Raw genomic sequence first — 71,885 nt, 5'->3', positions numbered from 1 at the left:
TGGTGAAACCCCGTTTCTACTAAAAATACAAAAATTAGCCAGGTGTGGTGGTGTGCGCCTGTAGTCCCAGCTACTTGGGAGGCTGAGACAGGGGAATTGCTTGAACCTGGGAGGCAGAGATTGCAGTGAGCTGAGATCACGCCACTGCACTCCAGCCTGGGCGAGAGTGAGACTCAGTCTCAAAAAAAAAAAAACCCCAACAAATTATTAGGCACAGAGAGGCACTAAAATGAGACAGCAACCACGCCCTACTTCCCCTGTTTTCAGCTATGTGTTCATCTGTTGAAACTGCTTGCTGTTGACCCAAGTAACTATGAATTAACCTAAAAAGGCCTCACTGGACACTATGTCCCACACCCTACAGCTTAATGTATAGCCAATTGCTAATCAAGTTATTTCAAGTAAACCAGTGAGAATTCCTGACAACTTTGTATCAGCCCACTCCCTGTCCTCTTATTTTTTTTGCCTTTAAAAACCTGCCTGTAAGAAAGGCGAAATGGAGCTCATAACCAAGCTTCCTTGGGTCTGAGTCTTGCAGGCAGGTGTCCTCAATTTGGCTCAAGTAAACTCTTGAAATCACATTTTGTGCTTCAGCTTCTTCCTTTTACGTTGACCTTGCTTCTGAGTCCAGCTCTCACCTTTTCAAAGTGCGCTTCTGTACATTGTGTATTCCTGGGCAGGCAGGAATTTGGCCACTGGGGCTGAGAGATGCTGACCTACTTGCCCAAGGCCCCACAGGAATTGTCAATGGTTGTGAAGGGGCAGAAGTCTGGGGCCCCCTTCCTTTCTTGCTGGTCCACCAATATACACCTAAAACCTGCATTTTCTAACAGAAGGGGTTGCAAGGCCCAAGCTCTTTTTGTCACATGGTGGAAGTAGAATCGAGGAGTGAGGGAAGAGGCAGGAGGAAGCAGAGGCTGCCATGGCTGGTACTCAGCTTTGAACACGTCATGTCCTTCCTTGGGGACCTTCAATGGCTCCCTGTTAACCATGAAAAAAAGCCTAGCACCTCAGTTTTGTAAAGGTCCTTGGGGAAACTGGCTCAAGCCACCTTCCCACCCGCCTCTCACTCCTCCCCCATCTCCAGCAGTCGCAAGGGGTGCTTTACCTTCCTCGGACCCCTGCCGGAGTTGCACCGCCTCTTCTGGGCTTTTGGAAGACTTTTTCCTCCCAATCAAGATCAATGGTTCTCCAGCCAACCAAGGGTTCTGCACAGAGAACCCCTTGATTCTGCTTCAATTGCCTTGGGCTGGAGCCTGGGCATCAGCATCTTGACCCGTGACACTTGGTAGCCGATAAACAGATAAATGATGAAAACAGACCCAGCTCTCACAGGCTCACAGTCTGCCTTAGATTGAGCCTCCCCGGGGTAGCAGAGAGTTTTAAAAGCTTGATTTTGTATCTCATTTAAATATTACCCCATATCAAAATATCTCATAGGCCACATACATATATATACCTGCTATGTACCCATGAACATTTTTTTCTCATTTCAAGTTTATTAAAACTTTAGCAGTACAAATTATCCACATTGCAGATTATCAAAAGATCAACTCAATGAAATCCACATTAAGAAAAAAAAAGGACAAACATAAAACAACCCAAAAACAATGAAAAGGAAAACAACCTAAAGGAGATTCATTAGCAAGTCTCTCAAGCTTAAAATTCGAAATAGAATGGAAGTTTATATCACTCGCTCATCCACTTTTGTCTTCATCTGTTCCAGGGCTTGATTCATAATCAAATGTTTTATTTTTTTCATGTACAGAACATTTTTTTTAAAGTCAAAAAAATATATATCCCGCTGTCCCTGTGAAAGCTGGTGTGGGTGTTTTCCAGAGCTGGGGAGACCCCTTGCCCCACACCAGGTCTGGGGCTGGAAAGAACCCCAGGGGGCCACAGGAGAGTCTCCCCAGGGCCCTCACCAGTGCACTCCCCGCCCTTCGCATGGTTCCTGATCACTGCTTCCCTGTCACGTCCCCAACAGGCTGCAAACTCTTCCAGAGCAAAGGGCTCCATCTTTTACCTCTATCTCTTAGCACCAAGCACAGTGCTTGACACTCAAATGGCACTCAATAATAAATGTTGCCTGAACTCATCAAAAATATGGTCCAGTCTCAGCACTCTGTCTGAGGCAAAACAAGATTCAAGGAAGGCAAGTGACTGACAGTGTCCCCAAAGGTGTTGGTGGCAAAGCTGGGCCTAGACCCCAGCTCCTGGATTTCCAGGATGTGCTCCACACTCCCACAGCCTCTTCTGCCTTCTTTCTCCCACCTGCCTGGACCCTAATCCAAGAATCAAACAACCAGCACTGCCTTCCCATTCCCAAGAGACAGCAGGACTCCCTGGGATTTGCTGAGGCCCTAGGGACCCCAAAGACCTTCAAAACCAAGTTGGGCCACTCTCATCAGCCAATCCCAAGGAATCAACCCTAAAGTACTAAAGCTATTCCCATGAGCCCAGCTCCACCTGTGCCTTCATTAAAGGGGCGGCACTGGCCCTTTCCATCTCTGAAGGCTCCAGAACAGTGGTTCTCAATGTGTGGGATGCAGACTAGCAATATTGGAACCACCTGGGAGCGTGTTTGAACTGAAAATTCTCCAGGTCTAGCCCATACTCACTGATTCAGAAACTCTGGGGATGAGGCCCAGCAATCTTTTTTAACAAGCCTCCAGGGTATTCTGATGCACGCCAAAGGTGTGAAACACCTGATCTAGAAGAAGGCGTAGGATCTGGGCCCTATAAAAACCTTCATGCAGCAAGTACCCCGGCTGGGCAGATGGATGCAGGGGCTGCTTGCCCAAGATACATCCTCAGCTGTCCAAACTCTAGGCCAAGACGAGTCTCCAAGGAAGGGCTGATGTGGTCTGTGTCTGGGTGAAACCAGTTAGGTTCTTAGGCTGAGGCCCGCTGGCAGGAACAAACTGGCTTGGGAGGATGGCTATATCTGCTGCATCTGCAGGGGACCCCTGTCTCCAAGAGAACTGTGAGGTTCCACCATCATGCGTACTGCTGGCTGATGGGGATGAAGCTCTGACTGAAGGCTCTGTCCACCAAGCCTGGTGCTCTGGTAGGAGGGGCTGGGCCTAGGGCTGCTTCTCCAAGTGACACCCTCACTCTGGATGGGGTGAAGTCAGCTGGCCCGGTGACTGCAATGCTCTTGACTTTGGGCCTGGGATAAGGACTGTGTGGAAGCTCTGAGGACCAGCCTGCCCTCAGCATGGGGTTATCTAGGGGCTAGGTCTTGGAGGAGGTGGCTGCTTGCTGGTTCCCCACAGGTCCTGAGGGTTTGTGGGTCTTGGCAGCCTCCCCGAGAGGAGGAAATTGAGGCACCTCTGCTTGGGGAAGATGGGGTGGATGTGGTGCTCAGCCAGGTAGCCACTAGGGAGAAAGGATTGGGGATGAGACATGTTCTAAAGTGCAGCTTAGAACCCCCATTACTTGATAGAGGATGAAGTGGGAGAGAATGGGGAGCTGGTGCTTGGGGAGCCTCTGGTCTGGGCTAGAAAGAAACCTGGTATTGGCTGTGGAGTATGTGATGGAAAGGGAACCCCAGAGGTGAGCACGGCTATCTTTGTTCAACCCTGGGCTCTGGGTACTGGGCCTGTCTGGGTTCCTGGGCTGGGTGGATTTTGGATGGTTTGGAGGTTGGCTAGGAAAAGAGGCAAGGTCTTGGCCTTGCTCATAGCAATAAAGCCCCTAGGCCCTGCCTCCAGCACCTGGAAGGGCTGCCCCTGGCTGCTGCCCCCGCTGTTTGGGCAGTGTAGCAGGCAGGATCCTAGAAGTCACTGCTAGACCTGGGCTCATGTACTTTGGTCCTGGTTGCAGAACTGAGGGCTTTCTTTGAGCAGGGCTGGGTTCTGGAAAGAAGACCAGAGTCTTTAAGCAGCAGCTTGGCTGGCTGGGAAGCCAGTGGCCAGGTGCTATGAAATCCCTTGGCAGCCTCTGCAGAACCTGACTCCTCGGGATCGGAGTCTGGCTTGGGCTGCTGGCTCAGGAAGGAGCTAGTAGGCAAAAGCTCCAAGTGCCTGTGTGGACAATACGAGCTTGGTGCGCTCCTAATCTCTTTGGCTTGAACTTATCCTACTTGGGGATGTTGTCTACTGTCCCATAGTGCCTATGGGAGAGGCCAGAGCCCAGTCCTTGAAGGCCTCCCTGAGTGCAGGAAGTCACAGGGGGATGAGACCTCGGGGAGAACACCTAGGAGCTGGAGACAGGTTAATCATCCTTCATCACCCCACAGGGACTTCCTGGGGCAGGGCTTCCTAAGATAAGGATGACTAGGATGGGGTCCTACTCAGCTTAAGACCTCTAGTCTAGCAGGGGTGGAGGGAAAGAGGAGAGAACAGACACTGGCCCAGCGCTGACGGGGAGAGAAGGCATACTGAGCAGTTGGGCGGTGGGTAGTAGAAGCATGGGCTGCAGGTGGGAAGCAGTGAGGATATTAATGTCTCCTTTGCCATGGAAAGAAGCGGGGCTGTGATGAAGACAGGACCCAGGCTATCTAAGGAGGGAGGAGGGGTGGGCCAGGTGTAGAGAATGAGGGGATGGAGTGGGGCTGGCACCAATTAAGTGGCAGCAGCTGGTTAAGTGGCTGTGGAGGAGCCTTTATGCGGGCTGCCCTGGCTCCCCGCCCACATCCAACAGCTGAGCTTTGTGGGCCAGACAGCTCTGCCCAAACTACTGTCCCTACTGCTGCAGCCGTTATGGAGGGACTGGGGTGCTCCTGTCCTGTCCCAGAACACCTCCTCCATGAGAATCTGTCCCTGTGATGGGTCCTGTCTCTACTGGGCCTTGGGATCCTGTTCTTGTCTCTGCTGCTCCCTCGGGAGGCAGCGTCCCCAGGCAGGGGCACCTCTGTGTACCCTGAGAGCAGCACCTCCTGGCTCTGGCCTCTGAAAGGCTACTTTCTCCAAAGAGCCTCAGCCCTCTACCCAGGGCCACTGATCTCAATGGTCTTTTTGTTCCTTTGCCTGTTGTCCACCTTTCTTCAACTTCTTTCTCTTCACAGAAAAAGTGTTAGAAGGTCGGAGCCAACTCACCTAGGGAATGGGGTTTCCCTTCTTTCCCCTCTGGGTCTTTCCACTCCACCTTCAGTCTCCCTAAGCCTTGGGATGTCCCCCTCAGATGTCTCTTTTGAGACCCCTCTCCTCTGGATGCCCATCCTCTGCCTCAGCTGTCCTTCTTGCATGATCTCTGCCCTCTCCTGGGAGATTTCCTTGATCCCGATCTCAGTGAACTACCCCGTTCCTTGGTTAGATCGGTCCTGTTCTCACAGCAGCTGGATCCTAGCTACTCATGCTGAATCTAGTGTTGCCAATATCCTTAATACCCTTGGCCTGTTTTAATATTTGTGCCTCTGGAATCTGATGAGGTAAATAACGGGAACTAGTTACACTCCTGGTGTCTGGCTTGTACTCCCTCTTCTGGCGGTGTTGGCCACTGTCTAGTGATGCCTATGGGGGAAGGCCAGACCTCAGTCCTTGAAGGACTCCTGACCACAGTGAGGATGAGTGGGATGGGGGTGTGGTGGTGAAAGAGCCACAGTGTAGAGCACCTGGGGGTGCCAGCAAGATCGTTAATACTGCTCTCCACCCCACAAAATGACTTCACCTCTGCTTTGCCTACTGGGCAGAAGCAGTGACAGGAAGCATCAGCCTGTGACTCTCCAGCCCCGGGGAAAGAGTGGCAAAGGTGGGAGGTTTCCTTGCCTGGGGACTGGAAAGCAGCTCCCCATCTGTGACTTCTTAGCTCAGGGTTTTTTTTCCCCCCTCTTGAGAACTTGCATAGAGAATGAAGCTCAGGACTCTGCCTGGTCCTGATTTTAGTCCTGAAGACACCTGGCCCAGAGGTGGGTTCCTGCAGGTATCAGGCCCTGTCCCAGTGTAATGGGAGAAGTGGGAGCAGAACTCAAATACCCTGGCCCCTAATCTTCCACAGCTATGCCAGGCTGCTTTCTGCCCCAGGACAGAGCCAGTCCCTAGCGTCAGGTCAAAGCTGCCCCTATGCTGGAGACTTTTGGTCTTTTTCCTCTGGTTTGTTGTCCTCCTTTCTCTCAGCTTGATCCTGGTGGAGGGAGTTAGCGACTGTGGTCAATCTCCTTAGAGCTAGGAGTAGATCCAATCTCCTTGCTTTCCAAAGCTTTAAAGTACTCATAGGTTACAACTTTGGACTGATTTCATTTTTTGGTAGTCATAGTGAATAGAAATAGTACTCAAAATGGACCCAGGAAGGCCATGATGAAACTCCTGAATCCATGCTGCTCTCAAAACTGTTCTTTCAGGCTATGTGTTCAAAGCCCTTGCCTTCCCTGCCTTGTTGCCAAGGCCATCTACTCTTGGTCGTCCTTCAGTCTTTCCTTGCTTGGTTTACTTTCTCTTCCAATGTCTTCCTAAGTCACCCTCTCTGGAAGAGCTGTGAGTTCATCCAGACCCACTCCTGGGATCATTTGCCAGATATAAAGACTTGCTGATGGGTATTGGGCCAATGTACAGACCAGAAATGGCTATACTGCAGAAACTCACCTGTGCCACCAGGCCCAGCCCTCTTAGGAAAGATGCCAAGACCTTTGCAAGATCCGGAGTACTTAAAAGTGGCTTTTCCTGTTGCAAGCCTCCTAGAGTCTCCTGTCAGAGCTGTTGACCTGTCACAGCTGCTCCCATTCCTGGGCTGGGAAGTGATTCTAGTAACCAGCTACTGAATATGCAGCTTGTCAGCCTTAACTAGGGACTGCTGTGCTCAAGAAAGGCTTCTTTCCACCTTGGTTTTGTGCAGACCTTTCCTCTGAATCTCAACTCATTTCTTCTTTCACCTTTCCTGTGTCCTTGATTCCTGCTGGTTGACCTGCAATTCCATCTGGAATGACCTGCCTTCTCACTAAAGAATTTCCCTCAGTATTAAGTGTGACTCTGCCGGTAACATCCTAAGCTTTTGTCTGTCTGTATCTCACATCAACTTCTAAAGGGGATTTTTTTGTTGTTGTTGTTAGATATAGAGTTCTGGGAGTTCTCCCTCGGCACTGTTCAGATGGTTACTGTCTTCTGGCTTCTTGTGGGTTTGAGATTAAACATGATCCATAGTGTCTTCCTGGCTGTTCCTGGGATTTTTATCTCAGTGGTTATCCAAGCTGACATGGCCTATCTTTTATTAATCTACTTGGCTTGAGATTTGAACCTCTTGAGTCTCTGGGTTTGTGTCTTAGTTGGAAAACTCTTGGTCACTCCCTTCCAACTTTTGTCTCACCCTTTCCTCCTTTTGAGTCGGACTCTAACTAGGCTATCTGCTATGAACCTTCTGGTGTAGAGCAGTAGCTTGTGAGAAGTTACTGCAGGCATAGAGAAGGCAGCCTCTGACCCTGGTTCTTGCTGAGCCTGTCTCCTTGAGGATGAAAGATGGCTAGCCTCTCCCTGAGTCATGCTTTAGCTGTGATGCTAGGGCAAGCTTGGGGCCACTGCAAAACTCAGCTTTGCACTCAGAGCTGCTCTGGCACCTGGATGGGACTGTTGACCCGGGAGGTGCCTCCGACTGGGAAGGCATGGAGGGGAACACAAGGTCTAGGCCTGGGTCCAGTGCCTCTGGAGACCATGGGAAATGGCTCACTTATCTGCTTGTCTTGGTTTTTCTAGAGAACAGGTAGGGTAGAACAGAAGTCCTGTATGCCTGGTGGGACCCAGCCTTTCAAGGAAGGGAAAAAGGGTTAGCACTGGCTCAGCTAGACCTCATGGGCTTCTTCCTGGGCATTTTTAGGGAAGGAGTCAGATTATAGCATCTGTGACTGAGATCAGAAGTCTCCGGATCAATTCAGGGTGTATCTCTACTCGTGAATGTCCCTAGTCCCTACCCAGGGGTATCTATACCAGACATAGAAGATGGTCCCGCCCCAAGGTCGCCTAGCTCAGGTTTTGTTAAGGACTAGCCCTCCTCATACCATTGATATACTGTTTCTTGCTCTTAATAGCCAGAGGAAGACTTTCTTATCTAAAAAGACTGGGCTTAATCTCCAAAGGCGCTGATACTTCCTAATTCTTACCTTGTTTATCTTGAATCTTCCACCTTAAGAATTCCTAACTTTTAAAGTCAGATCATAGGTGTCTGAGATGCTGCCTTACTGACAAGAAGGGCAGATTCCTGTTGCAAAGCACAAGGGCCTACTAGGGAAGGGGGCCATGTTGAAGTCTCAGCTGAGACTTATGGCACCATTCTTGGTGACTCCTGGCCATCTGGCCCTCCCTTGCTTTGAGAGGGGCTCTGGGAAATAGTGTGAGGTGTCTCTGGGCCTCAGGCCAAGTTTCACAGTGGCCCCAAGCTGGCCCTAGTATCACAGCCGGAGCATGACTTATAGAGAGGCTGCCCATCATTCAGCCTGTCAAGGAGACAGGCTCAGCAAGAACCAGGGCAGGATTTGAGGTAGAGTAACAGGTATACTTAGAGGTAACTTGAATGGCCTTGGAAGGCACTTAAGCCTTCCTGATATCATCTCAGGGGAGGATGACTCACTGGGCTGAGAAGGCTTAGGTGGCAGTTCTGAACTTGCCTCAGAGTAGGAGGCCTTACAAAGGTCTCTGTTCCTCCTTTGGAAGAAAAGGCTGGCAGAAAATAGCCCAGCCCTGGCCAAAGTGGGAGACCAGGGCTTGGCAGGGAAACCAAGCTGGTTCCCAGGTATGGCAGGAGAGACAGTGATGTGTGGAAAATGAGAAGGCTCTAGAATTCTGCCTCTGGGCAGTGGACAGGACTTGGCAATGCCTCAGATAAAGAAGAACCTAATATGCAGGTGGTCCAGGAATGCTAAGTACATGGTGGGGGAGAAAGACTAACCCAAAACACCTGCTAGAGCTTGGGAAGCCAAGCCCGCCTGTCAGAAACCCTGGTCAGATTTTAATTTCTCTGTGTCCTTTACTTTGGGAATCTTCTACTGCTGTAGTTTCAGGCTCACTACTTCTTCCCTTGGAGGTGTCCAGTCTACTGATCCCATCAAAAGCATTTTTCAGTCTAAGTATCTGACTTCTAGCATTTCCTCAGTCCTTTCTCACAGCTTTCATCTGTTTATACTGTCCATCTGCTCTTGTATGTTGCCTCTCTATTTTAAATTCCTTATCTGATAATTTCAAGGTCTGTCCTGAGTCTTGTAATGCTTTTCTCATGTCTCAGCACATGCTATAACATTCTATGAGCTGGGTTAAATATGTTAGCTGTAGAAGTAAGAGACTAGCTTCCTCTGTCCTGTCTGAATCTTCCTAGGAACTCCTGAAGTAGGATCGGTATCTTGGGGCTCCCTTGTAATCCACTGGTACACTAGAGCCCTGTTGAGGTGGTTGGGGTAGGGGAGGAGAGACACTGTAGTCTTCTGTGCAAATCTCGGCCCACCCCCTCTTTCCTTTGTGAAACAGGAAGGCTGGAGGGGGTTGAAGCTAACTATCCTTTTCCCAGGGCAGAAGGCTCCAGTAATATCGGCTTCCTCAGAAAATGTCTTCATAATGGAGAGTGGTCTGAACACATTTTAAAATGGTTACTACCCATCCTGGCCCACAACCCTGAAGATCTGAAATAAGGATTTCCTCTAACCCTCACCATAAGAACCTGATAGGGCTCCCGGAGGTAGACCCCACAAATTTATAAGCCTTCTACCATTATGGCCCCTGGAGTTCCTCACTCAAGCTGGTTCAGAAACCCCACCTCCAACAACCAGTCAGTTACCATTCAAGTGTCTTTTGTAAGCTGTCTTCAGCAGCTCCTACAGAAGTTAATCTTGGTTGAAAGTCCACATATTTGCCTGTCTATTTCTGGGTGGCAGTATGTCCTAAGAGAAATTTCTTGTTCAGTGTTCTTATTGGGAAGGGAGTGACCCCAAAGCTCTCAGCACATTGGGGCTAGTTTCCATCTAAGCCTTTCTCTGTTCAGCTGGTCACAGAACATCCCTGCAGTGTTTCCCACCATGAACTGCTTAGGCCTCATATAGCAGAAGGACTGTCAGCTGTCCAGGCTATGAATTTGGGCCTCTTGGGAGTAGGGGGCCTTCCTTTTAAGTCTGAGACAAACCCATAGCTTAGTCATCTGTAGACCTGTTGCAGAAGCCAGTGCAGCAAGAGGTGTTCTTGCCTCCCACCTAACCCATGGCATAAGACAGGCCCAGTCTTGGGTGTAGCATGCTGACAATACTGGAGCCATGACAGTTCTCACTTGGCCCATTCATGAAGTAGAGGTTCCATGCCAGGAAACCTAAGATGATCAGATGCTGTTGCTGTCCCTGTCAAACATCCTGATATGCCTTTGGATAGGTTCATCTATGATTTTAAATCTGGGATCAGAACCTCCCAGGTCAGTGAAGGCAAGAATGGTTTCTAGATTGGATGGAGTTGGCCTCCTCAGCTTAGTGTCTTCAGAGGATCTGGTGTTCCCTGCCGATCCCACCTCTTCCTGTGCTCTGGGTGAGGCACCAAGCAACATGACATCAAACCAACTTCAAGTACTTAGTGAGTTGTTTGACGGCAGGAGAATTTGTAAATGGGTATGGGACCATCTCTTGCTCATGCCATACGTGGATTCACTTTGAGATTCTGGATTCTAGGGTCCAACTGGTATGGTCTAGATGAATCTAGCTATTTCATTAAAACTAAAGTTATTCTTGACTCCTATAGAAATGTCAGGAATGTATGGCCATCATGAGAACCTCAAATACCAGACAACCAATTTTAGACACTGCGGTCCTAGAAAGCTGGGCCTGGGTCTATAAAGCTTGGGCTCTGAGCCTCAGTGGGATTTCCTCCAGGTTCAATGAAAAGGGCTGGTCAGGTTTGGTCATAGGCTACCCTAGCAAAAGGACTGCTGAGATATCTCCTTAATACCTTGGGGCAGTCAGGGATTGCTGCCCCATTCTGTTATTCCTGGGGGGTACTAGAAACTCATGGGTTGTGGGGTGGTAGGGAGTGATGAAATCTCTGCTGGGAAGAGTCCTCTGGACTAAAGGTGGAGCTTTCCCTGCTCTTATAAGGCTGAGGTGGCATGGCTGGTTTCCAATCTACCTGCTGTGGGTTGAGTTCCCTAGCAAGCAGACTCAGATGGAGATCAACATGAACAAGGTTTATTAGGACATGTTCTTGGACTTAATGCCTATTGAAGAAAAGTGATGCAGGATTGGGCAGGAAAGCTGACTTGGGATGTGGTCTCAACTGAAGCCTCAGCCACCTCGCTGGGGTGCTCTGAAAGTAGAGCACCCATCTTCAGAGCTGTTCCAACTTGGGGCAAAAGGATTAGGCTTTTCTAATGTCATGTGGATCCTTCTATAATCATGGGTGTGGTGGCTCTCCTCGAAGGCAATTCCCAAGGGTGATTGACACTAGACCTTTATACTGATGACTGGGGTAAGCCCTACTCCTGAGGAAGGATCTAGAAGCCTATCAGTGTCCAATATGCTTCCTGGCCTGTACCCTGCAGTAGAATGTGAAAACCTTGAATCTGTCTGGGACATAGCAAAATGAGACTGTAACAGGGCCCTTCCGATACTCCCTTGCCTTTTTCCCAACATCTTCCATCCCCATTCACCCTGTTCCCTCGAGCACTGTGTTCTGCCATGCTTATACTGTGGAGTGGTTGGTTGTTAGTGTGCTCATCTTTGTAAATGGCACATTCCTATCACTTCTAGTTAAGCACTTCTGAGACTTAGCCACACTGCTGCTACATAAGTCTAGGCAACCACTTACAGCAGAGCGTGGCATTTGGTACAGATACATGTGCTTGTCTGGCTATGGTGTGAAGAGCTGATATCCTTTCCCCTATGGGCCAGGCACAGCACTCACCAGGAAAAGTGCTCAGCACTTTGGGATCGCTGGGGCACAGGCATACTCAAGGTCACTAAGCACAGCTCCAAGCTGAAGGTGTTCGTATATCTTCCACATCTCCACTAGAACCTAGACTTCCTAACTTGATAAGTTAAATCATGACCACAAACCTGTGGTTCTGATTGGTAGAACAACATATACTTCACTTGTAAGTCACTTGTCTCTTTTCTGAACTACCTGTTAATATACTTAATGTTACTGGCATTTTAATCTCTGTAGGTATTCCCTATGTCTTCTAGATTCCGCCTGCCTTCTGTGTTATCTGACATATCTTCCAATCAAATTCTGATATGACTGGAAGGGAACAGACCTAAACCCTTGTTCTATCGTTTTATTCCCTCGTCTCATGATTTTAGTGTTGAATTTCTTAACCTCAGGGTCAAACTAGTAGCCTGAACTTCCCCATATGGAAACTTCAAACACGTATAAAAGTAGAACATTCTAGCTTCTGAAATCCTAACTCTTAGGAGCAAAAGCTAGCTTCCAAGCTTCTATGTGAACATCATGTGGTTTTTATTCCCTATGGGGGAAAATGTCAGATTCTGTTCAAACCAGAGCCTTTTTGAACAGAATCTGTAGCACTTTTTTCCATCAGGGAGAACCAGAATGTCTGTAACCCATAAACTTGGGTTTAGAAGCCACACCCAAAAGGAAAACAAGGGTGAGAGAAAAGATCCTCTGTAAATTTTGGGAAACCCAGAGTTATTGCCTTGAAGTCCCTTGGGATTAACAGTATGAAGGCTTTTCTGTAATTCCTACCTTGTTCCTGTGCTACAGCCCTCATCAATAGGCCTCACCAGACAAGCCCAGGACTGGGCCAGTGGCAGGACTCCATAGCTCAATAGCTAGCAATTGACTACAAAGGCAATTGAAGGTATTGGAACTTGCCTCCTTTTCAAAGCACCTGTAGGCTTCTATAACTTGGACCTAAGGACAAAGCAGAGACTGGCTTACCAGCCTTTCGAGCTCTGACTCCTCCATTTGAGAAGTCCAGCTTAGGCTGACAATGTGGGCTCCTGAGGGGCCAGGCAGAGGTATGCTATGGGATCCAAAGGCCTTGGGAGAATAGGGCCTCCAGCATGTTGGGGTGCCATGGCTTGCATTTAGCTGAGTAGGCTTGGGCTTGAAGCCTTATTTTCTCTCACTTTTCATCTAACTTGACAGTTCTTGAACCAAACACTACCTTGAATTATAAACAGATTCTTGATGCCAGCAACTTCTGGGTGACATAATCAAATCAAACTAAACAGGGCTTCCAGCTCTGCCTTTGGATCAGTGGTGACTAAGGTACCTTCTCAGCTCAGCTGGTGAGAGGGCTGCCTTTCCTGCTTGGCCAGTCAGGAGTTTAGCCATGCTATTTGCCTTAGCTATGGTTCCAGCTTTCCCTAGAACTTAGTTATTAGGATGGAAAGATCCTGTATTAGCTTCTGACTATAACATCCCAAATGCTCCAGCTGAACGCTGGCCTTCTCATCTTGCTTACAGTGAGACCTGTATCTAGTATCTTACAGATGTTTCCAGAGTTTGCCTGTCTGTAAGTATGATCCATTTCAACTAGGTCACAGAAACATGGACTTAGTTTATCTAAAATGTCTTTGGGCTATGTTTTTCTTTGAGCCTTAGGAACTTATTTAGGCATCTTAGACCTGTGTAAGAGTTAGATTTCTATGAGGTAACATGATATAGGACTTGGATGCACTCTATCTGCAGTAAAGAACACACATCTGATTCTTCAAAAAGCTTAGTGTTGGAGACTAGACTATCCAAAGGTCTAAAAAATCGGGTCTCCTGTAGTAAAAACAGGCTTACGTCCTTATTCTTTAATCAATTTCTATGAATGAAGTAGGTTATAAACCTCTTCAGTCTAGAGTGACCAGGAAGGTAAACAGCTCAATCTTCAGGCTACCCATGCCATAAGTATCAAGACAAAATATCAAGCCCCATGAAAGTTTAGTTTTCTTCTAGGTGTACCTAGCGATTGAAAGTGAATACACTAAACTGTCCTATATCTCCCACCACTTGGCCTGTTCTGCCAGCTCAAGTGAGCTAATCCTGTAAGTAGCCAGTAGTAGTGAGCCTTTGAAATAAGCACGTAAACTTAAGATACAGTCAGGGGCTATGATGTGGTACCTCCCCTGCCTGCCTGCTTGTTCACATGCAGTAATCCATAACCTGTTTAATGACTGAATCCTTCCTTCACTTTGGAAGTGCTTGAGGAACAGTTTAGAGAAGTCGCAAGAGACCACTTGAAAAGCAAATGAAGGCCACTGAATCAGGAAAGTGTGATGTCTGGGCATGTAACTCCTTCCAGCCTAAATTAGCTTTTGTCCAGTTTTTGCTTCTTAGCAGTTAAACTGAAAGGCAGACTATTTAGATTTGCATTTGAAGATATGACTCTACACAACATCCTGCCTGCCTGAAGTTGGGTCAGATCTTATACTACTTTCATTTGGAGAAAGTAAAATTAGATAATATAAATTTAAAGAAATACACTGCTATAATAAAACAGGCTGGGAGTTTTATAGGTCTTTCCCTGCCTCTTAAAATAGAGGTCAGCAAGCTTTGACTACAAAGAGCCAGATAGTTACTATCTTAGGTACTGCTGTAATTAGAAACAAAACTGCTATAATTAGAAAGCATCTGGTTATCTCTGACCATCAGGGTGAGATCTTTAGATAGTTCTTCTACCCCAAAGAGTAGCAAAACCATAACTATGCTGGGCCATGGAACAACTATTGGACTGCTAGGATCTAAAAGACCAGTATAGATATAATAGGACACTCTGGTCTTTGACCTAGCCTTGCTGGTAAATATTAAGGATATTTGGGAAGTCTCAGATATCCCTACTTCCAATCTTCCAGTCCAGTCACTGACTTGGAGAGTTCAAAAGCCAATTTAACTTTTGTCTCAGGTATAAAGATACTAGGAGTGCCTACGTTGGGAGTAGTGGTGGCAGCTCTATAAAGTAGAATCTTACAAGAAGCACAAGTAAAGCTAAAATGCAGATAGGGACAATGTCAGACCATGCAGTAAGTATGGTAGATCACCTTCCTTGTTGACCATGCCACCTTCCCCTACTGACGGAAGACTTACTTTCCAGACTTATCTTCCTACATTCTTATAGCTAAGATTAGATGCAATTAGATTCTGCCAACTAGATGTGCTTGAAGCTACCATCTAATGGCAAGCCAGTAATGGGGATGGTCTCTTGTTTTCAGGTGTTCTACTATTCAGCACTAGCTTTGGAATCAAAGTTGTGGCAAGGCTTCCTGCTTCCCCATATCCTAAGTCATAACAAAGGTATCGGCTCCTCTGGTGGGCAAGTTTTATGGTGCTACTCTGGCAATCATTCTTGGAAGCCAGATAAACTTGTAATTGCCTGTTCTTAGGAGATCTAGGTGTTAGGATCTAGGGATCCTAAGTCTTAAGGCCATGTTAGAAATACACAGCTATTTAAACAAGTAGATGTCAGACTTCTTGAAGGCCACTCTAGTGGCAAAAACAAATGAACAAAAAAACCATTGTAGGAGTAAACACAAGTTAAGCCAGTTAACCAAAAATGGTGATTAACAATGGAGACTAGACCGTACATGAGTTTAAGACTTTGGTAGAAATGACAGGACTTGGTAACCAGGTCACGGAGAAAAGGAACAAATAAGCCTAAGTATCTGGCAGTCACAACACAAGTATACAAATGCATTGTTATGTGAGTTAGAGAACATTAGAAGAATATCAGTTGGGATTCATGGGAAAAATTATCTGGACTTGGGTAAGCTTGGTCTGCACTGCCTCTGATATAAGCATCAAACAGGTAATTAGGAGAATGAACTTGGGCTCCCAAGAACAAGACCAGTGCCAGGAAAATAGACTTGGAATCCACTGGCTAGGAAAGATATAGCTATCAAATAACTTCAGTAACTGCCTGTGTGACAATGGGGTACCCTGAAGTGCCCTAACACTTAATGACTGGGCAGAAACATAGGCAAAGGGGGACTGAGAAGCAAGAGACTGTGATGATAAAGCAATCAAAGAGGAGCATCAAGAGTCAATCCTTGAAGGGCTTAGTAAGGCAAACATAGAATGGAAGCATCTGTCCCATTTTCAGGAACCAAATAACTGGTAAATTGGTGTCCTTAGCTTTTAATAGTAAAAGCAAACTTGACTAAGTAATGAAACGCAGTATAGACAACTTAACACTTTAAGTTCAGGAGTACATGTGCAGGTTTGTTACATAGGTAAACTTGGGTCATGGGGGTTTATATAGATTTTGTCACCCAGGCATTAACTCTACTACCCATTAGTTATTTTTATCTGATCCTCTCCTACCTCCCACCCTCTATTAGGCCTCAGTGTGTGGCGTTCACCTGTGTCCATGTGTCCTCATTTAGCTCCCACTGTAAGTGAATATGCAGCATTTGGTCTTCTATTGCTGAGTTAGTTTGCTAAGAATAATGGCCTCCAGCTCATCCATGTTACTGCAAAGGGCATGGTCTCATTTTTTTGTGGCTGCCTAGTATTCCATGGTGTATATGTACCATACTCTTTATCCAGTCTATCATTGGTCATTTAAGTGGATTTCATGTCTTTGCTATTGTGAAGAGTGCGGCAGTGAACATACGTGTGCATGTGTCTTTGATAGAATTACTTGTATGTCTCTGGGTCTCTACCTGGTAATGGGATTGCTGGGTTGAATAGCATTTGTCTTTAGACCTTTGAGGAATCACCACTGTCTTCCACAATGGCTGAACTAATTCACACTTCCAACAGTGTATAAGCATTCTTTTTCTCCACAACCTCACCAGCATCTGCTATCTTTTTAACTTTTTAATAGCTATTCTGACTGGTATGAAATAGCATCTCATTGTGGTTTTGATTTGCATTTCTCTAATGATCAGTGATGTTGAGCTTTTTCATATGCTTGTTGGCCACATGTACGTCTACTTTTGAAAGGTATCTGTTCTTGTCCTTTGCCTACTTTTTTTTTCTTTTTTGAGGTGGAGTCCTGCTCTTGTCACCCAGGCTGGGGTGCAATGGTGTGATCTTGGCTGACTACAACCTCTGCCACCCGAGTTCAAGCAATTCTCCTGCCTCAGCCTCCCAAGTAGCTGGGATTACAGGTGCCTGCTGCCACACCAGGCTAATTTTTTGTATTTTTAGTAGAGACGGGGTTTCACCATGTTGGCCAGGCTAGTCTTGAACTCTTGACCTCAGGTGATTCACCCACCTCGGCCTCCCAAAGTGCTGGGATCACAGGTGTGAGCCCCTGCACCCAGCCCTTTGCCCACTTTTTAATGGGGTTTTTCATGTAAGTGTAAGTTCCTTATAGATGCTGGATATTAGATCTTTGTCAGATGCATAGTTTGCAAATATCTTCTCCAATTCTGTAGGTTGTCTGTTTACTCTGACAGATTTTTGCTATGCAGAAGCTCTTTAGTTAGATCCCACTTACCAGTTTTTGTTTTTGTTGTAGTTGCTTTTGGCATCTTTATTATGAGACATGTGCCTGTTCCTTTTTTTTTTTTTTTTTTTTAATTTATTTATTATTATTATACTTTAAGTTGTAGGGTACATGTACCACTTGCATAACATGCAAGGTTTATTACCTATGTATACTTGTGCCATGTTAGTCTGCCACCCATCAACTCTAAATCATTTACATCAGGTATAACTCCCAATACAATCCCCTCCCCCTCCCCTCCCATATTAAGCCCCGGTGTGTGATGTTCCCCTTGAGTCAAGTGATCATTGTTCAGATTCCCACCTATAAGAGTAAAGAACATGCAATTATTTAGTTTTCTATTCTTGTGATAGTTTACTAGAATGATGGTTTCCAGCTGCATCCATGTCCCTACAAAGGGATGCAGAGCTCATCCTTTTTATGGCTGCATAGTATTCCATGGTGTATATGTGCCACATTTTCTTAATCCAATCCTGTCACTTTGATGGACAATTGGGTTGATTCCGAGTCTTTGCTATTTGTGAATGGTGCTTACTTGTAAATATGCGTGCGTGTGTCTTTATAGCGGCATGAATTTTACTTATAGTCCAGCTTTGTTTATATCACAGTATTGGGATGGCTGGGTCATGTGGTGATCTAGTTCTAGATCCTTGAGGAATCCGCCATACTATTTTCCATAATGGTTGAACTAGTTTACAATCCCACCAACAGTGTAAAAGTGTTCCTATTTCTCCCACATCCTCCTCAGCACCTGTTGTTCCTGACTTTTTGAATGATCGCCATTCTAACTTTGGTGTGAGATGGTATCTCATTGTGGTTTTGATTTGCATTTCTCTGATGGCCAGTGATGATGAGCATTTTCATATGTCTGTTGAAAACATATGAATGTCCTCTTTTTGAAATGTCTGTTCATATCAGCACCTTACTTGTTGATGGGGTTGTTTGTTTTCTTGTAAATTTGTTGGAGTTCTTTGCCTTAAGGTTCTGGATGTAGCCCTTTGTCAGATGATGGGTAGATTGCAAGATTTTCTCCCATTCTGTAGGTTAACATATTCACTCTGATGGTAGTTTCTTTTTGCTGTGCAGAGCTCTTTTGGTTTGGTCAGATCCGTTTGTCAGTTTTGGCTTTTGCTGCCCGTTTGCTTTTGGTGTTTTGAATGAGTCTTTGCCCATGCCTATGTCCTGAATGGGTACTACCTAGGTTTCCTCTAGGATTTTGTAATTATTAGGTCCTAGCATTTAGGTCCTACAATCCATCTTAGATTAATTCCGTATAAGGAGTAAAGGAAGGATCAATTTCCTAGCTTTCTACTTACTTGGCTAGCCAATTTACCTACAGCACCATTTATTAAATGGGAATGTGCCCCATTTCTTATTTTCTCAGGTTTATCCAAAGATCAGATGGCTGTAGATGTAATAATTATTATTTCTAGGGACTCTGTTCTATTTCCATTTAGTCTATATCTGTTTGGGTACCAGTACCATGCTGTTTTACAATTCTGTAGCCTTGAAGTATAGTTTGAGAGTCAGGTAGCGTGATGCCTCAGCTTTGTTCTTTTTGACTTAGAAGTTGTCTTGGAATCACGGGCTCTTTTTGGTTCCATATGAACTTTAAACAGTTTTTCCAATTCTGTGAAGAAACTCATTGGTAGCTTGATGGGGATGGCATTGAATCTATAAATTACCTTGGGCAGTATAGGCCATTTTCACGATATTGATTCTTCCTATCCATGAGCATGAGATATTCTTCCATTTGTTTATGTCCTCTTTTATTTCACTGAGCAGTGGTTTGATTCTCCTTGAAGAGAGTCCTTTACATCATGTAAGTTGGATTCTAGGTATTTGATTCTCTTTGGAAGCAATTGTGAATGGGATTCATTCATGATTTTGGCTCTGTGTTTATCTGTTATTGGTGTATAAGAATGCTTGTGATTTTGACATTAATTTTGTATCCACAGAGACTTTGCACAAAGTTGCTTATCAGCTTAAGAGATTTTAGGCTGAGAGACAATGGGAGTTTTCTAAATATACAATCCATATCATCTGCAGAAACAGGGACAATTTATTCTTCTTTTCTAACTAGATGCACAAATTTTCTTTCTCTTGCCTAAGTACTGTAGAACTGCTTACTATATTGAATAGAATTAATTGAGAGAACATCCTATCTTAATACTTAGTTTCAAAGAAATTTTTCAGTTGCCCATTCAGTATGATGTGGCTGTGGTTTGTCATAAATGAAGCTCTTGTTATTTTTGAAGTGCGTTCCATCAATGCGAGATTTGTTGAGCGTTTTTGGCATCAGAGGGCTGTTAGTTTTGTCAAAGGCACTTCACCATCTATTAGAGATAATCAATGTAGTTCTTATCTTTAGTTCTATTTATATACTGGATTATGTTTATTGATTCTGCGAATGTTAGACCAGCCTTGCATCCAGGGACAAGCCCACTTAATCATGGTGGATAAGCTTTTGATGTGTTGTTGAATCGGTTGCAGTATTTTATTGAGGATTTTTGCATCGATGTTCATCAGGGATATTGGTCCTAAAATTCTCTTTTTGTTGTGTCTCTGCCAGGCACGGTATCAGGATGATGTTGGCCTCTCATAAAATGAGTTGGGAGGATTCCCTCTTTTTCTATTGATTGGAATAGTTTCCAGAGGAATGGGTTACCAACTCCTCCTTATACCCACTCTAGTAGAGGAATTCGGCTGTGAATCCATCTGGTCTGGACTTTTTTTGGTTGGTAGGCTAGTAAATTGTTGCCTCCGGTTTCCGGAGCCTACTGTTGAGGTCTTATTCGAGTTGGCTGTACTTGGTTTGGTCTTGGAGGTGTAGGTGTCCGGGTGTATCCGTTTATTTGGGTTTCCGGTTTGTTTAGGTAGGTGTTTGTAATTTCTCTGGTGGGACATATTTCTGTAGGGTCGGTGAGTGATATCCCTTGTATCATTTTTAGTCGCGTCGATTTGATTCTTCTCTCTTTTCTTCTTTATTAATTAACACTGAAATTGGGTCATCAATTTTGTTGATCTTTTCAAAAACCAACTCCGGATTCATTGATTTTTAGGAGGTTTTGTCATCTCTATCGCTAGTTCTACTCGATCACCGTTATTTCTTACCCCTTCTGCTAGCTTTGGAATGTGTTGCTCTGCTTCTCTAGTTCTTTTTAATTGCGATGTTAGAGTGTCAATTTTGATCTTTCCTGCTTTCTCTTGTGGGCATTTAGTGCTATAAATTTCCCTCTGCACTGCTTCAAATGTATCCCAGAGATTCTGGTATGTTGTATCTTTGTTCTCATTGGTTTCAAAGAACATCTTTGGCTATACCTTCATTTTCGTTATGTACCCAGTAGTCGATTTCAGAACAGGTTGTTCCAGTTTCCATGTAGTTGAGCGGTTTTGATTGAGTTTCTTAGTCCTGAGTTCTAGTTTGATTGCACTGTGGTCTTTTAGAGACAGTTTGTTATAATTTCTGTTCTTGGCCATTTTGCTGAGGAATGCTTTAAAAGCACGAATTATGGTATTGAATTTTGGAGTAAATCGATGTAGTGCTAGGGAAAGAGATAATATTCTATTGATTTAGGAGTGGGAGAGTTCCTATATAGATGTCTATTAAGGTCTGCTTGCCAAGAGATGGAGTTCAATTCCTGGACATCCTTGTTAGCTTTCTGTCTCGTTGATCTGTCTAATATTGACGGTGGAGTGTGGAAGTCTCCCATTATTATTATTGTATGGGAGTCTAAGTCTCTTTGTAAGTCTCTAAGGACTTGCTTTATGAATCTGGGTGTCCTGTATTGGGTGCATATATATTTAGGATAGTTAGCTCTTCCTGTTAAGATTGATCCCTTGACCATTCTGTGGCCTTCTTTGTCTCTTTTGATCTTTGATGGTTTAAAGTCTGTTTTAACCTCAGAGACCCCAAGTTTACAGCCCTGCTTTTTGTTCTCCATTTTGCTTGGTAAATCTTCCTCATCCCTTTTGTGCAGGCCTATGTATGTCTCTGCATTTAAAGATCGATCCCTGGACGCAGACTGATAAGTCTGATCTTTATCCGGTTTGCCAGTCTGTGTCTTTTAATTTAGACATTTAGTCCATTTTACATTTAAGGTTAAGATTGTATGTGTGAACTTAGTCTGCCATTATATGATATTAGCTGGTTGTTTTGCTCGTTAGTTGATGCAGTTTCCCTGGCCTCGATGGTCTTTCCACATTTTGGCGTATTTTTGCAATGAGGCTGGTGCCCAGTTGTTTCCCTTTCCATGTTGGGTGCTTCCTTGGGGTCTGTAAAGGCCCAGGCTAGTGGTGACGAATCTAAGCGTTTGCTTATCTGTAAAGGGATTTTATTTCTCATGCTTATGGGGAGCTTGGTTTGTGCTGGATGGAATTCTGGGACTTTAAAGATTCTTTTCTTTAAAGATGTTGAATGTGGATTTTACTCTCTTGCTTCTGGTAGGTTTCTGCTTGGGAGATCTACTGTGAGTCTGATGGGCTTCCTTTGCTTAGGAGTAGCCGACCTTTCTCTCGACACCCTTAAGATTTTTCCTTCATTTCAACTTTGAGTGAATCCTACAGCAATTATGTGTCTTGGGTTGCTTCTCGAGAATTATCTTTTGTGGCGTTCTCTGTATTTCCTGGATTTGGATGTTGGCCTGCCCTGCTAGGTTAGGGAAGTTCTCCTGGATGATGTCCTGAGAGGTGTTTCCAGCGGGTTCCATTTCCCCTCACTTCAGGCACTAATCAGAGCATGGGTGGTCTTTTACATAATCAACCGCTACCCACGGCTGCCATTTCTTTTCTTTTCTTTTAGTTTCTCTTCTGCGGCTTCGTTTCATTCATTTCAGTCCTCAGTAAAACGATGCTCTTTCTTCACCAGTTGGTCGAGGTCGGTTACTGAAGCGTGCATTTGTCACGTATTTCTCGTGTATGGTTTCATCTCTTTCATTTCGTTTATGACCTTCTCTGCATTAATTAGTCTAGCCGTCAGTTCTTCCACTTTTCAAGATTTTTAGTTTCTTTGCACTGGTCACGTAATTTATCAGCGCTGGCTCTAAAATTTGATGGACTGACCTTCTTCTCTCATCTCGTCAAAGTCATTTTCCGATCTGCTTTGATCCAGTTGCTGGCCGATGATGCATCCTTTGCGGGGAGGATGTGCTCTTATTTTTGAATTTCAGCTTTTCTGCCTGCTTTTTCCCCATCTTTGTGGTTTTGTCTGCCTCCTGGTCTTTGATTGGTGGTGGTATGCTGATGGGGTTTTTTGGGTGCTTAGGTGTCAGCCCTGTTTTGATAGTTTTCCTTCTAACAGTCCAGGGCCCTCAGCTGCCGTCTATTGGGGTGTGAGGAGTCCCTCCAGACCCTGTTGCCTGGGTATCAGCAGCAGAGGCTGCAGAAGATAGAATATTTCCTGAACAGCGAGAGTGTACCTGTCCCCAGTTCTTGCTTTTGGAAGCTTCCCTCTCAGGGGTGTCTCCCACCCTGCTTGAGGTGGCCAGGGTGTCAGACTGCCCCTAGTGGGGATGTCTCCCAGTTAGGCTACTCAGGGGTCAGGGACCCTTCCGGGCAGGCAGTCTGTCCGTTCTCAGATCTCGGCCTCCGTGTTGGGAGATCCTGCTCTCTTCAAGGCTGCTCCAGACAGAGTGGGTTTAGCGTCTGCAGGTTTTCTGCTCGTTGTTGTTGTTGTGTGGCTGTGCCTATCCCAAGTGGAAATCTAGGAGCAAACGGGGAATTTCCTTAGGCTGCTATGAAGCTCCACAGTGGAGCTTCCCCGCCTTTATTTCACCGCCCTCAACAATGGCAAACCCCTCCCAACCTGCTGCCTTGCCGGTAGATCACAGACTGCTGTACTGTAATGGGGCTCCGTGGGCGTGGGACCCTCCCCGGCCAGGTGTGGGATATGATGATCTCCTGGTGTGCCTGTTTGGCAAAGCGTAATGTTGGGGTGGGGAGTTACCCGATTTTCCGGGTGTTGTGTGTCTCCCGGTTTCCTGGCTGGGAAGAGTTCCTTCTGTGGCACCGGGTGAGCGTGCCTGCCATAGCTTCGGCTCTGGCTGGTGAGATGCGGCGGCCCGGCGCGATAAAATCCGGCGCCAGTGAGATGAGCCAGTACCCTCAGTTGAAAATGCAGAAATCACCGGTCTTCTGTGTCGCTGGTGCTGGGAGTTGGAGACTGGAGCTGTTCCTATTCGGCCATCTTGCTCCGCCCCCGTGCCTGTTCCTATGTCCAGAATGGCATTGCCTAGGTTGTCTTCCAGGGTTCTCATAGTTCCTGGTTTTACACTTAAGTCTCTATGTTGAGTTGATTTTTGTATCTGGTACAAGGAAGGGGTCCAGTTTCAATCTTCGATATATGGCTAGCCACCAATTATCCCAGCACCATTATTGAATAGGGAATCCTTTCCCTGCTGCTTGTTTTGTCCGGTTAAAGATCAGATAGTTGTAGGTGTGAAGCCTTATTTCTGGGTTCTCTGTTCTGTTCCATTGCTGTACGTGTCTTTTATACCAGTACCATGCTGTTTTGGTTACTGTAGCCCTGTAGTACAGTTTGAAATTGGGTAGCATGATGCCACCAGCTTTCTTTTTGCTTAGAATTGCCTTGGCTATTCAGGCTCTCTTGGTTCCATGTGAATTTTAAAATAGTTTTTTCTAGTTCTGTGAAATCTCAGTGGTAGTCTAATAGGAATAATACTGAATCTATGAACTGCTTTGGGTGATATGGCCATTTTAATGATATTGATTCTATCCACGAGCATATAATATTCTTCTACTTGTTTGTCATCTGACTTCTTTGAGCAGTGTTTTATAGCTTTCCTTGCAGAGATCTCTTGCCTCCCTAGTTAGCTGTATTCCTAGGTATTGTATTCTTTTTGTGGCAGTTGTGAATGGGAGTACATTCCTGACTTGGCTCTTGGCTTGACTGTTGGTATATAGGAATGCTTGTGACTCTTGTACATCCTTTGTATTTTGAGACTTTCAAATTTATCCACTTAAGGAGCTTTTGGGCTGAGACTATGGCGTTTTCTAGACAGAGGATCATGTCTGCAAATGGGGATAGTTTGATGTCCTCTCTTCCTACTTGGATGCCCTTTCTTTCCCCTGCCTGATTGTTCTGTCCAAGACTTCTAAAGCTACGCTGAATAGGAGTAGTGAGAGAGGGTATCCTTGTCTTTTGCCAGTTTTCAAGGGTAATGCTTCCAGCTTTTGCCCATTCAGTATGATGTTGGCTATGGGTTTGTCATAGATGGCTCTTATTATTCTGAGGTATGTTCTTTCAATACCTAGTTTATTGAGGTTTTTAACATGAAGGGATGTCAAATTTTACAAAAGCATCATCTATTGAGATAATATGGTTTGTTTCTAGTTCTGCTTATGTAACATTTATTGATTTGTATATTGAACCAACCTTGCATCCCAGGGACAAAGCCTATTCATCACAATAGATAAGCTTTTTAATGTGTTGCCTGGGTAACCCCAGAGTTTCCTTGTTCTTACCCCTTGGCTCCTTGCTAGGCTTGTTGCTGGTCATAGAATCTTTTCTCCTGGATTCTTCTATCCCTTTGTTCCTGTTCCCCCTCTCTAATGGGCCTGCTCATTGTCCTTAGATATATAGTAGCTGGTTTAGTGGCCACATCCCATGGTACTAGGTCAGGTTACAGGCTGGTGACTGGCCCAAGTATGGGCCAAGTGCCATCAGTCAAGGTATTCACCTCGTTGGGTCTGTTTCTGGACATGTCTCCACTGGCACTGATGTCTACACTATAGATAAACTGAAGCTTTGGTATCTGGAGTCTGGCAGTAAGATGAGTTTTCTTGTTTTGCCTGTGTAGGCTGGTGGTGCTGCTCATAGACTAACTTGGAAAGCTTTCCTGGCATGTGACACAGTAATGGTCTTCCTCTTAACATCTCTCCTGTCTGGACCTTGGTCTGTCCTAACAACCCTTAACCGCATCTGCTTGAGGGCAATGTACCTCACTATTTCCTCTAACCAGAGCCTTTGGGCAGGAACCTCTTCTGCCTTCTGACCTCTGCTTTACTTTTAGGTAGCCATAATTATCCCTGGGATCTGTTCAGTTCCCCTTTGCTGGGGTTTATCACTATTCATGACTAGAAGGGTGACCTGGGAAGCTAGCTGGCTATAGGCCTCCATCATGCTGAATAAGGCTGGGATTTGGCTCTGAGCATATCTGGCAGAGGCTGGCCATGTGGGAAACCCAGTTCAGTAAGCCTTAAGACAAACATGAGTCTGCAGTCTATGCTTAGGGTATCCATTCCTGGATACCTATAGTCCTCAGGCTCTAAGTCATGTTGGGCTCTTACATAGTTTATGGTTAGATCTAATGCCATGCTGGGCTTGCTTGCAAAGTTTCCTAGGACCTGATAGGGCTATTTTTTCTTTTTAACCTTTCTCTTAAGAAGTAGTATTCTACCCAGGGGCTGCAGACAGATTCTGGCTGATCTGTCTTACTGATCACACCCTGGATCCTCGACTTGATCCTGTCTGAAGCGTCATCTTCAGAACCCTTTCCTGATCGATGGCCTTTTACCCCTTCTGCTTGGGATGGCCATTTCCATCAACTAGGCAACAGAATTACTGTGGCAACTGAAATGATAACAGTCAAAGCAGTTTGTAGCCCCCTTTCTGTGTCCAGGATCTACTGTCTGTTCTCCATTGAGGTCTTCTGATCTGACAGCTCTTATCTTTGGGCATGAAGTTTTGATAGTGAAGTGTCTTATTATACATATAAGGATATCTGGGTCTTATGAGTGTCAGTACTGGGCATGATGCCTGGCTCTCTTGCCACATCCACCTGTATGGCTGGGCTTTTGGCTGAGAATGGTCTTTGGGCTACTCTAGAGGCTTAAGAGCCCAGAATGAAGGTCTCTGATAGCCTCTGGTCCCATACTACAGCTTGGCAATCCCTCTCCTCCCTCTCTTCTACCTACTTTCTTTTCTAATGATTGTACATGGTCAGATGGACAGCCTTGGAAGCCTCTGGGGGGCCACCCCTGCATTGGAGGACTGGAGAACTGTCAGGACTTGGCAGTTAGGGGCCCTGAAGCCAGCTGCTATCATGTAAGTCCCAGGCAGAAAAGTCTGATTGAGAAACTGGGGGTGGCGTATAAGAAGTCAACCTAGTACATTTTCCAGTCTGTCCTTGGATCCAAGCTCTATATGTAGAGCCCAGTTCTGGGTCTTTCCAAGACCAGACAGGACCATCTTCTCCATGCTGAGGATGTTACTTTTCCCACTGCCAGTAGCTATAGCAGGATGTCCTAGACATTCCTGCTACTCATGCACTGGGCACTGGGCCCATGTTCTGCCCTACATGTAGAAATCATTTCCTGGTCTAGAGACCTGTCCCCTTTCTCTCCTTCCTGGGACCTCATCCCTGGGATTTCTGGTGAAGAGCAATGGCACCTGCAGCCACTGGCATCAGGACAAGGCTTGTGCTCTGATTCTTGCTTGGTTGAACACAGGACCTCTTTCAGGGAAGTTTCTCCTGGGTCCTGAGAAGACTGTTTCGTTGACCTTTGATTTCAGGGAGTTCATTTTCTTAGAATCTAGGCTGCATATAAGTTACTTACGGAACAGGTTCTTGGTGTCTATCAGAAATGACTCAGTCAGGTTCATGTCCAGCTTCTCTGTTATTTGATGCCCAGGAGTCTGGCCAGTGTCCTGCTAAGCGGGATAGGTATAAACAGAATTGCCTTTGCCATAGTTCTCCGGCTGAGGATGACAGGGGCTCTCTTCCTGTTGGGTCATTCTCTTCTGCATGCAAATTTGCTAGGGCTGTCATAAAGTAGCATAAACTAAGTGCCTCAAACAGAAGTCTGTCTTGGTTCAGGAAGTTAGTCTGATATCAAGGTGTCAGTGGGGCTGCTTCCTCCCAAGACTGTGAAGGCATGTTCTGCAGCTCTTACCTAGCTTCGGGTGGCTTGCTGGCATCTGAGCTTCCTTAGCTTGAAGCATCCCTCCATCTGTCCTTACCTTCACATGGCATCCTCCATGTATGTCTGCCCAAATCTCTAAGGAGGATATCCTTCATATTGGACTAGAGCCTACTGTAATGACCTCCTTTAACTTCTTTACCTCTGTAAAGACCTCATCTTCAAACAAGGTAATATTCTAAGGTATGGTGGGTTTAAGGCCTCAATCTGTTGAGGGGGACCTGATTCAACCCACAACACTATAATAGCCTTCAGCTTAAAGCCCAAGGGTCTAAGTCTAACTGTAACCTAGAGTTGAACACATAGGTACAGCAGTAAATGTTAGGCATCTTGTTTAGGGACTACCATATTAAGGCAGTGGGCTCAGGTAAGTTGACCATCCAGTCTCAGTCCAACTCTTGTCCATGGTGGTTATTCTGTAACTCATTTGGCTTGACTTTCCTAGGTCGGGTGGCACATAACCCTAGAAAGTAGTATGGGGCATGTCCAAGGGCGTCCCCCACAGAGCTAGGATCTGCTTGGCTACAGAGTTCCTGTAGCCTGAGCAGGGCTCAGGTTTTCACAGAAGGTGGCTCAGACATCCCAGACTGTGCTGTCTGGATGCAGCCTGAGTTAAAAGATACTAAGAAACCACTAAGCCATGGAGGCTGGTTCATGCCAGGCTTCTCAGAGGGGTTAAAAACTTCAAGGGGCTTGATAGAACTGAACTGCTTCCCTATCATTCTCACCTCTCGACTGAGGCAGGACTGCAGGATGTACAAAGATGAGGGGTGGCATTGGGATTCTGGTGGATTGGGGTCGCTTCAACTTAAAAATTCAGGGATCTTCCTCTAAGCCTCTCCTTCCCATGGGACCAGAGCTGGAATTAGTCCTTGGGAGGGGATTTAAAGAAAAAATAATAGATATCTGTCTCAAGCCAGATATCTGTTATACAAAGACCTCAGATAGGATCTGGTGCTCTGCCAGAAACCAGACCCTCACCCCTACCTGAGGGCATCTTAGCAACTAGATAATTAAGCAAGGGTAGTTCTAGATGCTTTCTAAGATCTTGGGCTAGCTCTATCAGTTGGCCTCATTGGGGTAGCTCTTAGACTAAATAGCATGGAGAAGGAATGAACTTAACCCAGCTGAAGTTGTGTTTTTTGGGAGTTTCTTTCCCATCACCCAGATAAGTCGGGCTTGTTTCAGAAGACCAGTTTTTGAGAGCTTCTATTTAAACATAGACCCTGCTGGTGAGAACATATGGAATCCAATGGATCACACGGTGGTGTGAGGCAGGGCATGTGGCTTGTGGTGGCTGGTTGTATATACACCTCCAGAAAGCGTCATGTGACCCTGACATCTTTTCTGTTGGATCATTGCTTTTCCTCCCCTTTTGTCAAAAAGGCTTCTTGAGAATCTGCCTTTGTGTGGCATGGTGGCACTGCCTCTCTTCTAGAAGACGTAAATCTTAAATGGCATTTCTCCCTTCCAGTTGCTCTCCTGATCCTGGGGCCCATCCCACCAGACTTTCCCCACCCTTGTCTGCTGTCCTCCTGAGTAGCATGTACTCATTTCAATTTCTGTGTTTAAGTGGCCCCAGGTATGCTGAAGGTTTTTAGAATCTTCTTAGCTTTGGTCTGGCCTTTAGCTGCCTTCCCTAAGCTGTTTATCCTCATCCTGACCATGCAATCTACGTCTAGGATCCAGTATCTTATAAAATCCTCTCTACTTGTTCTAAAGCTATTATCTACTCACTGTCTGAAAGAAACTACTTGCTGTTCATCTTTCTTACTATGATCAGGGCCTTCTCCCAGAACGATTAGTTTCTCGGTCAGACTCATGACCATTGAAGACTATTGAGGCACTCCTTTGTGTGGCCTCAGAAGGACTAAAGTGATGAGAACCTAAGGAATGGGTGAGCTTAGGAGTATCTTCTCACCATCTCTTACCCCCCAAATCTGAGGTCTATGGAAATAAGACCAGCTATGAAGTTGAGATGCTGCTGGTCTAATAAGTCAGTGATAGCATAGCAGGTAGGACATGGTCTAGAAAGAATAAACGGCTCTGCCTTTGAAACCTTAACTGTTTCAGCTGGGTAGAAGCGGTTCCTGGTACTCTGCCAGGCCCCTAAGGCAGCTTGCCAGTAGGTGAAATGCAAGTCATTTGGCTCTACTTGTATTGACTCTGACAATATCCTTGGGACTCTCATAGGCTTGAGATCCCAGGATCTCTGGTATACCCAACTTTTAGGTGTTAGTCTTCTAGTATCCTTGGGAAAGCAGACATAAGAGAATTCCTGGATGTGTGGGACCCTATAAGAAAGATGTCATGTTTAGTTGTATTGCATCAACAGGAAAAGGCTAAGTTTGAGGCCAGGGATCTTTGGGAGACATGTTAATTTCCTGGGTCTAGATGTACACCAGACAGTCCTAAGTCCGTAAGATATCAGTTTGATCTATGTCCTCTACAGATGACAGCCGTTATCTGGCTTTGCCACAAACTAGGGATCTATCCAGGCCTGACTGCTTCTAGACACTTTGTCTTCTGCCTCTGTTCCCTGGGGTATATGCCCAAGGCTAACACATAATGTTGAAAGCCAGAGGTCTCCATTGAACATTTGCCTGTGGCCCAGCACATGTTGGGAGGAAGACAACCAGACTTCCCATAAGATACCTTGCTTCTCATCTCCCAGCACAGACTTCTTCCTCCATCTACTCGTACTATCCCCAATCTAACATCTTCCCAAAATTTGCCATGGTCCTGACAATTGGGAGAATTACTTCTCACCTATTACTGTCACCTTCATATGCCAAACAAAAATACAAACTGAACTTATCTCTTTGGATTATGTGATTACATGGCCTTGTTTCAGATAAAACATGTGCTCAGAGGGTACACGTGCCCTGGATCCCAAACTGGGATTACACTTGTTGAACAGCTCTGAATGGCTATCAGCCATGAGATGTTTCCTGAATTGTCAGTTGACATTTTACCCAATATCTTGATCTGATTTCTTTTTTTGTATGACAAGATAGACAGTATCACCCATATAACCTCATCCTAGTCCAGTTGCATGAAGTCCTTTTTCAGGATCTGAGATTGTCTGACTAGAAGGCAATCTAGAAGCTGGCCATAGGCCTACCTCAAGCTGGAAAATGCCTGAGCTTCGGCAGACTGAGGATGATGCCCTGTCTAGTAGCCCTATGTAGCAGAGCCTAGAGATGGCATGGGGCTGGGAGACTGGGGCTGGGATCCCTTCTAGGGGCCTTTACTGTTACAGTTGTCCTCCATGAATGAGAGAGTCAGGCTGACCCCTTCCTAGGGTTGAATGCCGAATGCAGGCAGGGTTCCTCCCCAGAAGACTCAAGACCCAAAGGACTGTCTTCTAGGAAACTCGGCTGTTAGTTACCACTCCACCTGACAGCCATAGTGGGAAGAAGCTAAGCATCCTTGTCACTCAGGCTTCAAGTTGTGCTACCTAGAAAGCTTGTCTGCAGGGATTCCTGCCTGGTCTGAAACCTCTTGTCTCCCTCCTACCTGGACCCCCATTCCCGGGACTTTTGACATCAGGACCGTGCATGGCTTATGCAGCTTATCTCTGATCTGAGCACAGGATCAGACCCTTTCTCAATGATATCTACTGTTCTCCATGATCTTGGAATGTGGGACCCTACTTTCTCCCTCTTAAAGTACCTACCTCTCTGTGTATGTTGTCTCATAATACGTATAGGATGGGCCTTTTGGCTTAGGGTCTGTCAGGGCAAACTGCTAGTTAAGGTGCTTAGTTTCTCTGCTGTATACCTAAGTATGTGGCCAATATTTAGGCTAGCAGAAATGGATGCGATCACATCTTTGACTTTCGTTGACCTCTCCCAGACTCCTTGTGACTGGAACTTTTCTTATGTTCAGGGATATTTCCTTCTTGCTCTTTCTAGCCTGAGAACATGAGACTTAAATTCATGGCATAGGCATGTCCCTGGGCCACTACTCGCTGAAGTTGAGCTCCCAGGTACAACAGGCATATTAGGCTGTAACTTGTCAAACTAGGTAAGTGACCAGAGATCAGGGCATGGCTAGGTAAGTGACCAGAGATCAGGGCATGGCTGCGGGATCTCTTCTAGGCATCTCTGGTTTTTAGAGAGCTGACTTGTTTGGCCTCTAGTCCTATAGGCAAGTGGCAAGGACCATTTCCTGGTCCTGATTACCTCCTTCTCTGGCAGAGCCTGGGTTCGCCAGGCTGCAGGGCCCCTGGCCATGACCCAAACATCTCCTGGGAAAGGAAGGTGGGGGCATTTCAGGCTGTGCTGGCAAGGGGTCTAAACTTGAAGATGCTAAAGTCCAAACTCAGCCACCGTGGCTGGCTTCCTGGGACTTCCCAGGAAGGCCTATGTTGACCACAGAGGTCCACCAGGGACAGGTTTCACTCTTATTCCCATCCTAGCTTATTTCCACCTAGCTACTAGGTGACCAGCAGCCCTGGGATTCTGGGGGTAGGTGTCAGGGTAAACCTTTAGGAAAAATCCGGGGCTTCTGGCTCAGCCCTTCCTCATGGCACCATTACAGAAAGGTTCATAGAGGAAGGGCTGGCACTAGTCAGTAGGGGGAGCTTGTGCCAACCAAAGGAGTCCAGGTATCACAGGTGCCAGCTCTGTAGGAAAACCATGGAGAAGACCAGGACTTGCATGGCAAGGCCAGGAATGGGACCTGGGATTATCCTTTGATAGGGATATAACTTACAGATATATATGACCTTTCCTGAGTCAGTGGAGGAAGAACTTAATTCTACAGTCCTTTCCCAAGTTTGGCTATCAGGTCTACTGGTTAGCCTGGCCCAGTTAGGATATCATGTGAGTTTTTCTTGTCACACCTGAAGGGCGACTTCCAGAACTGGCATCTAGGGATGACAAAGTGGGTGAAGCAGACCTGTCCTTTGATATCCTTAAAGTCCAGTCTTAAGTTTTACTATTGACTCTTTCCTATCCTTAAGGTGGCCAGTTGTATGGCCAACCCCAGAGAAGTCCTGAGGTCTACAGTGTCACTTTCCTTTTGGGCCACAGGTGCTTTGCTATAAATTTCACTTGAGCCACTGGGTCTCCTTATTGGCACTTGTCCTGTTTCCAGGGAAGCACTGGTGGGACGCTTCTAGTCTTCTGGTGTCCAAGAGTGCCTTCCCCATTCTATAGGCCTGTCCTACCTGCATTCCCTGCTGCCTTATGAAATGGGTCTGTTGAGGCCATTGTGTTTTCTCAGATTCTATCTCTAGTCTAGAGATGTTCTGCCTTGGTGCTGCTTCATATAATCTCCATGTTTCAACTGTGCAGTCTTGCCACTATCTCCTTTAGGCCAGCTGCAGCCTCCTGTTAGGTGAATGTGACTGACCTTGGTCCTGCCTGGACCCCATGCTGTAACCTGGCAGGGGCTTCCCGACCATGTTGAGCTATAGTCTTTTTGCTCCCTGGCTCAGTCCCTTAGGCCTGTGATTCCCTAACCTGAGTCTACTCTCCCAGAACCCTGTCTACAGAGTCCACCACTGTTCCCTGGGTCAACTTTCCTACTGCATCTGCATGTGAAATTTTTTTCCGCAAGAAACCACTTGTTTTCCAATTGTATGAAGCTTTCCTTATGACTGTTTATATCACTTAAGGGTAATCTTCCAGTGATGTTGACTACTATACCAAGAATATAACATGACATTTTTTATATTAGAAACATCTTTGTCATAAATATATTCCCCCTTTTTGAGACAGTCTTGCTCTGTCACCCATGCTGGAGGGCAGTGGCACAATCACGGCTCACTGCAGCCTTGACCTCCTAGTGATCCTCCTGTTTCATCCTCCTGAGCAGCTGGGACTACAGGTGCTAACTTTTTGTAATTTTTGCAGAGGTGGGGTTTTGCCATGTTACCCAGGCTGGCCTAACTCCCAGACTGGAGTGATCCATCCGTCTCAGCCTCCCATGACTGCTGGGATTATAGACATGAGCCATTGCGCCCGGCCAAATTGTTTTATAACTTCAAGAACGTATTGGTTACAAGCTCTTTAACAGGCTTATACTACTACAATGAAAGAACAGAATGCAACCACTTCCATGTGGAACATACTCCAGACCTAGCCCTAAACTTAGTTCATATAAACAATGATGGTGTGGTGGTAGATACCTGCATGTATGCTAACCGTGTTAATCTTAGTTTCCAGGTGATATATTGACAGATTGTATTAGTGTTGGTTTCCATGAAGGGATAAACATGCTTATAAATATTTTCCTATCTCTTATCTACTTTATTGAGTAGAAGATTGGCCTGGGAGCTGCCCATGGGCCTCCCTCATGACTGAAAATTCCTGGGTTCAGTTGAATACCAAAACTTTTCTCCAGACTTAAAACCTCACAGAATTTTTCTCAGCTTTGTGACAGTTTTATATCACAAATCATTGTGCGGTTTGACTCCTAATATATTCAAAGTTGTACAATCACTGCAACTCTAGAGCATTTATTATCCCCAAATAAACTCCATGCCTGCTAATAGTCACTCTCCGTTGTTCCCCCCAACTTCTCTTCCCTGCAGCCATGAGTCTACTGCTCTGACAGAACTTCTTTCACTGAGGCCTCATTCTCCTGGAGGGACTAAGCCTCACTTGGCAACTGTGGAGCTTGGGCATCCTTGCCGTTTAGGCTCTGGTTTTTGCTTTTCTCCAGGCTGTTTTTCTGCAGGGCTGTTACCTCTGATGTAAGGCCTGCTCTTAACTCCTCTGAGGCCTCCATTGCCAACAACTGAGGGGAACAGACATAGTAGCTGTGGCCACTGACATTGAGACTGGCTATGTTGTTCCAAGTGTGGGAACTGACCCTTCTCCAGGAAAATTCTTAACCTGATAAGGTTGGTCTCCTTTAGAACTTTGAATGTGAGATCTTTTTTTTTCCTTGGAGTCTAAGACCCTTATTTACATTCTTGCCTATATATAAAGAACGAACCTCTGGCATTTGTTAGAAAAAGTTGTTGCATACCATACCTGGATCTGCCATTTCTGGCTGGCAGGGAAAATACAAATAAACCTTTATCCCTCACTGCCATGATCATCTTCTTCTGCCCCTGCTTGACTGGATCTTGTCTGCTCTATAGCTTTCAGTCCCCTGTAATACAAGAATGTCCTTGGGCTCTTGCCTCCATGGAGTTGAGCTTACAAGTCTAGTGGGGACCACTGGAGTGTAGTGGCCTGCAGGTTAGTGATGACCTGCACTGTTATCTGGTTGACTTTGATCTCCATTCTCTAAGCTGCCACTTGGCTCTAGTTTCCTGGGCCCATAGAACGAGGGGCCCATAGAACTAGTATCTGTCTCTGGTAGAATTTGGGGCCTGCCAAGTAGAATCCAAGTAGTCCATGGCCTGGCCTTTTTTGTTTGTTTGTTTTTTCTCAATAGCAGGTGGTCAGGGTCTCAGGTTGTATGGGAAGCGAAGCATTTGTGCTTGAAGATGAATGCTGCCAACTAGTCATAATGCCTGGTCACTTGTTACGAAGGCATTGAAGAATTGCCTAGTAGGTGAGTCACATTTAGGTTGTTTCACCATAGACTTCGATATGGAAACTGCAAAGCACCGTTGGGGTTCAGGGCATAGTCCAGATCAGGCTAGATCTGGGAAGAAGGGACAAACCAAGGATTCTGCTTTGGTCCCCCCCCGCAGGAACATGTTATAAAAGCTGCTGGGAGGGAACTGGCATTGACCCTCAGTGGGGACATACTAATCAAGGAAACCAGGAGGCTCACCTTCAAGTGAACCCTAGAGAAGGGGTATTTGAGCTCCTGCAGCAGAGCCCAGGTTGTGACCAAGGACAGGACCTCTTGGGCCTTTATCTCTTAAGGATCTAATGTACAGATACATAGATGTCAGGTGGCCTGTCTGGGGCCACCTTAGTCCTGAATCATGGGATTCCTATTCTTGGATACCTAAGCTTGGGCATTAGGTCTGCTGGTCAGCCTGGTCAAGTTCTACTTGGACGATATGGCACATGGGAGTGAACACTTATCCCCTACATGCTGGTTCAGGTGTGATAATATATAATACATAGCTGTTCCTTAGATCTATATCTTGGCCTATCTGTCTTGGAAGGTACTACTCAATATCTGCATGGCAGTATAGGGATGTGGCCACAGTGGCTCCTAAAAGGCTTCTCTTTGGACTTGGTCCTGGAGGGACGACACACATCTTAGGTTCCTGTCCCTCTAGCTTCTCCTAAAACCTTCTCCAGTTTCTCGTCCCTATGCCCTTGGGTTAAGATGGCTCTGTCTGTTCCTATCACTTCTCATGCGGCCCCCTCTGAATTCCCACAGACACTAGAGTCTGCCACAATAATCGGTGGGAAAGAACAGCCTCTGGTTAAATTGACCCAAAGGTGGGCAGAAGACCAGGGGTTTAAGGGGGCATTCCTTCTGTGACCTATAATGCTAAAGAAAGCTAGAACTAGGTAAGAATGTGTTCATAGAAAAGCATGGGATGTAGTTGTAGGCAAGTACAGGAGTATGCTTGGTCAAGGTGTCCATGCTGAGAATAGCACTGCTTGGCTAGGGGAACTTGGACAGATGCCAAGGGCAAGCGGCCTGGGACTCTTAGAGACAAACAAGTCCATAGCATAGCCTTATTTCTGTTAGTATCTTCATGCTTCTGAAGCCTGAAAATCTCCCAAGAGGGTAGCTCTTAAATTTCTGGAACCTACAGTAGAGATGGTTGAATCAATAACGCTGGTTGGTTTATATTTTGGACAGTTTGGCTCTGTTGCCCAGGCTGGAGTGCAGTGGCACGATCTCTGCTCACTGCAACCTCCACCTCCCAGGTTCAAGTGATTCTTCTGCCTCAGCCTCCCGAGTAGCTGGGATTACATGCACATGCTACCACGCCCAGCTAACTTTTTGCACTTTTAGTACTAACGGGATTTCACCATGTTGGCCAGGCTGGTCTTGAACTCCTGACCTCAGGTGATCCGCCTGCCTCAGCCTCCCAAAGTACTGGGGTTACAGGCATGAGCCACTGTACCTGGCACAATGATGCTGTTAATTTGTGGTATGCTAACATCCTTGGACTACAGGTGAGTGCTTCTACTTATTCCATCTCCCTGCTGTCATTCCCACCAACCTCAGTCACCCACAATCAAATGTACAAGGTCTATTCCCTTGCACTGTCAGTGTCATGTGCATACATTAACTACACACCATCTCTGCCCTGCTCGGTGGCACCTGACACACACCTATGTACACATCTAGTCTCTACTGCATGTGGTACTCTGTGGCATGCTGCCACCACACCATTTCCTGCTGCTCTTCCAGGAACAGGCACCCAAATACCACCATCTCTGTCACTACAAACAACACTGAGAACAGTTGTATATAAGTACTCTTATTTACCTCTAGGACAAATTTTCTTACTCTCAGGCATAGAACGGGTTAACTTGACTAAGTGATACCAGACAGTTCTCCGGAATGGCTGCTGCAGTACATGTTCCCAAGACGATGCATGAGTATTCCTGTACCCCAGCTCCTCCATGTAACCCAGCTGTCTAGCACTTGGTAGCCTAATGGGTGTGAAGGGATCTTATTGTGTTGCTTGCATTTGACTTTGAACACTTTCTGACAACAGCAATTTGAGTATCCCTCACTTTTCTTCTGGGGTTCCCATCTGTCTCATTTCAAAGGAATTCTTAGAGAATTCCTTATTGGCTTCAGATATGACACCTTAATCTATCTGAGCTCTATTCACAGTATCTTCCATTGAACAGAAGCTTCATTTTGATGCTGCTCAAGTCTGATTTTAGGGTCTGTACTATTAGGGTCTGATGAAGCTGTGTCCTATCTTCAGGTCATATCATTTGTGTTCTCTATTCTCTTCATTTTGCAGAAATAACTCTGGCTAAGAAGCTTTCCTGAAAAGATTAGGAACACACAATGTGGTGATATCCAGTTATATTTTTCTTCTGGAGAAGCTGGCTTCCCTATACAAGTTTGTCTTTCACCATTGATTCATGGTAGCTCTTTCATCACTGTTAATGCCTGTGTACACTTGGGCCTTGCTGCTTTGGTCCATTTGTCCTTGTACAAATACCACAGTAGCTCTAGCATGACCCTAAACTGACAGGGCCGGTCCCCTTCATTCATACTGTGGTTGGTTTTGCTACTTATGGCTTGTCTTCCTCGTGTGAATTTTAGAGTAAGCTTGTGCTCTTAAATTAAGCAAGATCCAACCTCACCAAAAACAAAAAACTGAGTAAGGATTTTGGAATTATTTTAAGTTTATAAACTTCTCTAGGAGGAACTAAGTCTTAGTCTATATTCTAGGAACTGATTTTACCTGGATTGTCCTATTAGAACCTTTTCTAATTCCTGGGAACCGTATAGGTAAGAACACTCCCTTTTACTGATTTGCTAATTCTACTAGATCCTGAATGGCTGGACTACTTAGGTCTTTGGAAAGTGCCTTTTCCTTCTTCACATATTAATGTAGTAAGACACTTTGGGTAGATTTTTCTGAAGTCCTAAGATAAAAGCTACTTGATCATGGTATAATCCTAAATATAATGTTAGACTCAGCTCACTTCTAGCTTAGTTTTTTATATCCATGTGTATAAGCAAAATGGGCATAAGACACTACTTCTGGCTGGGAGTCGTGACTTCTGTAGTGGTGAAAGAATCATTCTGTCACAGAGCACTCTGCAAGCTCTACCTTCTGGAATGACTGGGGCACAACTGGGCCTGGAAAGAATTTCTTCCAACTCCTCACACAAGCCCAGGATGGACTTACCCATCGTGGTGGTCTTCCTGTCAGCAGAGCTGATATGTACAAGTCGGGCTGATTCCAGAGCACTTCCCCCCAGTGCCCCCAACACCCCTCCCACCTCAGGGGTTGTCTGGCAAATATCTTCTCCAGCATCATTTCCAGAGGAGTTTTTCAGGTTCATACAAATCAAGGGTCTGAACTTACAGGCCCATTTAAGAGCTTAGTGCCTATTATGTGTCTGGCTTTAGTCAAATAAGAACAGATTATGCTTTTCTAGATTCTTCTGTACTTACAACTTTTTTAGTAGTTTTATTACAGCAGTATATTACTAGACATGCAAAAACATGTTCCTATCACTAGAGATCACTACTATAATGGCTTAGTACTTTTCATATATAAAGATATCTGAATGACACCAAACTGCAGGTACTCTAACGCACTTACGTCTTTCACATCAATGAGTGCTCGTTCATATTCTAGACCTTCCCACTGACCTCCTAAGTACCATTTATGGTTCATCCAGTTCTCAATCCAGTAACATGCCTTATATCTGGCTATATCTAGTTGCAATCTAGTTCTTTTAGATCTTTGGAGCCAGGGAAATAGTCCTGCAGATGTCTTGCCTTCTAGATTGGTTTCAATGCTGCTTAGTGTTATTGTCTAGCTTGTCCCTGTCTTATATCCTAGAGCCTAGAATTAGCATATAAATTCTTGACGTAGTCTAGCTGAAAGTCTTGAATGTGAATCTGTTACAGATAATGTTAGTGTTCTGTGTTGCATTTATGTTAGATACTAATGACAGTATCTCTACTGGATTAGAGGACCAAGAGTCTGATCCCTCAGTTAAATCATCTCTACGCGATTAGGAAGAAATTTGAAGTGTTATTCCAGCATTGGACAAATATCCAGTGTCCAACCTCTGACAAACTATCTATACAAACTGATGATCCTTGCCTGAATCTGGGGTGCTATGCTTTTTAGAGACAGCTCTGGCCCCAGCTACCTCTGCAGAGGGTTTGAGATACCTGCAGAAAGAGGTACATCCTGGTTCTCCTGGGCATTTACCATATTTCCTGCTTCTCCTGAATGAACAGTAGCTATTTCACGTAGTGATCCAAGAGTAAGTGAATCTGCTCAGACTACATGTGAGCAGAGGCCTGGTGATAAGGACCTAGTTGACTCACAGTAGCCTCTCTTAATAGAGCTTCTCAGTGACTTTTATGCTTAAATTATCACTGAGATTCCCAAGGGTGCTCTCCTAGGGAAGACAGCTGCTTTGGAACAGATGGTTGCTTACAACTGACTGTGCTAGTAGACATCCTCTAAACATGGAGTCTCCATGCCCTGTACTACTTTGTATGTGGCAGGGAATGGTAGGCCTGTGCCTCAGGTGAATGACCGTAGGGGAATTGCAGATTTATGATCATGCCCTGACTTGGGTCAAGTCAACTTTTTGAGGGTTTCACAGAATTTCACTCAGATCCTCTGTGGCTCACATCAGGCTGGTGCTCTGATTACACCTGTGAAGCCTCTGCAGCTGGACCTCCTGACTGACTTCAGGTCCTGATGCTTTGGGAATGAGAACCTGTGTCACAGAAGCTGCTGAGAAGCGGATGCTCCTAGTAAATGACATAGGCTGCAAAGCTCTGAGCTTTGCCTTGACAGTGACTTATCCCTGTGTCAAAGGGAGGAACTTTCTCTTTGATCTCTGTACAAAGCGATTCCTGAATGTTTCTGGCCCCCAAATGCCTTCCTGTGCTGGTATCTCTAGTATTTAGTGATGGGTAAAGCCTACCATGTATGGGAGGCTACTGTTGGCATCCCTGCCTGGCCTTAGGGGGCTGTTCCCCAGGAGCTGTCTTTACCGATTCTTCAGTGTGGGGGTAGTCCTGTTTCTTACAAGTCCAGCAGGTAGTGGCTGGGCCAAGAGAATAAGGACCTTGCTGTCGGTGATCTTCATGACCATCTATATGCCTTCTGTATTTCCCAGTCCCCGTGCATCTGGTCACATGACTGATCTCCCCGCAACATGTGAGTAAAGGCAATGTTGCTTCTGGGTTGACTTGGCTTGAATTGGAGTGGCTCTGCCTTCCCCACGCTTCTGCCATGCAGAAGTGACCCTGCCTGGAGGCTCCACCTATTCTAGACAATGTAGCTGAAGATGAAACATTCCTAGGCCTACACTAGGAAGAGCCTTGTGCAGACCACCTTACCCCCTTGATGTGAACAAAAACCTTTGCCACACTGCCTGGATCTGAATCTGTTATGATGGCACTGCTTACTATTACCTGGACAGATGCTTGTCCTCATGGACTGGGAAGCTGTCTCTCTACTAACTTCATCACTGCCCATCTCCTTGCCTCAGCTGAGACGGAATCATTGCTGTTCCTGTGATCTGTGACTAGTTGCTCCCTGCAGCTATGACTTTGTGGCCCTTCTGTGCTTGGGGGTTGATTGCCCCAGTGAGACATGTCTCCTTTATCCGGTCCTTCGATCCATGCTAGTTAGAAACTAGCTTAGAAACTAAGCTCTGATGCTTAGTTTCTTTCTGGTCTTTGTTGATGTTGGGCCCCAGAGAACTACCTGTCATATTAACCTTGCTTCACCTCTGTTTCTGGAAAACACTACAGTCTTTTTTTCCTGGGTGCATTCTTGGCTCTTAGGCCACCTTCAGAAAGAGTTTAAACATCTTCATCTACTTTGGTACAAACTAAAGACAGAATACCACTGGTTTTTCCATAGATACCTTGAGCTAACAAATATTACTTTCCCATACTTCTAAAGATGATAAAATGTCATCTTTATCTGCTAAACACCAAAGTTAGACCTTGGATTAAAATTTTTAAGGGAAAACACTTGAGGGTTCTGCCACAACAATATTGATAGAAAAGCACACTGTTTAAAAACCGATACCTCCGTCTTCTTGATGTTCTGATGTTGCTTCTAGCCTTCATTTAGCATATGGGGACTTAGGCATGAATCTGGTTCTATGGCACACATGTAGACCTGGGGGGTTATTCAGCCGGTCATAGGAGCCCAAACATTGCTCTTGGCCATTTAAATTGGTGCCTTGGCCTTATCAGACGTAAAGACCTGTACCAATACCTCCTGACCTGCCACTGGCTCACTGCTGCTCAAGGTTCCTCCCTGGGGCCTACCCATAAGCTGACTTGGGGCCTCTTCCTGCTCCATGGAGAACTGGAACTCCACTGATGGAGAATGACCGAGGCTGGATAACCAGGTCAACCAGCCCCTGACTAGAAGGTGCCACAGAGCGTGTACTTTATGCCCCAGAGACCATCCTGTGGCCCAGGGCAGAACAGCCTTTAGAAAAGCAGGAGGCTGTGGTGGGATTCCCAGGATTACTGCCTGGAGCCTTGCTATCGGGAGCCCCCAGCTGCCTGGGTGTGGGGGTCAGGGGCTGGGGATGCCCTGGGCTTGGATCCTTGCCTTGCTCTTCCTACACCAGGTTTGGAGCCCTGCCCTGGCATCTTCTCTCACCTTTCCTTTGAGTCTCCATTCCTTAAACAGGGAGGGCAGGAAAGGACACAGGAGGCAGCACCTGGAGATCTCTCCTTATGCCCTGGCTCGCCGCCCTGCTCAGCATGTATGTGTATGGGGGCTTATCTTTGGGGATCATGGTCCTGGTCCCCCTGGCCTCTTTATTCTCCCAGCTGGGACTTCCTGACATCCCCTAACTCGGGGTTATCTCCACGGCCAGCAGCATGGAGGAAGGTGTTTGTGTGTCTTGACAGGTTGCTGCTTCACTTAGACTCTAACCTCTCCTGTTTGCTCATGTCAGTATTCATCAGGACTGATCTGGATGTTCCTTGTACTGTTTTTGGATGTCTAGGGACTAAACTGGCCTTGGACTACTAGGGTATGGGGCTGTTGTGGCTGTGGACGAGACACTTCAGCGTGTTCTCTGAAAACTCTGAACACAGATAGGGCAAATGTGGGTAAGACCCTGCATTTGTCATGGTCTCACTCCTGGTTACCTACATGCAAACTTTCTTCCTCTTTTTGACGTCTCTTACCATCCTGAACTTTGGGTTGGGACATAGCTGAGCACTCTCCCCTCCCTGATGGAGGCAGTTGTGTGACCGTAGCAGGGAAGGATTAATCCTTAGGGAAGCATCCCTAGGCAGTGGCTCACCAGCCTTCTTTCTGGCATCTGGCCTGTTCTGCCCCATATGTTGAGGTTCTTACCCTTGGAGTTAGTTGGGGTACAGTGGTGACCAGGGAAAACATGCTGAGTTGATGGGATACCAGGAGTCCCCATCACTCCCTGAGGGTGGCCCAATCAACCAGGTAGGATATATGGACATGCTTAACACTGCATGTATAGTGATGCTAGGCAAGCTGCCCATAAAGACGCCTATAACTCTGAGGCCACAAATCACCTATGTGTAGAGGTTCTTAGACTAAGTCAAGGCATAGCACTATCAGATGCAGAGAGAAACTAGGGGTGATATTGGAGAAGGAGCTTATTTCATTCTTTCCCAACTTATAAGATTCACCAGAAGATAGGTTTAACTGCTCAAGTCCTTCACCTTGAGTCTCTTTGGAGAGACTAAGATGTTCTGTGGCAACTCCAGAGGCTTGGAAGGCTTTGGAAGCTGAAGGTCCACTTGCTGGCACTTGTCCTGAGCTGGTCCAGACTTTGGGACTCCTCTTTGAGATCCAATGTCTGATTTCATGGGCATCAAGTCATGCCCATATAAAACATACCAATCTCGTGTCTAGACTATCATTCCTATCAAGAAATAAGGCTGAAATTCACTATGTCTGCAGGGACAAAGCAAGTTATAGCCTTGCTGGGAGCACTGGTTCTCCTGAGTGGCATAAATCTTTCCTGTGAGAGTCAGCTGGTGCTGGGACCTTAGCAGCTCAAGTTTTCCAGCTGGGCTATCCAGGGAGGACTGGGGCCAGATACAGAGGGGGCTGGGTGTTGGCCAGGAATCTGAGGGTGTCTTTTATCACATTGTATCAAGGGGAGAACAAACTGTTTTGCCTGTGTGGTATCCCTGGGCCTCTTCAGTCTCATACCTTCTCTTTTCTACCACCTCAAAGGGAAGTGGCCTTGGGGATATAAGAAAGAAAAGTGGCTGTAGGGATGGGGTTGCTTAACAGGGCTACGTCAAGGTGGAAGCTGCTTTGCCTACAGCGTTCTAGACTAATATCCCAGGAAGCAAGCATGAGAAGCCTAGAGGGTTCTAGGAAGATGTTAACTTCTGTGGCCTTCCTTACCCTAGCCCTAGGATGTGCTGAGATAGAAACAAATGACCCAGGCAGAGGGCCTCAGATGGGTGTGGGCGACAAGCAGGAGGCAGTGTGGTAAGACACTGGATCTCAAGGGATCTGACTCTGGATCCAGGCAGCATTTCTGGGGATGATGGAATCTGTTTAGACAGCAGAAATTGGGGAAAGGAAAGAAAAGGGGAAAGGGGCCAGTAAACACCCAATGGTTGGTGTAGAAGTTTGAAAGTCTCTATATGGACCTGAGGTCTAGCCTAACACAAAATAATGCAGAACTGTGGCATGGAACTAGCTTCAAAGGGCTTGAGCTCGGAGGGTTTTGTAGAGAAAACTATGGGACAATTGGGTTCATCTAGGTTCTCACATGGCCCTCCCAGCCCTGAGAACTGTTAGTGACAGACATACTTCAAGCATTATAACATCACAGTCTAGGAGATGGCAATAGGCTCCCAGGGCCAGACTGTCTATGGAGAGAAGTCTTGGGGTATCTCTCCTGGGTACTATGGCCTCCCTAACTCTCTACCTCCTCACGGAGAGATTTGTGCTACTGGGAAGCCATGACTATGCTCTCACTACATCCTAGTAGCATGGCTCTGGAGCTGGTCCTCTGTCCTGAGCAGAAGGTGGCTCTACATGAGGCTGTCCAAGACTATCACTTGTTCCTGGCCTGACCACATCTAAGACCAGGCAGAGCTCGAGTACATATATCCTACAAATACAGGGGTACCTTCTTTTCTCCAACTCAAGCCCCTTGAAAAGGATAAGAGGCCCTGTGGGGAGAATAGGTAGGAGGCTATAGGTTAGAGTCTGGAGAACCAACCCCCTGCAACAGCCAGGTCTGAGGGTAAAGGCTAGAATGGTAGGTAGGGGGGAAGTGCTGCTGTCTTAGGCTATCCCCAACTTGTGGGCATTCTTCAGAGCCATGCAAAGACCACTAGGTGGACTGAACTGGTCTGAAGCACTGGCAGCTATGAGATGTCACCCAATGCAGAACTTTCCAGATTCTTTGTAAAAGGTGTTGGTGTTTCAAGTCAACAGTATGTGGTCCTTCTTGAACTGGAACTTGTGTTGGACCAAGCTGGAGTTGAAGCCAGACACTGCTGGGCTTGGATGGGGGCTCCTGATCTGTGTGTAGACCTCAGCAGAGGATGACAGTGGCCAGTGGTGGCCCTGCAGCTGGGCATCCTCACCTCAACACTGAACAGAATACGTCAGCAGTAGATTCCCCAACAGTCATTGCTGTGGAGCAGCCAGGAGATCTTCCCAGCAGGCATGCAACTGACACAGGAGAAAACTAGCGATCTTTCTTATCTTTCTCTGGGAGTACCAGCCTTTCCCACAAGTGGCATCTGATTCTCCCCTTGGAGTCCAGGACACACAGGGAACCTAGAGATCCACATGACTGAGTAAGCAGAGCTCCATTCAACTCTGAACCTGTCTGTCCAGGCTGGCCCATGGGATGGCTGGGGCTGTCTGGCCCTGGGAGACATGCTGAGAAGGCCAAGCCACCTCTGCTCAAAGGACTTACAGCTCTTGTGTGGGGCTCATCCCTATACTACATGACTTAGTTACTATTCCTTCTGGGAATCTGCAGTTGCCTCACAGACTAAACCTCTTGCTAAAATAAGACTTCAGCCTCAAGGCCCCTGGTTCATACTCATCAGAAATGTCTTCTCACATCTGCCTTAAAGACTCCCACATTCTTGTTACAGTTCCTGGACATCTATTTATGCAGGTAAAACCTCCCCTATCCAGTGGCATTTGGGTTTCTGCTTGTACCTAGTTATGTGTGGACTACATTGAGTACTGTCGCCCATTCTATCAGGGGTCGTGAGGGCACTGAGCAGCCCCTTCAGGTTGACCAGGGCAGTAGCTGAGTCCTTATCTCTACAGAACCCAGGGCTGTACCAGGGGTGACTGTTCTGACCCCCATTTCACCTCTGTAGGTTACAGGACTCTGGGGGAAGAGTTGGCAGACTTGGGCCAAAACCAACATGAAGAACCAGAAGTAGCAAACATGTATGTCTGCTAGAGGCAGATCAGTGCCTAGACTACTTATGCTACCCACTCATTACCTGTGACTGGTTGAAGGGGTGGGGTGAGATGTGCCTACAGGGCCTGAGGCTGTGATGTAGCCCTGGGGGGCCAAAGCCTTCATGCCTTCGCTATGGCTGAAGGTCAAGCCTCTTCTCTTGGGAAAGATGAGACCAGGAGAGTAGAAGACAATGGATTATATGCTCCTGTTCCTGGACTAGCCTCAGGCCTGTGGCAAGAAGGGGTGCAGATGATCACAAAGAATAAAGGGATGAGGGGGGCTGACCATAGTAGTCTAGACTCCAGTGTACCATCCTAACAAAGTCATGAAAGTCTTTTTTTTTTTTTTTTTTTGCTCAGAAGCAGGCACTGCCCCATCACCCTGGTAGCAGTAGCCCTGCAGCACAGGCCTATGTGTGGAAGCTGGCCTTCTCATGGTGGTTATGGCTTGGCATAGGGACATTCCCTTGGTGGCTCTGAGTGAAGGCACTCCCAAGCATTTTCCTTGCAGACTGGATTATCTCTCTCTTAGCTGTGGTAGAAGAGACCTCAGGGCTTTCATCCTACGTGAACAGGTAAGGACCAAACCTGGAAAAGTCGGAGTTAGCTACATGAAACTAGCTTTGCTCGCTATCCCTGGCCACCTGGATCTGAGTCCCTCTGCCTGTGTTTGGGGTATACTTTACCCTCTTAGTGGGAAGCAGCACTCACTTGCTCTTATGGCAACAGAAATTCCAATAACCTTTCTCCCAGTCCCTTTTGCAGGTAGAGAATAGACACGTGACTCAGGCTCTATGGATCAGACGAATCCTTCCCAGACTTGGAATAGAAGCCAATGAGGCAAAGGTTCTAGGACTTGATACCTTCCCAACTGACAGTTGCAACAAGACCAGGCTTTGGGCAGCTCTGGCAGTGGCCACACCTACATCCTGCAAGTGGGACAGCATTTAGGGCTTGGTGGGGCCGGATGTATCCTCAACCAGGCAGGTCGGGTGTGGCCTCGGAACCTCAGGCCCCAGTACTCCTGGGAGTTCTGCAGGCCACCCCTAGTTTTCATCAAGTTCTTTCTGCTTAATCCAGCAAGACTTTTGTTGCTGGTGACTGAGAACCCTGGATGAGAATTTCCTAGCTGGGTTGGCTGTAGGAAACTGTGTCTTCAGGGAAATTACTGGTATGCTGGCCTGGTTAGGGCTGAAGTCAGTGACAATCAGGCTGGTACTAAGTTGAGGCTCTCACAGCCTGTGGCATGTGGAGACAAAACAAATTCTTACTGAGAATGAGATGTCCTTAAAGCTGTCCTGCCACCACCAGCTTAATCACCTTTGTCACACCTTTCATGTTTTAAAGGAGTAGCTTGCCACTCAAAGCCTCACCTTTAGTAGACAGGTGGCTGCTGGGCCTCGCTTCTCCTTAGAAGGCACCACAATACCCTGGGCTGCTTTGGTGTTTGAAGATGGCGTATGTCACACTCGAGCCTTATCAGTGGTGTTGTAACAGACTGGCAGCTTCGAGTGGTTCTCAGAGCAAGCAGAGACCTGGCCGGGACAGGATGGAGCTGCAAAGCCCTGCCACTTTGTTCCTGTGTCACAGCAGATTGCTGGCATCCCAGCCTCTAGAGAATGAGGCCACTGTATGGAACTTCCAGCAAGCCCCCAGGAGCAGGAGAATCTTGGTGAAGGCCTCTAGGGTTTGAGGGTAGAGCCAACCTGCCTTCCACCTGTAGCTGCTCTTGAAGTGGTGCTTGCTATTTGGTCTCTATAGAAAATGAATACTGCCTATGTGATCTGGGTATGAGTTGACACACCCAGCTATCACTGGGCTTGCCCAGTGGTCTTAATTGAAGTCTTTCATAGGAGGCATCAGCAGTTCCTAAAAACACGTAAGTAGCATGAACAGTTGGCTGATTTGTACGCCTAATTGTATCGCATTGTTACCCACCCCTACAATTCATGGAGAAAGCCTAGGGACTCATAAGTAGCTCTAGACAACACGCTGGTATCGGCTGGATAGACTTCTATGGCATTCTAGCCCCACTCAAGGTGACACTGAAGGACTATCGGGAAGGGATCTTCCTAAAGGGCAGAAATTCACACAGGTCACTGTCTCTTGCCTAGAAGGCTTCAGTCTAAAATGAAGATCTACATAGATCTATGATTTGAAGGCTAAAGATGTGACTGGTTGGTCATGGACTTGGAGCAAGATGACGTGAGTAGTGACAAGGTTTAGGACAGGAATGTACAGATAGGGGCCTTACAGATGGGGGCCTTAGAACAGATGCCAAGTGTGAGATCTCTTGTGAATGCTCGTGAAGACGTGACTCTGGACAAGGATCTTGCTTAATGAGTGGGGCACCTGACTGTAAAATGGTCAGCTTCCTTCCCTAATCACCCTCATCCTTGCTTGAAGGAGTCATGGATGAGGAAGGAGTTAAGGCCCTGCATGGCATCTGCAACTTGCCTTTCTCCCGAGGGCTGAACTCTCAGCTGCTAAGACCAACTTGAAACAACTGACCCTGGGCCCCTCAGTAAGGCATCTTAATACTGGGAGATCCAGTCACCTACCAGTCCCCATTGGACTTCTACCATGGAGTGGGAGGGTACAGGCCATTTGCCATGAGCAGATATTCCTTGGATTTATACCTGTCCCTGCCTGACAGGCTTGCTTGAAAAATACTATCTGTGAATTTGACATTCAGCTTCATTGTTCCTCATACAGCATTGCAACTGGCAAAGGAACTCCTGTCTCAGCACAAGTGGATCAATAGGCAGAAGCCCATGGCTATTGTGCACCTCAACTCCCAGGAGCAGCTGACTCTATATGAATGATGGGAAGTCTTCCGAAACCTCCATTATGGTGCTACCTGGGATCTACTGCTTTGGGAGGCTGGAGTACTGTCAGTAGAAGGGATGGCATGTGTTCTGAACCAATGACTGCGATAGTGTCTTCCTCATAGCCAGACTGCTTGGACCCAGATACTCAACAGTAGAAACAAGGTACCTCTCAATGTAACAGCTAACATCCTACTCCTAACTTGGCTTGCTCTCCTGGGTTTGTGGGTTCTGCTAGTTTTGGAAGCCTTAGTAACTTAGGGAGGAACGCTTCTACCAAGGGAACGCAACTTTATCACTAAAGTAGAAGTGGGGACAGCCTCTGGTCACTTGCACCTGCCGCTTTGAATAGGCAAAAGATGGTTACAGAGCTGGCTGGGGAGTTTGTGTCAAAGATCACCCTCTCCATAGTAGAGGCTGGGGAAGTAGTCCAGGGAATCCCAGGCCAACCTCCTGCCACTCAGGGGTGGGTAAATAGATGACAACATAACCCTGGCCATAATACCAAGGGTAAACTTACATCAGTAGAAAGACTTCGGATCATTCCAACACCTAAATCAGCTGAAGCTGTAGATTAAGGGAAAGGGAACAAATAACCATACCCTTGTAACTGCTCTAATAAAATCTGTCATTTGTATTTTCCTTATGGTAACCAGTATATCTCCTTTATGAAAGGTAAGGTGGAGGCAGCTTGCATATTCTAGTTCATAGGTCACAATGTCATGATAGGATTGGGATAGCTCTAAAAACAGAATGCCTGTCACCTTGTATTCATCTTTCTTACACTACTGTAAAGATACCTGAGAATAGGTAATTTATAAAGAAAAGAGGTTTTAATTGGCTCATGGTTCTGCATCAGCTTGGCTTCTTCGGAGACCTCAGGACACTTTCAATCATGACAGACAAAGGAAATGAGGCACCACAGATGGCAGGAGCCAAGAGGTCAGTGGTTGGGGGTGGGTGAGGAGTCTCAGAACTCACTATCATGAAAACAGTACCAAGAAAAATGATGCTAAACCATTCATGAGAAGTCGCCTCCCACCACATTCCACCTCCAACATGGATTACAATTCAACAGACTTGGGTGGTGACACAGACCTAAACCATATCACATGTGATACTGGATTAGAGCAGAATGTAGCAGACCTGGGTGTTCTGCCAGGGAGTAGGAATCTGGAAACGGATGGGCAGATATGAGTAATTATATCACCACCTTGAAGAATAGGAAGAGTAGATACTGCTGTTAGTAAGAGGGGGTGGACTGTAATGAAGAGCTAGTGGTTTTTTTTTTTGCTGTCGAGTGGGTTTTTTTTTTTTTTCTGTAGACTTGTATGTCCTCTCTAGCTCCTCATATGGTCAATGAGCCTTGGTAGGAGTCATCTACCATAGAGTATCTCAACTTCCTCAGCTAGTTCTATAGCACATGCTTGCAGGGTGGCGGCAGTGAGTCCCAAGCAGTTCTGGGCTGTGGTATCTTTTCTGGGGGGTATTTCTGGCTGAGCCTTGTTCTCTGGCCCTGATTCTGTGGGCTATGTATTCCTTAGTAAACTCCTTTTCTGCTTAAATCACATGAAGTCTGTTTCTGATATGGCCACTGGGTAAAAACATTTAAGATGCTCTAAATGTGTGATCTTTGGCTATGACTAAGCCACTGTCTCCAGATGTGCTGGGGCCCCCGCTGGCCCCCTCAGCCTGTGTATCCTGACTTGCCTTAAAGGCTGATTCTTTGTTTAGCCTTGATACCTACCTGTGGGCAGCATCTGTAGGACCGTGTTGGACCTGCTTGTGAGCTTCCCTATGTGGGTAGGTGGCCTTAGCCTGCTTCCGCATTCCAAAGGCAGCTTTCTTTAGAGTCCCCTGTCCTGATCTTGTACCCGTCTGTGCTTGGAACCCCCTCCCCCACCCCAGGCTTAGCACCCTAAATATCTAGCTTTCATCTAGGGAAAGCCCACCAGGGGCTATGTGACACTTATACCTGATCCTTCTGGGTTGCTGGGCACCTTTGACCCAGAGCCTCTTCCTGCCTTTCCTGCATGGCTCAAAGTCCTGAGCAAGATGCTGAGCAGTTTTCTAAGCCCAGAGGGGAGAAGTGGTCCAGTACAGTCCTAGTTCCTGTCATGAAGTGTTCCTTCTAGGGCTCCTAGGGGTTGTGGGCAGTTTGAACAGTAAGAATCCAGTATTCTTTGCCTCTCTGTCCTGAGGAACAGCCAGGACAGTGCCTGGCCTGCCCCCTCTCACTCCAGCAGTGCTTTGCTTAGTCCCCCAGACACAAACCTACTTTGGCCTGTGGTAAGGAACACCACTCCTGTCTTTGACCTCGGTGCCAGGTGGGCTAGAGGGCCCTGATGGAACTTAGCCATGGTGTGAACTCGATTGCCAAACTTCAGCTGGAGATAGAGGTACCAGCTGGTGATAGTGCCTTGGATAAGACTATCCAGGAGAGGAGTCACATGCTCTCTCTTCACTGCTGCCTCTTGTGTCTGCCCTGAATATCTAGGGCAGAGCTGGATAGAGCTGTCCAGATGCAGCTCATGTCTTTAAAAGCTTCCTAATTGGTCTCTGGGTTTTCATTCCTGTTCCCTTCCCATCTATCCTCAATGTTTCAAGTGTAATTTTTATAAGCACACAACATGGGTTATCCCTGAGAGCCCGTGACTCCTAGTAGAAACTCAGATGCTGTCTAGCAGAGTCCTGACTCCAGTCACTTGCTTCCAGAAACAATTGTCTCACTCCTTTATACCACCTGGGTTATTCCCTGTGCATAGGTCTCCAAGGCACCCTAGTGCCCAGGAGCAGCAGTGCTTAGTATGGGCTGGGTGTGAAGTCTGGAAGACTCGATCCCCTGTTTCCGACTGAGGAAGGTGAGGTAGGAACTGCACCATGCCTCACTGTGATGCTCCTGCAAGTGGGGCTTGTTGAGAGAAGGTGACTATTGGCCGGGTGTGGTGGCTCATGCCTGTAGTATCAGCACTTTGGGAGGCCAAGGCGGGTAGATCATGAGGTCAGGAGTTCAAGACCAGACCGACCAACATGGTGAAACCCCATCTCTACTAAATATACAAAAATCAGCTAGGTGTGGTGACACGTGCCTGTAATCCCAGCTACTCAGGAGGCTGAGGCAGGAGAATCGCTTGAACTGGGAGAGGGAGGTTGCAGTGAGCTGAGGTCATGCCACTGCACTCCAAGCCTGGCGACAGACTGCATCCTAAAAAAAAAAAAAAAAAAAAAAAAGACTATTGCTAATACCTACCTGGCACTTAGGATGCTGTTATGCATTTCCCATGCATGAACTCATTTGGTCCTCACAGGCACATGGAAAGTACTGTCCTCTTACAAGTGAGGACACAGAAGCCTAGAGGAATCATTTGCCTAAGCTTATATGGTTGGGAAGTGGTAGAGCCAAGACTTTACTTCAGGCTGTCTAGTCCTAGGGTGTATACTCCCCCAATATCTTATGAGAACTCAGAGCCCAGTTGACAACCTTAACACCCATCTCTTTTTTTTTTTTTTTTTTTTTTTTTTGAGGCGGAGTCTTCACTCTGTCGCCCAGGCTGGAGTGCAGTGGCCCGATCTCGGCTCACTGCAAGCTCCGCCTCCTGAGTCCGCGCCATTCTCCTGCCTCAGCCTCCCAAGTAGCTGGGACTACAGGCGCCCACCACCGCGCCCGGCTAATTTTTTGTGTTTTAGTAGAGACGGGGTTTCACCGTGTTAGCCAGGACGGTCTCGATCTCCTGACCTCGTGATCCGCCCGCCTCGGCCTCCCAAAGTGCAGGGATTACAGGCGTGAGCCACCGCGCCCGGCCAACACCCATCTCTTAACATTTCACAAAGCTTGTTTTGTCACTTTATACCCTATCACCCATTAATCTTTTTTTTTGAGATGGAGTCTCATTCTGTCACCCAGCCTGGAGTGCAGTGGTGCGATCTTGGCTTGCTCCAACCTCCATCTCTTGGGTTGAAGTGATTATCCTCCCTCAGCCTCCCGAGTAGCTGGGATTACAGGCATGTGCCACCACGCCAGCTAATTTTTGTATTTTTAGTAGAGACAGTTTTGCCATGTTAGCCAGGCTGGTTGCATTTCAAAATAAGTTGCAGTCACCTGTATACTTTCCCTAAATACTTCAGCATACATACTAACTGGAATTTGAGATTTCAGCTTTGTTTTTTGATGTAAAATTGACATGAACTAATGCTTTCAACCACCATGCTCTACTGCTGTGCTCAGGGAACACAAGACAGACCGGGCCATCAAATGGTTATTTTATGAGTGTTCACTGAACTGTCATATCTAAGAGGACTCATGGTTATGAAGGTACAAGAAACTCCCTGCTACGGGAGCTCACACCAGATGCAAAATTGAGCAGCACCCAGTGAGGAACACGGAGACACAGTGGAAAAACAAGCTTAAAGCAATCCACACACAAAATCAGGGAAGGCTTTGCGGAGAAGGTGCTGGGTGGAGTTTTGAAGTAAGACACAACTGGCCGGGAATGACGTCTTAGGTGGCAGGCACTGCAAAGCCAAGGAAGTGTGAAGAGGGGTGGCTTACATAGCTGCAGGCAGCCTGGTGTTGCTGGAACATAGAATGGGCATAGGAATGTTGGTTCTCTATTGCTGCAAGAAATTACTAACGATGACTGCAGACTTGGCTGAAAACAACATGAACTTATAGTTTTGGGGGTCAGAAGTCTGAAGTGAGTCTCACTGGGCTAAGATGAAGGTGATGGCAGGGATCCCTTCTGAAGCCCCAGGGGAGAAATGTTTCCTTACATTTTCCAGGGTCTAAAAACTTTCTGCAGTCCTTGGCACTTGGCCCTCTCCTGTCTTCAAAGCCAATGATGGCTGGTGGCATCCTATGCTGCATCATGTTAACACTGCTTTGTCACATGTAACTGTCTTCTTCCATCATAAGGACCCTGGTGATTACACCTAGGACTCACCTGGATAACCCATGATGATCTCAAGATCTGAGCCTCTTTTGCCATGTGAGGTAACATAAGCATGGGTTCTAGTTATCAGGATGTGAACATCTTTGTAGGAACCAGTATTCCACTGGCCATGGAGGGACTGGGTGGCAGGAACCCTCAAGGCTATATGAGCTGGTCTTGGGCTGAGCCTCCTGGGAGGAGGCAGCTTTGAATGGACTCAGCCTGGCAGAGAAAAAGGGGCTGAGTGGCATGAGGAGAGGGGAATAGTCCAAGTCTTCTCTACCTGTCGGGCTTGGCACAGAGGAGATACCCAGGATGAATTTGCAAAATGAACAAAGGAGGTGAGCCTGACTGGCGGCCGGGTGCAGTGCAGGGAGCAGCCAGTGTTGAGCTGAGTGGAGATCTCCCAGGGAATAAGCCAGGGACCACAGTGGGAGGGGGAGGGGCTCTCCACTCGTGAGGGTTAAGACAAGTCTATTACTGTTTCCTTGTCACTCTGTCACCCATCTAATGGCCATCGATAGTAGTTGAATGAGAATTGATGGGGAGATAGATTTAATTAACCCCAGTGTCAGCGGCTGCCGGGCCACCAGTTTGTGTGTTAATAGAGCTGCTGCCCAGCCTCTCCTGGGCTTTGACTGGGAGCCTGAGGCCAGAGGAGCAATTCTGCTCGGCAGCGGAGGTGGCCTGGCAGAGGGAGGAGAAGCAGGAGCTTGGCTTGGGCTGCTGCTGTCTTCCACTGAGACCTGACAGCCACCTTGTTGGTCACAACTGGGTCACCTGGCTCTGCTCTCTTGGCTGGAGATCTGAGCAGGATGAGGAGGAGGACCCAGAGCCCACTGTGCCTCCTTGGTCTGAAGACAAGCATCCTGGGGGTTCTACCTGGCATCCAAGTCACCCAGCACAGCTCTGTTCTTCATGGCCCCCAGCTCAGTGCCGGACTGAGACCCCCAGCATAGAGTACATGCTCCATGCCTGGCTCTCCCTGTCCCTCTGTTTTTCTTGATCTAGATGCCTCCCATGCTCCCGGCATGCCCTTTGGGTACTAGCCCTCCTGTACTACCCACCCTGGTCCCACCTTCGCTTTATTACTTGATGGGCTTTTTCATAGCTGCCTTGTGTGCTGGGTTGACCCCTCAGCTGTGCAACCAACTGAGCATGACCATGCTGGCAGTGGTGCCAGGAGGCTGCCCCTGCCTTGGACACCCATCCTTTGTGTGACAGCAGGGCCCATCTTCCCATTCTATAAAATGGGAGTTTGCATAAGATGAGTGGCCCCAAGCAGGCAATGCTGCTGGGCACCCAGCTCCTGAGGCCTACTACCTGGGCTTCGACTTTCTCTTATGTAAGGTCCCATGGTGGTGATGGTAATGAAGGGGACAGGAGGGGGAAGGACTCTGTTCTCTTTGGGATGGTAAACTCTGAGCACGGGAACCCTGTTGGTTTCACTGGGGACCATGTGCCCAGCATGGTGGAAGCTCCGTATTTGTTGAATGCATAGTGTGATTGGGCCTGCCCCAGGGGCTGACCTTGGAGAGTCGGGCCTCTCGAAGATCTAGATCCCAGCTGTGGCCTGGATGAGACTGGCTCCCTTGGCAGGGAGAATCTATTTCTAACAATCTCAGCTTTCCACTCATGGTTCTGTCCCTCCATAGCTGTGTGACCTTGGGCAAGTCACTTTATCACCCTAAGTCTCAGGTTGTGGGCACAAAAATCACCTTTCTCCCAGGCGTGACAAGATTCAATGAGATGGTGAACGGGCCAGGCTCTAGGATGTGTGCTTTGGTCAGTGTTAAGCCCCTATTCCCTGGAACTGCCTCCCTACAGTACCTGCCACCCACTGGCTTTGGCAGGGAGGGGATGTTGGAGCCTGGAATCGGAGCCCACTCAGGCTGTGTCCTCCAAGGATCCCAGACCACTTCTGAGGAGCAAGCATTGGCCCACCCTGCAGCATCACAATAGGGAATATCTGTTTGTGGACTTTGACAGGTGCTTAAGAACTGACAGACTGATGCATACATCTCCTTGTCAATTCAGGCCTGGGCCGGGGCCCTGCTCTTTGAGTTGAGAGAGGTGGGCCTGTGGCTCCCACTGGCCACCTGCTTCCTAGAGTGTCTGGGCATTGGGGCGGGGGCCACTCTGACTCTGAGGCAGGTGTGTGGCAGCGGCCACTCAGCCTGCTAGCACCCAGTGTCTGGCAGCCTCCTTCCCTGCTTCACACCTCTGCTGCCTTTCATTTTCAGTTCTGATTGGTTTTCTTGTTTTAACACATACCCTAGGCCCTGTCTTTGACCCCGGTGATGGATTCAGCTGCTCCCTGGGACTCCAGCTGCCAAGCTCGTCTGGAGCTGCTGGGAGTGTGGGAAGGGGAGGGGGCAGTGGTGGAAATTACCCTCTATTCCAGGCTCAGTGGGGGTGGGGGGCGCCTTCCCCAGAGTCTCAAGGTGGCTTGTGGCAGAGTAGTGAAGAGTAGGTCCCCTGGTGTGGAAGGATGGGGTTGGGGACTGTCAGGCTCTGTCACGGGAAATGGATTTTCCCTCCCTGGGCCTCTGATTCCTCTTCCATACGAGAGGAGGTGGTGGTTGTGGACTGCTCATGTCTAAGAGATGGAAAGTCAGAGTCCTCGAATGAATGGAACATTGATTTCCCTTCATGTCCCCTGGATGTGCCTGCTGCGAATGTCTGCCTGCTGCCGCGGGGCCTCTGGAGAATGTGCCAAGCAACAGCATTAAATGCCCTTGGGCTGCAACTGGAGGGAGGGCCTGGGCTGGGGAGTGCAACGGGATGACCAGGGGCCACCTCCTCTGGACGATTGGTGGGAGGTCAGGGTATGCTTTGTGTGAGTAAAGCCCCTCCTGGACCTGTAGCCCTCAGAACAAAATAGAGCCCCTGTCCTGGTTCCTGCCAGCCTGAGGATGGCTATACCCAGACGTGGGGGCCGGGGTGTCCAGTGCCCCATGGTGCTCCGGAGGCATCAGATGTCTGGCTGAATGGCCTCTCTTCAGACAGGTGTCTGTGCTTGCTGTCTCTGAGCCTGGAGACCAGGAGGTTGGTAAGCTTGGGAGGTGGGGATTTTCATGCTTCATGCTCTCTCCCACTCCTCTCCTGATTGTGTGTGTGTGTGTGTGTGTGTGTGTGTGTGTGTTTCCCCTTAAGTTTAAAAATTTATAACCAGTACATTGTTGTAACAGATGAAACAATCCAATAATAAAAGGAGCAGTTGAGAAAATACCAAATTCACCCTTAAACACCATGGGCACACACACACACTGGTTATATATTGGTTATGGATCGTTTGTGTCCACTCCAAAATTCATATGCAGAAGCCCTAAGCTTTTGTGTGGTTGTATTTGAAAATGGGGCCTCAAAGGAAGAAATTAAGGTTAAGATCATAAAGGTGGGGCCCTGATCTGATAGGATTGATGTCATTGAAGACACAAGAGCTTGCTCACAGAAGCAAAGCCGTGTGAGGACCACAGCATGAAGACGGCTGTCTACCAGCCAGGAAGAGCCCTCCCCAGAAACCAATTTACTGATACATTGATCTTGGAATTCCCAGCCTCCACAGCTGAGAAAATAAGTTTGTTTACACAACGTAGTCTGCAGTGTTTTATTGGAGCAGTCTGAGCTAAGACAATGTGTGCGTATATAAATAAAACTAAATGGGAGCATACTTTATCCCGTAACTTACTTTTGTCAAGGCAATAGTAAACTTGTAGGCTTTCGTACATTCTGATGCTTGTCTTCTAATGAAACATCCAGAGACAGGTGCTGTGATACACCTCGGTTGTGTACACATCTCACAGCACCCAGGAGTACCCTCTCATGTGCTCTCCTTGTCTCCTTGTCTCCTGTGCATGACGCCCCTCTCCCGCACTGCCTCCTTCAGGCTCTGCACCTGCGGTAATAACCCCGCAGTAGGGGGAAGTGGGCAGGAGCCCAAGTGCTTTGCAACTCTGCTGCCAGTTGTCAGTTTGGCCTTGGGCTGGCTGCTGCCCACCCTGGCCTCAGTTTCCCCATCTGTGAAGACCTGTGTCTGATAGTGATTCAACATGCACAGGTGTGTACTTTTGAGGATATTTCCCACAGGTGAGCTGGGCCAGCCCTGATCTTGGGGACGAGGGACTGGTGTTGAAAGCTATGTGACCACAAGGGCTGTGGGAGCTCCAAGTGAGTGGGGGGAGTAGCTGGGCTCACATCCATCTGAGACCCTGCTCGATTTGGTAGTGGCCCCTGAGCGGTCCATGCTCAACCCTCATCCCTTCTGCATGTGGGGGTGGGGCCCAGGGACAGAGAGGAAAGAATCTGATAACTTGGTGTTCTAGGCTAATTCTCTTCTGTCTAGCAGTGGGACTTCTGGAAAGCCTCTCCGAGCCTCATTTACTTCCTCCTGAAAGTTAGAGTGTTGGTGACACATAATGCCCAGGTAGTTATTAAATGCCTTGTTAACTGCAAGGGGCCGTTTGGCCATTTGCTTCAGTATAGAACCTCGGTGGCAGCACAGTGGTCTCAGGTGGAGCCCAACTGGCTTTGTCTCCTCCCTGCTGTGGGTCCTTCAGTAGGAACCATGATAATAGCAAGAGCCCCAAATGCTGAGTCCTCACATGCGTCAGGGACTAAGCTCATGAAGGGGGGTTGCCAGTGGGATGTCAGACAGGCTCCTGCATTCTGGGGCTTGATGCCTGACCTAAGAGGCCAGATCTATACCCGGAGTTGGCAGAGAACTGACAAGTACAAGATGTGCTGTTCCAGTGGCCCAGCCTTTAGAAACTCAAGGATATTGAAGGGCACCCAGGCCAATGAGGCTTCTCGGTGCGGGGTAACACTGAACTAGGGCTTGAGGGACAAATAGCACTTAGACATGGGGAAAGAAGCAGACAGGGGACTCCTGGTAGAGTGAGGAGGCAGGTATATCCCAGGCGGGCCTGGCGGTGGAAATGACCTGGCCTGCTATTCATGTAGAGAGAAGAGAGGCTTGTCTCATTAAGTCCTGGAACTGTGGGGTGCCTTGGGCTTGGAGGACAAAACCAGAAACTCCCAGCTGTCCCCTGCTCCTCAGCAGGACTGTCCCTACCCCTCATGCAAAAGGACCACCCCCAGTTCCCAGGCCCTGGTCCTTTAAGCCCTTGCCCCCAGGAAGTCAGTCTACCCACCCCTGCCTCCCCACAGGGCACGTGTGCACACCCTGTCAGAACATCTCGGTCCAAGTCAGTAGAAAATGGCTAAAAAATGAATAATAGCAACAAAAGCATGTCATTTTGAAAGATGAAAATAAACACCAAGAGAAACAGCTACAAGCATTAGACATGGCTGCCTCTGGGCAGCTGGACTGAGGGGCGGGGGCGAGGGTGAGCAGGGGGCTACCCCCTGGTGTGGCTCAGGAAAGGAGATTCTCATTAACTTTAACAAAAATAATTTAACCAACCTCTTTGTTTAACCCAAACCCCTCCTATTAGGTGGGAAGGCCATCTCTTAGTGTCCTTAGAAAAAATTTGGGTGGCAATATTATAGCCTTGTGGGGGGTCCCTTGGAGACTCCCCTGGCTGACAATGGGGAGAAGTCCTCAGCCCTTGAGCTTGGGGCTAACAGGGGGAAGAGTTGCCTTTGCTCTTCTAGGCTCCAATCCTGATCAACACAAGGTGGAAGCCCAGAGCTCGGGAATCTCCTGGGATCCACCCTGAGCCTAGCTGTGACGTGGAAGTGCCATGTGTGGTCTTGGAGCCACACCATACCTGGCTTCAGCCTCGGTTCTCCAGCCACCAGCTCATCCATCTTGGGCAAGTTATGTCACCGCTCAGTGCTTCCTCAGTTTCCCCATGGGTGAAGCAGGTCTGCTCACATTCCCCCACCCAGCATTTCAGGAGGCATAAACAAGATGCAGCCTATGGCACACGGAGCCTGACACATCACAGGCACTTGACACATGTGAGCCGTTCGCTCTCTGGATTTTGGAACTGCAGACGTTTATGAAATACTAGGATACTCGATGCTGCACGTAGAAGGAATCGGAGAGATCCTCTTCATTTTGTATGGAGGTAACCAAGGTTCTGAAAAGCCTGAGGAGAGGAACCTGGAAAATGATCTTCAATCCCCCTACCACACTTCCCAGCAGACAGGTGGAGCCAGGGGCGCTGGGAAGTGACTTCAGAGCTGTGCATGGACTTGGGGCTGTCCGGACAGGGGAGAAGAGGGGAGGATGGAAGGGAGGGAAGGAAGCAGGAAGCAGGTGCCACAGAGGGTGGAAATGGTGGGCTGCCCTGAGCTTAAAGGATGCTGGGCTGCTGAGTGTGTGGCAGGAAGTGACTGTGAGGCAGGAAGTGGCTGGAGGGGGTGTGTGCTGCAGCCTGTTCAGTGCAGGGCCAGAGCTGGCTGGGCAGACAGAGCCTTCACGGCTGCCCACACCCTCAAACTATGCCCAAGGCTGGGATGGGGACAGAGCAGCAGCTGCTCCGGGGCCTGAGGGGCGTTGTGGGCAGGCGTGGGTGTGTGGTGTGGGGGCTGCTGTCACAATTTCTGAAGGTTGCAGAGCACCCTGGGGGCCTGTGGCCTGGGGGTGTCACCTGATGTGAATGGCCTCCAGCCACAGAAAGGGGTGCCTGTAGGGACAGACGTAAGTTTCCTTCAGAAGTCAGCTGCCCTTCCAGCCAGTCCCCCAAGGTCTGCCTAGTCTCAGAGCTCAGAAGACAGGTGCTGGGGTCTTCTCTGTGACTGGGCCAGTACCAGGCCCCCAAATGTCTTTAGGACTCCCAAAGCAGGCAAGGAGGAAAGAATGTTTCTGAGAAGCACAATGCGTATAGGGCGAGGAGGGGTCCAGGATTTTACACAGGAGGGTTCAAGGGTAGCAGCTGACCCTGGGACTGGTAAATGCTTGTCTTGAAGCTGCATTTGTATATTCATTCAGGGAGACTTGGGGGCCTGATGGAGACTGAAGGAGATAATGGAGCCCACTGGAGGGGAAGGGCTTTTATATGTGTCCCGAGTGCTTGGGTGAGGGGTGGCTTTCAAATCTCCAGAGCTTGGCAAACCCTCATGCTTCTCCCTGCCCAGGGGCTAGGAGGGAATCTGGCTGGTGGTACCGGGTCATTCCTCCCATGCTGCCCTACCCTTCAGGGCTGGCCCCACCTTAGCGGGAGGGAGAGGAGAGGCTGCATGGAGGTGGGAAGAGGTGGCTCTGTGCTGGAACTAAGAACATTTTGCCACCCACTTGCTGTGTGACCTTGGGTTTGTCACCATCCCCCTGCCCCCCACCCTGGGCCTCCATTTCTCAGACTGTACCATGAAGGCAGATATACTCGAATACCTCCAGGCACTCTACCAGTCCAAGTCCAGCCCAGAGAGGGGCACCAGAAGGGACAAGGCAGGCCCAGGGCATGACTGGCAGCTGCCCACATTGCAGGCATCCAGAGGTAGGCAGGGCAGGAGCCATCTGTGGGCTCATCTGAGCAGGCACCTGCTCTTCCTGGAGTCCTTGGGAGATCTAAGGGACTTTGAACATGAATCTCAGAATCATGGAATCCAAATCGACAGGAGAGTGGTCTGTTTCAGCCTTGTACCAAGGCCAGAAGCTGGCCAGGCAACTCCCAGCCTGCGTGTGGACCTCGTAACTCTCAGGCAGCCTGCCGCTTAGAAAGTTCTTTTCTGTGAGCCTCAGCTTCCCTTTGGTAATTATATCAGCTGAGTCTCATCTAGTCGGCTGCAGCCAGAGGCACCTGTCTGATCTCTGTTCTCAGGCCAGCCCTGCCATGGCTAGTATCAGTGTCACATCCCCTGGAGTCCTCTCCAGGTGAACGTTGGGCTTTTCCTCATGATGAGAGCAGGACGGAGTCGAGTGGAACCAATCCCTCTTGGGATCTAAGACTTTTCCTCAGCAACCAAGCACATCTCAAATTGGCATGTATTTTTCTGCATAAATTACTGCTTTTAACTCGTTATTGCTCTCAAGCTCTGCTTATTCACATTCTTTCCCCCAGAAAAGTGCAGGATTTTACATTTACCCTTCTTAACCCTGTTTCAATATTTTTTTACATCTTCATTCCAGCATGCCACTGTATGAGCTTTTTAACTCCCAACCTTGTGTCCTCTGTAAATCTGGTAAGTGGCCTTCTGTGCCTTTATTCAAGCCACTGATAAAACATTAAACAAGACCTGGTCAGGTTCATAGACAGCCCTGTCATCTCTAGAGAACCCTCCAATTTGATATTGATTCATTCATGAGGTCCCTTTGGACATGGTTGTTCAACCAGCTGTGGATCTGGCTGACATCCTTGTCCACAGGAAAATCTTGAAATACTTTATCAAACATTCTGCTGAAACCCAGAAATTCTGGATCTATAGCAATCTTCTGATTTATGTGTCCAGTGACCTTAACAAAAATGGGGACTGACTGGGTTTGGCATGACGTCCTCCTGGTGCCCACATGCCCTTTGGTTGTTGTTACTGAACCATCAGCTTAGTGATCAGTTCTACAGTTTTACTCAGAACTAGCATAAAATTAATTTGCCTGACATTTCTGGAATCTTTCTCTTTTTTAGAAAACTGGGACATTTCTTGACCTCCTTTTGCCCCTTTTGTTTTCCATGTTTTTTCAAGCATTGTTGTTTCAGGTTCTGCAAACATGTCTGCTAGTTCTTCCCAAAGCTTCAAAGATAGCTTATTCATACTAAGAAGCAAACTTGTTTAAAGCAGCTAGCTGTCTGGCAAACAAAAAGAAAAAAAGAAAAACATTGTGTTTGGCTCCACAAACAACTTTAAACACATCGATGGAAAAAATGCCTTTCCAAAATAAAACATAGTTATAAAAATGTTTGCCTCAAATATGACAAGTGATTAATTTTTCTATCATACAAATAGATCTTAAAAATTGTCCAGGTGCGGTGGCTCACAGCTGTAATCCCAGCACTTTGGGAGGCTGAGGTATGCAGATCACCTGAGGCCAGGAGCTGGAGACAAGCCTGGCCAATGTGGTGAAACCCCATTTCTACTAAAACACACAAAAATTATCCAGGCATGGTGGTGCATGCCTGTAATCCCAGCTACTCGAGAGGCTGAAGCAGGAGAATTGCTTGAACCTGGGAGGCGGAGGTTGCAGTGAGCTGAGATCCCGCCACTGCACTCCAGCCTGGGTGACATAGCAAGATTCCATCTAAAAAAAAAAAAAAAAAAAAAAAAAGATATATAACCCATGAAAAATGGATAAAGGATATGAATAGAAATACAAAATGCCAATAAACATATGAAAATATGCTCAATCTTTCATGATTAATGCAAATCAATAATGAAATTCAATCTGTAGATCATCAGATTAGCAAAAATTAAAATTTGATAAAACTTAATGCTGTCAAGGATATGGAGACATGGGCACTTGGCTGTATGGTTGTTGAACATGTAAATTGCTATAATATATTCGAAGCATAGTTTAATAATATTTATCAAAAATTTAAATGCCTTTGCCTTTAGGGATCTGATCACATAACACAAATATATATGTGCTAGGATATTCATTGCAAGATTGAGAAAGCATTAGAAATGAATTAAAGATTAGTCACTAGGTGGCTGGTCACACTGGCTTACCTGTTAACTGAACTAGCATTAGCCACTAGAAAGAATGAAATCGACTTACCTGTGCTTATATAAAAAGAACTCCGACACGTTTGTTGGAAAAAAGCTACAAAACAGCCTGGCAGTATGGCTCTATTTGTGTGTGTGTGTGTGTGTGTGTGTGTGTGTGTGTGCATGCTATGGATTTATAAAAATATATATCTTGAAAGATATGTAAGAAATGCAAATACCTCTGAAGAATAGGACTGGGGTTGGGGGGAGGAAATTTTGATTCTTTAAAAATATCTTTGCATATGCCTCTGATTTCTTTAACCAAATGCATGCATTTGTTTCATCATTTTAAAAAAGTTGCTGCCTTGTGTCTTGTCCTCCCCGCCATTCGGGTGCTTACCAAATGCCCTGCAGGTTCCGTCTGTTCTCTTTGTTAAAGAAGGATGCAAGACAGGATTCGAGGTTGTGCTCTCCCTGTCCCGGTTTCACTCTGCACCATCAAGACCTTCCAGTCTGCATGTGGTTAAAAGTCCCTTTGTGGCTGTTATTTTGTTATTTTTTTAGTTAGCTTTTTCTCCATAATTTATCCTCATTCTGGGTGTCAGCCTGCAAACTACACATCCATTTTGGCCTTTTTGCCTCTTGGTGTTGATTGTGTCTCTCTTTCCAGCCTCTGCTTGGGTCCTTAGTAAACCTGGAACCACCCAACAGGTTCTTCCTGCCTGCTGCACAGACAAAATCAACTCACTGAGACCATGGCATTGCGGGAAAGAGAGTTTAATAGACATGAGGCCGATCACACCATGCAGAAGACGGCGTTATTACTGAAATCAATCTCCCTGAAGGCTCAGAGGTTAGGGGTTTTTCAAAGATAGCTTGGAGGGCAGGGGCTAGGGTAGGGGCATGTTTATTTGTTAGGTTGGAGATAAAATCATAGGGAATCAAAGCTGTCCTCTTGTGCTGAGTCACTTCCTGGATGGGGGCCACAGGACTGGTTGCTGAGTGGGGTCATCTGGTTGTTGGAAACATAAAAACCTGAAAAGACATCTCAAAAGGCCAATCTTGGTTCCACAATAGTGATGTTACCTGCAGGAGTAACTGGGAAATTGCAAATCTTATGACCTCTGGAATAATGGCTGGTAGTTATTTAGAATCCCAGTGCCTCTCATTTTCCTAACCTGTTGGCCTTTCATTAGTTTTACAAGAACAGTTTAGTATTAGGGAAGGACTATTATTTAAACTATAAACTAAACTTCTCCCAAAGTTAGCTTGGCCCACACCCAGGAATGAGCAAAGACAGCCAACCTGTGAGGCTAGAAGCAAGATGGAGTCAGCCATGTCAGGTTTTTCTTACTGTCATAGTTTTATAAAGGCTAAGGTTTCAAACCATAGTCTACATTTTAGAACCTCTCCTTGTCTTCCTTGATAGCAGCTGTGTTCCTAGGTCAGAATCAGAGCACAGGATGAGGGGCCACATCCGTCTTTGCTCTGAACATGTTCATCTCGGTCTTCCTGAAGTCCAAGGGATCTTTATTCAGCACAATCCCATTGGGAGCCACAGCAGGGGATCAGACAGGAAGCCAGACCTCAAAGGGTGTAAATCCCACCAGGAGCGATGTGTATGCTGACGAATTATAATACAGATTATTTAAACCATCATTGTGTCCAAAGTAATGCCTCAACACACTCTTAACTGTCCTTGTACACGTTTAAGCCTTTCAGGAGGTGGAAGGGCAAGGAAAATGTATTATCTGGCTTGTTTTCTCCATCCCACTCCTAATCTGATTGTAATGCTATGGAGATAGCATTTGAAAGAAAAGGGTGCTCCGTTTCTGGTTCTTGGGAAACCTCGGGCCACAAAGGGAGAATAATCGGTAAGGACATGATTGTTCCATTTCAGTTGGGGTTAAGAAAACAGTCATTAAAAGCTCTCTGATCTTGGGAGACTCATGTGTGTGTGTATACACATGTGTGCATGTGAGCACACATGTACGCACCCAGGGAAACTGAGTGTGAGAACGAGGAGGGAAAATCTGTGCTTTCATGAAGCAGTGGGTGTAGGGGGTGGTGGAGGAATGTAAAGGGGGAGTTTAGGGTCCCCTCCCCCACTAGAATCAAAATTGCAGTAACTGCAGATTAAGTGCTGCTGACCCCAGGAGACAAGCCAGTCTGTTTCCAAGGGAACCACATGCCTCAATCAAGGCCCCTGAAAAGGAGGGTGAACCACGATGGAGCAGCCCTTCAGCCTTTCTGGAGCAGCTGCCCCCATCGCAGAGCTCCCAGCCCCGCTGCTCCAGCCTGCTCAGGGACCCTGGGCAGGTCACCTCACCCCTCCTGGCTGAACTTTCACCGGCAGGGGCGCTAGGCGCAGCTGGAGTCTCTTAGGCTGTGTCCTAGCAGGAATGGGCAGGTGACTGGGGAACTTGGCTACCCCCATACCTTTAGGTCTCTGAATGGCCTTGGGATAGTTCCTTGGCTTCTCTGGGTGTGGCTCCTCCACCCCCATAATAAAAGCATTGGACAGAGTCTCTAAGGATCCTGCTAGCTCTATGATCACCTCTGAAAGCATCCCCATCTCCTGTCATGTCCAGGTGACGGGGGTGGAGGACCCTGGGAAACCATCCCCCCTTGCCAGTCTGCCCCTACCAAGTAGCTCCAGCTGTGCCATCCCTGGAGCAGTGGAGCAACTCCTCATCTTCATGGAGTGAGGAGGGCTTTCCAAGAGGCCAGCAGTGCTTTCTCAGCAGCTTCAAGCAAGAGCAGGGATGGGAGCAGAAGGGTCAGGAAGGCTCCGAGCTGAGGAACAGGTGAGAAGGGCCTCCACAGCCCACAGCCCTTCAGTGGGGCCCCTGGAAAGTCAGGAGCCGAGCCCAGCTCCGGTCCAGGACCTCCTGGCCAGGGGCCTGCCCAGCCTCCACAGGACCCAGTGTAAGTCAACCCAGCCTCTGATTTGCAGTGTCAGAAGACATGGCGGTGCCAGGGAGTAGAAAGCTGTTGGAGTCAGGCAGCTGGTTTCACATCCCAGCTCTTCCTCTTACTGCTGGTGTGACTTGGGGCAGGTCACTAACCACCCTCCACCTCAGCCTCCATAGTACCCATGTCATAGGGTTATTAGGAGGGTTTGATGAGATAGACAAGTCAAATACCCAGCAGAATGCCTGGCACATGGTAAGTGCTCAGAAATGGCAGATTCTTTCTAAGAATAGGTGTCTTTATAGATGATCCATGTTAACAGTTCTCAACTGTGGCTGCACATTAGAATTATGAAGGGAGCTTTTTAAATTCCCAGTATCATAACAGAGAGGGCAAAATGGCTGACTAGACGCAGCCAAGTGGAGCAGCTGCCACTGAGGGACCGAGAGCCTGGCACACTAACAGATCTTCAGAGGGAAGGCACCCAAAATGGACAGAGGGAAGATACCAAAGCTGGGCTGAAGCATGAGGAAGCTGGGAACACTGCACGAGGCTACCACACACCAGGACTTGTTCCTGACCCCCAGTGACTCCAGGGGAATGGGTGAGTTGAACTGACAAGGAGCAACCTGCTCTCACCACAAGCCTCTGGAATCCCAGCAGGAGGAGACCCCTTGACCACCACAGACACTCGAGTTGGCAGGGAGAGCAGCTTAGAGAAGTGATAGGGATAGCAGGCCAGCTGATATGGAGCCCAGGGCATTTCATGTGGGAGCCCCTGTAGTGGAGCACAGCCATGGATGGCCATGCCCCTAGGCTTGACTGCTCCAGTAGGATACTTTAGCCCAAGGGAAACTGTTGGGGCTGAACTCTGCAGGGCAGTCTTGCTCATCAGATAAGCCTGGTTAGCCCTGAGCACCCCTCAGTCTGCTGGCTTCTCCTGGGGCCCCAGCCTGGCTGCGCCTGCTTCCAGGGCATCCTCAGGTGCCTTGGGGGTCTACCTTATAGCTTCTGTGCTGGTGGACAGTGCCGTGCTGGTGGAAAGCTCCAGCAGGGTGGCCCCCACATCCACGCACCAGCACACAAGCCCCTTCCTCACACTGCAGTTTCCCCCAGGCCCACGGCAACCCCTCACATTGGTTTGCTGATGTATGTGTGTATGGGTAGTATTTACTTTCCTTGCCCTGCCTGCATGCCTGTGTGCGTGCACCCTGCCCAGTCACTGCTGCACCAGGAGTGCAGTCTTCCCCCGCTCCCCCTGCCAACTGCAATTGCAGTCAGAGCCTTGGTGGGCACAGAACCAGCCACCAGTGCCCCACCCTTGCATCAACACTGGCATGGGAGTGAAACCAGACACAGAGAACAGTGGATCTTCCTCCATGCTAAGCAGCCACCCCTGCCTGCTGGCAAAAGGAATGTACACAGACCTGCATCTGCCAGTGCCCTGCTGCCCATGTCAACACAACCACCAGTGTGATGGTCACCAGCCAGCAGGGACCCCCTTCCCTGCCAACCGCATTGCCTCTGCCACTGTGGCAAATGTGCACATGGTGCCAGGCACCCCAGCACCTGCTAGCACCCTACCACAACTGATGAACATCCACCCTGCTGCTCTGCTACTGCTGCTGGCATGTACAAACAAGGACAGATTTTGCTGTCACCACACTACAAAACACTTTGATATCACCCATTGGAATGTAGTGACCAGTGGCCTGAGAGCACCTCAGCCCCAACCCAGAGCAGTGGATTCTTAACCTCAAGAGCCAGAGAACAAAGTTAGGGCCCAATACAAGTCCCCCAGAGTTAAAACACACAGACCAGGAGTTGGGAGCTGAGCACTGGCCCCCTAAAATCTTCCAGAAACAAAGCCAGTTGGCCAAATCCATCTTATACCACAATCAAACCCCCAAGGTCATCAAATAAGATAAAAGAAAATAAAAACATCCAAGGGCAGCAACTTTAAAGATTGAAGGAACATAAGCCCACGCAGATGAGAAAGAACCAGTGCAAAACCCTGACAACTCAAAAAGCTAGAGTGCCTTCTTTCCTCCAAACAACTGCCGCATCTCTCCAGCAGGGGTTCTGAACTGGGCTGAGATGACTGAAATGACAGAAATAGAATTCAGAACACGGAGGGGAATGAAGACCATTGAGATGTAGGAGTATATTGAAACCCAATTCAAGAAAGCTAAAAATCAGAATAAAACTATATAGGAGCTGAAAGACAAAATAGCTAGTATAGAAAAGAACATAACTGACCTGATAGAGCTTAAAAATACACTACAAGAATTTCATAATGCAATCAGAAGTATTAACAGCAGAATAGACCAAATGAAGGAAAGAATCTCAGAGCTTGAAGATAAGACAGTCAGACAAGCATAGAGAAAAAAGAATGAAAAATAATAAACAAAATCTCTAAAAAATATAAGACTATGTAAAGAGACCAAATCTATGACTCATTGGTGTCCCTGAAAGAGATGGAGGGAGTGTAAGCAACTTGGAAAACATATTTCAGGATATCATCCATGAGAACTTCCCCAACCTAGCTAGGAGGCCAACATTCAAATTCAGGAAATGCAGAGAACCCCAGTAAGACACTTCACAAGAAGATCATCCCCAAGACACATAATCATCAGATTCTCCAAGGTTGAAATGAAAGCAAAAAACGTGAAAGGCAGCTAGAGAGAAAGGTTAGGTCACCTACAAAGGGAAGCCCATCACACTAACATTGGACCTCTCAGCAGAAACCCTACAAGCCAGAAAAGACTGGGGGTCAATATTCAGCATTTTTTTTCTTGAGATGCAGTCTTGCTCTGTCACCAGGCTGGAGTGTAGTGGTGCAATCTTGGTTCACTGCAACCTCCACTTCCCAGGTTCAATCGATTCTCCTGTCTCAGCCTCCTGAGTAGCTTGGACTACAGGCACACGCCACCACACCCAGCTAATTTTTGTATTTTTAGTAGAGATGGGGTTTCACCATGTTGGCCAGGATGGTCTTGATCTTTTGACCTCATGATCCACCTGCCTCGGCCTCCCAAAGTGCTAGGATTACAGGCGTGAGCCACCACGCCTGGACTTCAGTGTACAAGTCTTTAACTTGTGCCTGTAATCCCACATGACAGAGCGAGACTGCATCTCAAGAAAAAAATGCTGAATATTGACCCCCAGTCTTTTCTGGCTTGTAGGGTTTCTGCTGAGAGGTCCAATGTTAGTTAACTCATGCCTGTAATCCCACAACATTCTTAAAGAGAAGAAATCCCAACCCAGAATTTCGTATCTGGCCAAACTAAGCTTCATAAACAAAGGAAAAATAAGATCCTTTTCAGACAAGCAAATGCTCTAAGAATTCATTACCACCAGAACTTACAAGAGCTCTGGAGGGAAGCACTAAATATGGAAAGGAAAGATTGTTACCAATCACTACAAAAATACACTTAAGTACCCAGACCAGTGACACTATAAAGCAACCACATAAACAAGTCTTCATAATAACCAGCTGACATAATGAAGACAGGATCAAATCCACATATATCAATATTGATTTTGAATGTAAATAGGTTAAATGCCCCAGTTAAAAGGCACAGAGTGGTAAGCTGGATAAAGAACCAAGACACATTGGTATGCTGTCTTCAAGAGATCCATCTCACATGTAATGACAGCCATAGGCTCAAAATAAAGGGATGGAGAAAAATCTACCAAGCAAATGGAAAACAGAAAAAAGTGAGGGATTACAATCCTAATAGCAGACAAAATAAACTTTAAACAAACATTTAAAAAGACAAAGAATGGTAAAGGGTTCAATTCAACAAGCAGACCTAACTATCCTAAACATATATGCACCCAACACAGGAGCAACCAGATTCATAAAGCAAGTTCTTAGAGACCTTCAAAGAGACTTAGACTTCCACACAATACACAATAATAGTGGGAGAGTTCAACACCCCACTAACAGATCATCGGGGTAGAAAATTAGCAAAGATATTCAGGACCTGAACTCAGCACTGGATCAAATGAACCTGACAGATATCTATGGAACTCTCCACCCAAAAACAACAGAATATACATTCTTCCCATCACCACATTGCATATACTCTAAAATAATCACATACTTGGAAATAAAACACTCCCCAACAAATGCAGAAAGACTGAAATCATAACAACCAATGTCTCACACCACAGCACAATCAAATGAGCTATCAAGACTAACAAATTCGCTGAAAACCACACAATTATGTGGAAATTGAATAACCTGCTCTTGAATGACTTTTGGGTAAATAATGAAATTAAGGCAGAAATCAAATTCTTTGAAACTACTGAGAGCAAAGATACAACATACCGGAATCCCTGGGACACACTTAAGGCAGTATTAAGATGGAAATTTATAGCACTAAATACCCACATCAAAAAGTTAGAAAGATTTCAAATTAACAACCCAACATCACAACTAGAAGAACTAGAGAACCAAGAGAAAACCAACCTCAAAGCCAGCAGGAGACAAGAAATGACCAAAATCAGAGCTGAACTGAAGGAGACTGAGACACAAAAAAATCATTTAAAAAATTAACAAATACAAGAATTCGCTTTTTGAAAAAACAATCATAAAATGGACAGACTACTAGCTATACTAATAAAGAAGAAAGGAAGGAAGATCCAAATAAATATAATCAAAAATGACAAAGGGGATGTTACCATAGTCCCCACAGAAATACAAATAACCATCAGAGAATACTATGAGCACCTCTATGCACATAAACCACAAAATCCAGAAGAAATGGATAAATTCCCAGACATATACACCCTCCCAAAACTAATCCAGGAAGAAATTGAATCCCTGAACAAACCAATAAAGAGCTCCAAAATTGAATCAGTAATAAATAGCCTACCAACCAAAAAAAGCCCAGGACTAGTCAGATTCACAGTTGATTCTACCAGATGTACAAAGAGCTGGTACTATTCCTGCTAAAACTATCCAAAAAATAATTAAGGAGGAAGGACTCTTCCATAACCCATATTATAAGGTCAGCATCATCCTGATACCAAAGCTTGGCAGAGACACAACAGAAAAAGAAAACTTCAGGCCAATATCCTTGATGAACATCACTGCAAAATTCTAAACAAAACACTGGCATATCAAAACCTTATCCACTATGGTCAAACAGCCTCTCTCCCTGGGAAGCAAGATTGGTTCAACACACACAAATCAATTAATGTGATTTATCACATAAACAGAACTAAAGACAAAAACCACATGATTATCTCAATAGATGGAGAAAAGGCTTTTGATAAAATTCAACACTCCTTCATGTTAAAAACTCCCAATAAACTAGGTATTGAAGGAACATACCTCAGAATGATAAGAGCCATCTATGACAAACCCATAGCCAACATCATACTGAATGGGCAAAACTTGGAAGGGTTCCCTTGAAAACTGGCACAAGGCAAGGATGCCCTCTCTCACCACTTCTATTCAACATAGTATTGAAAGTCCTGGCCAGAGCAATTAAGCAAGAAACAGAAATAAAGAGCATCCAAATTGGAAGAGAGGAAGTCAAAGTATCCCTATTTGCAGAAAACATGATCCCCATAGTCTTGGCCCAAAAGCTTTTTAAACTGATAAACAACTTCAGCAAAGTCTCAGGATACAAAATCAATGTACAAAAATTACTAGCAGAGAGCCAAATCAGGAATGTACTTCCACTTACAATTGCCACAAAAAGAATAAGATACCTAGAATACAGCTAACTGGAGAGGTGAGAGACCTTTACAAGCAGAACTACAAAACACTCCTCAAAGAAATCAGAGATGACACAAACAAATGGAAAAATATTTGATGCTCATGAATAGGATGAATCAATATTGTTAAAATGGCGATACTGCCCAAAGCCATTTATATATTCAATGCTATTCCTATTAAATTATCAATGACATTCTTCATGGAACTAGAAAAAAACTATTTTAAAATTCATGTGGAACCAAAAAGAACCCAAATAGCCAAGGCAATTGTAAGCCAAAAGAACAAAGCTGGAGGCATCACACTACCTGACTTCAAACTAAACTATGGAGCTACGATAACCAAAATAGCATAGTACTGGTATAAAAATGATACACAGACCAGTGAAACAGAATAGAGAGTCAGAAACAAGACCACACTTGATCAGTCACTATCTGATCTTTGACAAAGCTGACAAAACAAGCAATGGGGAAAAGATTCCATATTCAATAAATAGTGCTGGGATAACTGGCTAGCCATATACAGAAGATTGAAACTGGACCCCCTTCCTTGCACCATATATAAAATCATTCAAGATGGATTAAAGACTTAAATGTAAAACCCAAACTATAAAAACCCTGAAAGACAACATAGGCAATACCATTCTGGACATAGAAATGGGCAAAGCTCTC

General features: G+C 46.8%; 1 long non-coding RNA gene across 3 annotated transcripts; it reads left to right on the top strand.

Annotated features, from left to right (window-relative positions):
- Positions 1-24,544: 24,544 nt before the first annotated feature.
- Positions 24,545-48,735, top strand: LOC103887548. Of its 3 annotated transcripts, none has more exons than XR_651688.4 (4): positions 24,545-27,401; positions 44,263-44,966; positions 45,626-45,840; positions 47,981-48,735. It is a non-coding gene; the product is annotated as an uncharacterized LOC103887548 (long non-coding RNA). The 3 variants fall into 3 exon arrangements; XR_002524328.2 differs by having other exon boundaries at positions 46,019-48,735; XR_002524327.2 differs by having other exon boundaries at positions 45,626-48,735.
- Positions 48,736-71,885: the final 23,150 nt, after the last annotated feature.

This window comes from Papio anubis, chromosome 11 (assembly GCF_008728515.1).
Source record: "Papio anubis isolate 15944 chromosome 11, Panubis1.0, whole genome shotgun sequence".
Taxonomy (NCBI): domain Eukaryota; kingdom Metazoa; phylum Chordata; class Mammalia; order Primates; family Cercopithecidae; genus Papio; species Papio anubis.
Note: the sequence above shows the minus strand (reverse complement) of the source record. Positions and strands in the feature narration are given on the sequence as shown.